This window comes from Macrosteles quadrilineatus, unplaced genomic scaffold (genome assembly GCF_028750875.1).
Source record: "Macrosteles quadrilineatus isolate MER2022 unplaced genomic scaffold, UCM_ALF_1.0 Scaffold_2__2_contigs__length_208266976, whole genome shotgun sequence".
Taxonomy (NCBI): Eukaryota; Metazoa; Arthropoda; class Insecta; order Hemiptera; family Cicadellidae; genus Macrosteles; species Macrosteles quadrilineatus.
The window spans coordinates 108,944,993-109,017,081 of record NW_026542595.1 but is presented as its reverse complement, the minus strand read 5'-3'; the positions used below and the strand labels follow the sequence as shown (position 1 = coordinate 109,017,081).

Genomic DNA, 72,089 nt, shown 5'->3' with positions numbered 1-72,089 from the left:
ATAAACATATTATTTCATTCATTCATTCATTTCATTCATTCATTCAATTGCCGAACATTTTGCGAACGGCTAGTAGATAGTACTACAAGATAGTACTACACTAGATAGTAGTAGTACAAAACAGCTGCGCGGTTAAGCCGAAACACGGTAGAGTTAATTTAATAAAAGAATTTGTGCACAAATACGTTAAAATGTTACAAACTATTTTCAAATGATTATAACCTAAAAAAAAAACCAATAAGATAAGATAAAAATATAAACTTGATGCTATTCGAAGTCAATGGTAAAGGTAGGTCCTAACCTCACATTGTGCACAGCTATCTCAAAAGGTAGAGTTTAACGAGACAAATAATAACTTGTGTTGATTGTCTTAAATTTACCCATGTCCGAATGATGTATGTAAAAACAAATTCAATTATAATTACGGATTTTGGTAAATAATTAACACAACACAGACGTTAAACATATACGTTTATTAGGTAGTTCTTAAAATCCATTAACTCTTAAAATTCACTCGGCACACATTGAAAATTGAGGTTGAAAATTAACATAGTTAAACATTTTGCAGAATAAACGTATACATGTAAGTTTGCAAAACAAAATAAATTTATGTCGGTTTAGTTATAACAAAAATAAAACTTAAATATGAACAAACAAATTATAATAATATATTTTGACAAACAACATTAGTTACATTAGGCCTACTAGAGACAGTATTTACATACGATACAGACTTTGTTTTCTTGTTTGGTATGCGTCATTACAAAGGAACGTAATATGTTCATCAGTTTTCTTGCAAATTATTTGCAATGCCATGCCAATACCAGCTGTCCTGACCTCTCGACATTCCTACAGTAGGCCTACATAGCTATGATGATAAAATTCTGCCCTTTTGCTAAATGACATGACCAATGCATGTAATTGTTATTTTTGGTTAAATAAATGAGTTATTGAGTTATTGTTTATATTGATATGCAAAAACACATACCAGAAGTTACAGTACATAGAAGTTACTATGACATCACTCTGCCCTTGTTTATATTGATGCATTAAACATGCCAGAAGTTAAGACAGTCAATCTCCCCTTACACAACTTACATTCCAGGGAATGCCTAATCCATACCAACATGCCTAGCCTCTCCACATTCCTACAGTATATAACTATGACTCAACTCCTGACCTTGTTTTTTTTAATTTGTTAGTCTTGTGTGAAAATAATTGAATAAGAATAAAAAAGGCTTTAAGACGTTTTCAGGCTTCCTGAACACCGGCTGGATTGCCGTTCAATGTTAGGAAGATTTATAGTTTTTGGAATAGGTTGGAAAAATAACTTGTAGGCCTACTACTACACATTTATTTTAAAGGCTTTTTGGCTATAATCGCTGAAAATAGGTACTGTATCACCAGATAATATCAGATTCAAATCAATCTTAACACTAAGTTGGATGGAAGTCAGTTGCAGTTCAGCACAATGTATTCTGCTTCCGGCGACCGGCGGCGTCGGCTATCCGCGTAGGCCTATTCATGGTGGTAGGTAGTGAAGTCAATAAGTCATTTATTTAACCAAAATAACAATTACATGCATTGGTCATGTCATTTAACAAAACATACAGTTTCTTGACTTAAATAAGAAATAATAACTGTTCTTTTTTTACACTAAGGATACCTATGATCAAACAAGTTTGATAGTTTTTTTAGCCGTCAGCCAGAAACTTACGGACGCTGTAATAAACTTTTTTTAAAGAAAAGATTTTAGGGTTTTTTTTTAATTCCAGATGGTTTGATACTGCTTTGAGGTGAGAGGGAAGATGGTTGAACATTTTTATTGCATTATATCGGAGATGGTTTTGAAAGAAGGAAGTGTGGTGTCTAGGAACTGGGAGGGTATTTGTGGATCTCAAGCTATAATGATGGTCTGTTGGTAGTGTACATCCAACTTACCTTCTGCTTCTTCCGAACCATCGCCACTCGCCAGTAAACCGTAAATTTTGGTTTACTATAAAATAAATCAAGAAAGTATTGCAAAACGGTTTATAGCTATTAAAATTACTTGAAAAAACTGTAATAACGATATCAATTAAATTCACGGAATAATACGATTTTCACGCATATTTCCCGGTTTTTTTCACGGCTGTTAAAATTCACGCATAATTCCCGATTTTCCCTGAATTCCCGGCCGCTGACAACCCTTAAACCAACATAAAAACAATTAAGAATCAATACAAGAAAACGGTGAAATTATCACTGGTATTAAGAAAACTTCCACATAGCAGTAGCAAAGGGCAGTGTTTGCTATACACAATGTCTGTCCAGTGGACCAATCCTTTTTTCTTACTGTTGGTAAATTGTACTGATACTTTGAACCGATATAAATAATATCTAAAATTTGAAAGGTAGTATTGCCAATATATTTACAATATTAGTATTCAAATCATTGTTTATTATTTACAGATCGCTGAAGTATCCTTGAACTACGCAATGAAGTGACACAAGATTAAAGATGAGTACTCATAAGGTTAACATGGGAACCTCCAGAGCCACTGGGGCGGAGCCCTTTTGACGGATCTGCACCAAACTTTACACAAACCATCCTTGAATAATGCTTAATAATGCCGGAAAGTATCATTACAATCTGTCGAGCGGTTTCGGAGTCCATAAAGTACAAACAAACATACATTGGATTTTATATATAGATTGCCTTCTCTGCACAAATATAAATGTTGAATATTTGAGGTTTTCAGCATTTATCACCGAAACAAATATTACACTTAAAAAAAAATGTTATATATTGGTCCCCTGTCAAATAGGCTCCCGTGTGCTCCTTAATGAGGCAGGTGTGGGTAATTCAATCAGGGTGATCGTAGAACTTATTATGATATAAACCACATAACTGAACTGTGAAGATTAGTTCGCAACTTAACGTGGGCGGATGAAATGCGGTTTACATGCAAGTTACATTGTTAAACGTTTGAAAAGCTTACGTTCCCATCCAGAACCTCAATGTAGTTCTACGCTATTGATTGATAAGCTAGATTAAAAGTTTTCAGTAGGTTTTTCTAAAGTTGATTCATTTGATGAATGTATTAATTAATATAAACAAGTAGGCTAAAAATTGGTAATAACAACTTGTAGAACTTGCAGAACAAAGATTTTTCGAATTTTATCATCATGTTAGCTCCTTTCATCTTAAGGAAAATAGTTTTTAAGAGTTTTAAATGGGTTTCAAAATCAGGTGAGTAGCAAAGAATGTCATCTGCCTAGACCATGGTAAAATCATCTAACTCATCGTCAAATACGAAACTTAGAGCACGGACCAAAGCCGCAGAAGAAGTATTCAACCCGAATGGAGTAACACAGTACTGGTAAGTTTTATCCATAAATTTTAATTCTGTATACTTTCTTGATTATTTCTTGAGCAAAATTTGCCAAAATGTACTAGACATATCTAACAGTTCGTTTATGCCTCCATTACTGATATGTTATTTGATAAAGTTTATTATTATTATTATTATGCTAAATAATCTGACTTGTTTACAGGTAAAAATGGCACTACAGCTTTTAGCCCATTTATGGAAATGGCTGAAGGCGTGGATCTGGCCCTGGCCAAGGGGGACGATCGCATTATCCTTCAATGCACAGACAATTATCACAACCAAGCAGTTCAACCAACAAGGACAAGATGAAACTCATAAAGCATTAAATGAACTGAGGGCCTACCTGCAGGGCCTTGGTGAGTTGTCAAATCCCAGGTACATACTGCGGCAGTAGGTCATACAAACTGTTGAGTTTGCTTGTCTCTAAAATATACTTCAAAGATAATGAAAAAAGTAGCATATTTGGGGCGTATTAAAATTCACAAACGCTACTAACTCCTTTAAAGAATACATTTTCCTTAATTGATGATTCCTTACTCCTACAAATATTAAGGAAGGTATGACCGTCACTTAAACCTTAAAAACTGCGATTTGTAGGTTATGTTATTGTTCATTTTGATTAAGCAGAATTGGTAATTTTCCCGTTAACCCGGCCTTTTTCGAATAAATTGGTTAGTTAAATTATTTGTTCATGCTTGTATTATTTACTTTATTTATTAATTATACGAAATATTTATTTTCTTTCTACACACGTCAATTCTACAATAGATAAAAATATTTTAGAAGATGATTTCATTGAATTCACGGACCACATTGATGATGATCTGCTTGAAAATCGGACACATAGGCCAAACGAAAACTTCCCTACAAATTTGTTTGAAGTTTATGATGAGAATGAATTTGTTAATAGATTTAGATTTACGAAACAGGTCGTCAGGAGAAAATTATTCCCCTAATTTATGACAATATGCAGAATGCTACCAACAGGGGATTGCCTATTTTTTTCGTTTTGTGTTTTGCTGCAGGATAAATCCTGTCCAATTTGCCTGAAGTATCCGAGGAATGTGTGAAATTCTTTCACACTTTGCACCTCTCAGGTAAAAATAATTTTAATCTCTACGCCACATAGAAATAGATGCAGAGGATACATAACAGGGGATTGCTTATTTTTTCGTTTTGTGTTTTGCTGCAGAATAAATCCTGTCCAATTTGCCGGAAGTATCCGAGGAATGTGTGAAATTCTTCCAGACTTTGCACCTCTCAGGTAAAAATAATTGTAATCTCTACGCCACATAGAAGTAGATACAGAGGATACATAACATTGGATTGCCTATTTTTTCGTTTTTTGTTTTGCTACAGAATAAATTCTGTCCAATTTGCCGGAAGTATCCGAGGAATGTGTGAAATTCTTCCAGACTTTGCACCTCTCAGGTAAAAATCATTGTAATCTCTACGCCACATAGAAGTAGATACAGAGGATACATTACAGGGGATTGCCTATTTTTTCGTTTTGTGTTTTGCTGCAGAATAAATCCTGTCCCATTTGCCGGAAGTATACGGGGAATGTGTGAAATTCTCTCAGACTTTGCACCTCTCAGGTAAAAATAATTGTAATCTCTACGCCACATAGAAGTAGATACAGAGGATACATAACAGGGGATTGCCTATTTTTTCGTTTTGTGTTTTGCTACAGAATAAATCCTGTCCAATTTGCCGGAAGTATCCGGGGAATGTGTGAAATTCTTCCAGACTTTGCACCTCTCAGGTAAAAATAATTTTAATCTTTACGCCACATAGAAATAGATACAGAGGATACATAACAGGGGATTGCCTATTTTTTCGTTTTGTGTTTTGCTGCAGAATAAATTCTGTCCAATTTGCCGGAAGTATCCGAGGAATGTGTGAAATTCTTCCAGACTTTGCACCTCTCAGGTAAAAATCATTGTAATCTCTACGCCACATAGAAGTAGATACAGAGGATACATTACAGGGGATTGCCTATTTTTTCGTTTTGTGTTTTGCTGCAGAATAAATCCTGTCCCATTTGCCGGAAGTATACGGGGAATGTGTGAAATTCTTTCAGACTTTGCACCTCTCAGGTAAAAATAATTGTAATCTCTACGCCACATAGAAGTAGATACAGAGGATACATAACAGGGGATTGCCTATTTTTTAGTTTTGTTGCAGAATAAATCCTGTCCAATTTGCCGGAAGTATACGGGGAATGTGTGAAATTCTTTCAGACTTTGCACCTCTCAGGTAAAAATCATTGTAATCTCTACGCCACATAGAAGTAGATACAGAGGATTTCATGATACACTTAAGTGGTGTCTAGCACCAATTATACGTATTAGTCGCATAATCAGTTTGAAATCGTGTTAAAAGCTTTTCTATACTAGTCTTTGAAAAAGTATCGATATGAGTTTATAAATAAGTTTGAAACATTTTAAAAGAGGGGTTTAAACTAAGTTTTAATAATATATATATCGTTGTTGTTTAAAAATCAGTATTAAATGGTTTCCAAGCCATATTAAAAATATCGTACACAATGTTTTCAACAAGAGTTTGGAAAAAGTTAAAACCGCGTGTATTAACATTTTTAACATGTGGGTTTTACAGTTTTTCTTGCATTATACTCGTTTTAAAGTATGTTTAAAATACTATAAATAAAAATTAACATAATTCTTCTAACTTATTACAAAATGTTATTACAAGCTTGAAAAAATCTTATGAAAATTTGGTAAACAATTATATTCCAAACAAATAAATCATTAACATGCCACATAATATGTCAGAAGAGTAATGAAAAAAAAAAACACATCAACTGAAACACCTTTTGTAAAGGTATATAGGCACAACTAATAAACATGCGATTATCAGTCCAACAACAACTTTTGTCGTTATTGTTTTTAATTAAATATAACATGGTTTCAAAAACGGTTTTTTAAAGTAATTTGAATTGTATTGATATATTTTTTACTGAAATTTTGACCAGTTTTAAACATGTGTTAACTCGGCTTTAATCTAGTTTTTAATGTGTTGTCCTAGTTATATCAAAACTAGTTAACAAATCAGTTTAAATAATATTTATTGAAGTAAACAAAGTTCTAATAAAATTTTGTTTTAAAACTTATTTTAACAAGGTTTATAAAACATATTTTAAAGTAAGTTTAGTACAAGTTTAAAAACTAATATTGAAATTGTTATGAAAATGTATAAACCTGTTTTTAATATTTATTTTAATATTAGTTTTACAGCTTGTATTGTTTATGTTTGAAAACATGTTTGGACTCGTTTTAAAAGCTTTTTTATATACTAGTCGTTGAAATAGTATCGATATGAGTTTATAAACAAGTTTAAAATATTTCTAAAATATGTTTAAAAAGAGGTTTTTAAAACAAATGTCGTTGTTGTTTAAAAATCTGTATTAAGTGGTTTTCAAACAATATTAATAAGATTGAACATGTTATTGGCAGGTGTTTAAAATACAAGTTTGGAAGATTTTTAAAAAGTTTAAGACCATTTTTAACATGGGTTCTATAAATAGCTCAAATTAATTTTAAAGTATGCTAAAAATGATATAAAGAAATATCCTACTCCACATAAAACTCATAAATAAATGATCTTAACCTTGCATATGCCCGTTCACATAGACTAAGCGCCCGTGCGTGGAACGTATCCAGCAAAGCAAGGAGTGAGCCGCCGGTACAGTACAAAGGTGAACTGAACTGATAAATTTTAGTGGCAGTGACCAGGATCCGAACATCGTTGCCTTGGGCCCGAAGTCCGCGACGCTACCGACTGAGCCACCAACTCACTAACCTTTTTAAAAGGAATATCCTCATTACCTTTTTAAAGTAATATAGGCACATCTAATAAACGTAAATGATTATCCCGCTCAACAATAAATTCATTATTAATTGTTTGAAATTATGTTTAATATTGTTTTACAGACTGTTTTTAATTGTATTAATACAATTTTTGCCCAAGTTTGAACTATTTCAAATCGATTTTAAACACGGTTTAAACCTAATTTATAGTAACTGTTATCGTTGTATTTTAAAATTACATTTTTTTGATTTTTAATACAAGTTTGAAAACATTTTTATCCATTTATCAACAGTTTTAACATTAATTTAGTTTAATTGATTGAATAGAAATATGTTCAAATTAATTTTAAAATACTTAATTAAATAATATTAAAATGAGGCAACAGAATTGTATTAACATAAGTACAGAATAGAAGTCTGAAACTACTTCAAAAATGTAAATCAGTTGATGATCTTCATTTTGAAATTTGCAAACTAAATAGACCCATGTATTTAGAAGAAAAATAATGTACTTGATATGTTTTGTCAATATTTTGTCTAAATAGTTACCTTTATCATAATATCAATACACGTCAAACCTTACTTATAACACAGATTTGAATCCAAATTTTTAAGCGCAGACAATATAGCAAGCAGGATTAAATCGTAGGATACGTTATTGCCTGTGGTCTAACATAAGTCATGCGCCACTGACTGACAGGCGATGGGGCAGGTTCTATTGTGTTCGTGCTGGTGAGTGTGCGTGTGTTTGCAAAGGGTCGCCACCTTCCCTTAGCTTAGCAACTTTCTCTTCACATTCCTGCCAAACACTATTTGTACAGGCGTGTCCAGGAATTGGGAGATACTGCAGCATCTATTGTTCCACTCTACCGGCCCAAGTATCCGAAAGTATTAGGATTAGTAAACCCCGCTTTTGGTTTTTGAATTCTTCTCTTACATCTATTTTGGTGAAAAGTACTTGCTCCAGAGGCATAACCAGTTTGTTAAGGTATGTCCTTAGTGACACTGTGGTCAATACCTTTTCCTGGCGCGGACAAAAGCGGTGGTCAGAAAAGAAGAAACCCTTTTCTGAATCGAATGTCTCCTCGCTGATTATTGGTAAGTAATTGAACTTCACTTTTAATACTCAATACTCTAGCTTTTGAACAAACCTTATTGATTAAATAATATATATACATAGAAGATTAGTTTGATATTTATTTTCGAAGTCTAGTAATTCAAATCAACATGCAAGAACTGGGATTTCATTTCATGATTGATTTTAACAATCACTCTAAAACAATCGCGCATAGAGTTAATGCATTAAAAAAAATCAATTCAATCCTCTCATCTGCCGGTTAACAGTGGCACCCAAGGGGGGGCCACCCTGATAATATTTAAAAAGTGTTAAAGCTGCGAATTTTGGGGTATTTGAAGCAATATGAGTTGGAATTTTGGGAAGTTTAAAATACTGTTAAACTGTATAATAAATGCTTTATTTTCAAACTAAGCAGAAGTCTACTCTTCATAAATTAATAATTAGACTAAAACAATATTGGGCATTTCATATTTTGAGTAACTATAGTATGTTGAGTAAGGTATCCATAGTTCCCAGTAATTACAGGCTTTTTATGGAAATTTCTTTCCCTTAGTTAGCTCTTTCTTAAGCTGTGCAGGAGATCTGTACCCATTAGTTGTTTATTTAAAATCATTTTGAGGCTGTAAACGTTATGTATTATTGATCAGTGCAGTGAAGTGACAGTCATTACCACTCAATAATATGTGAGACACCTTCATATTCTGTTATTAAATTTACCTATTTCAGCTATAAAGAGGCTTTAAAATATCATTATACTTTTAAAACTTAAATATCAATTAGTTAGTAAATCTGAAAATATAGTTGGGAAATTTCAGTAATACAGTTGGGTAATTAGATTAATATAGTTGATAAATCTTTGTAAGATTGTTGGATAATTCAAAGTGTCTCCCCCCACCCATATTTATTTTGCTTGATGCGCCTGCTGGTTAGGCATCCAAGAAATTATTAATTTTACTATCAGTAGCCTTTTTGTACCATAATCTTGTTTTCCAGTTGGTAATTAGGCTTCACCTACAATATTGAACCCACCACCTAGCTCTATTCCTAGAATTTCCTTTTCTTTACTGACTGCATAAAAATAAAAAGACTAAACTCTCATTATTTTCAATCGTAAGAAAATTGTGATTTTTTTTAATTTAAAAAATGTTTCGTTATTGATGTTTTTGTACAGTTTTGGTTGAATAGACTTCTAAAGAGGGTCTGGTAGGGTCTTGTTGGCGATATGTTTTTGTAATTTAATAACCAAAATAATAAACATGCTACAGAATAAAGTAAAATAATTGATTAGGTGACAATTTTGTCAACTAAAACTCAACCAAAATTAGATTTCAAAACTAACAATAAAAATAAATGAAATATTTATATTGGATTTCGGTTTATATTCAAACAACATTTACAACACCTTCATTTATTGCAGAAATCACAAAGAAAAAATGGCCTGGAGTTGAGCAAGCCAAGATAGAGCAGACAATCGCCTCTTGGCAATCACAGACTCAAGTCAAGCTAAGGGAGCACAGGTACGAGTACTATATAGTTATGTGCCACTATAGTTATAAAGCAGCCCCTGCAAAAAAGGGTGTGCAGTTAAAATAGAAGAGAAAAACAATTATTTTGCAGCTTCAAGGATTTTTAAATTCAAGACACAGTCAAAACAAACAAATTATTTTCAGCAAACACTATTTATTTTATGTACCACACTCTAGAACTGGGTTATTTATATACAATATTAAAACTGTTTATTAATGACAGTGAAAAAATGTTGGTGTGCTGCAACATGTATCTAGTTTAAAAAGATGAAATATTAAACAGTTTTAGTGGTAATAATCTTTTAAACCTTCAAATCTATACACAACCTCATTTGAAAATGTTTATATCTTCTATTCAAAGATTAGAAAACCAATCTCAATCAATGTCTTCTTGTATTTAAGAATTTTATTCAAATAAACGTTCAAATAAGTCCATCAGGTGACACCTACAAATACTAAGAGGTTAAAATGATAACAATAACCAACAATATCAGGACTGATTTTTTTTTATTTTCAGGAATGAAGGAGATGTTACCGTCTGAGAAACTACACATTGTATAATTTAGAAATAAATAGCCTTAATATAAATTTCTGTTTTGAGTTTTACTTTACAGACTTAAACATTTTGTTGTATTAACATTCTAGTTTTAAAAACTGAGCATCAAGTTGTTTTACTGGTGTTAAATAAAAACATATAGTCTGAAATTTAAAAAAAAATCTTTATAATTTCCTCTACTTGCCCATATACCTGGTGAATGCTGTCTCAAGTTTTTTTTTTACATAGGTATATTATAAAACTTAAAAAACAAGGGGTTTATGAAAATACTTTGCTGGTTTAGCCGCTGGCTCACCAGAAAAATGGGTCGAGTCTGATGCACAAGAAGCTGTTTGGTAATCAGATTCTAATATTTGTTGTCTAAAATTAATAACAACTTAAAGACTTAGCTTAAAAATTATTGATTTTTAAACATATATCCTTACCTTGTATCACTTTGTTTTACAGTAACTTTAATATTGTTTCCATACAAGTTTGAATTTGTTTGAATACGAGTTAAAAACCGTTTTACTTGGAGTTAAAAACAATTGCAATACGAATATGCTAGATTAAAACTATTTTTATTGGACTTGTTTTAATATGAGTCTTAAACTATTTTAATTCTAGGTTAAAACCTTGTTTAATAAAATTTAATAATTCTTTAAATATAAGTTTAAAATTGTTATGATACAAGTTTGCAACGATATCAAACTTGTGTCAAAACCACAATAAAATTGTTGCGGACTTGTATTAAAACTGTCATTCATACAAGCAACATTTCGTATTAATACAAGTAAAAATTGTTTGAAAATTTGTTTGCAAACCTTTGAAACTTGTATCAAAACCATTTTATAGTTGTTACAACACAAGTTTAAAATAGTTTTAATACAAGTTTATAACAATTTTATAACAATTTCATCACAGTTGTAATACAAGATTGTAACAATTTTATCACAGTTTTAATACAAGTTTGTAACAGTTTTATAGGAGTTTTAAAAGCGGCTTCAATCACGAAACAAAACAAGTAAAAAACTGTTACAAACTTGTATTAAAACTGTTATGAATACGACAAAACTTAGCCACAGTTTTGTATTAATGCGAGATAAAAATCAATTTGAAAACAGTTTAAAATAGTATTTATACAAGTCTGTAAAAATTATATCACAGTTTTGATACAAGTTGTAAAAGCGGTTTTAATTATGTAACAAAACTAAGAAAAAATCTTTACAAACTTGTATTAAAACTGTTATGAATACGACAAAACTTGGCATCGGTATCGTATTAATATGAGTTGAAAATTGTTCGAAAATCAGTTTTTAAACAGTTTAAACTTGTGTTAAAACCATTTTATAGATGTTGTAACACACGTTTAAAATAGTTTTAAAACAAGTTTCTAACAATTTCATCGCAGTTTTAACGCAAGTTTTAAATAGTTTTTAAACAAATTTCATTTGTTTTAAAACGTATTTACCATCAGTTTTAAACTCGAATTAATATGGAACTGATACCAAGTTTCGTCGTATTGATATCAGTTTTCATACAAGTTCAAAACTTGTATTTAAACAGTTTTTGGCTCGATTTTTGCTACTTGGGTAGTTTTTTTGTTCACGGATGACGGCACCAATCTGGTCCACAAGAAACCCACAGCTCAAACCTTTCAAACCTTTAAACTTAAAAAAAATACCTTTAACTTTTAATAACTTTTAAGCATGCATTTGTAAATATTTGTTTTAACTTTGACATTCTTGTATGTATTTGTAAATATTTGTTTTAACTTTGACATTCTTGTATGTATTTGTAAATATTTGTCTTAACTTTTAAAAGCTTTAAAGCATGCATTTGTAAATATTTGTTTCAACACTTTAATAAATAACTTTCTTTGATTGTTATTTCTATTTTGTTTTATTTTAGACCAAAAATGAATAAAATAAGACTCAAAAAATTTATACACTTTAAACACTCTGTTTTACAAACTTAACACAGGTTCAAGAAAACATGGAGGTTGGGTTATGAAAAAAAATAATAAGTTAACTTGTATGAAAGCTATCAATTCTTTGCTTTGATTTGCTCCTCCAAACTTTTAGCGGATACAGTCATATTTTAAATTTAGATAAATTTAATTTATTTCTTTTAGATGTATTAAAAAATGAATAATTTGAATTATTTGTCATATTAATGTCGTTGTATATATAAAGTAATAAGAAAAGTAGTTATATTTCACCACCAGCATGATTAGTGAAGCTTATTACTAAATGAGTGTGGACCAATTTGCACTATGTTCTTATCATAAAGCTATAGGCCTATTTCATTTTACTGCAAACAAATTGATGTTGAAAATGTCATATGTTTGGCTTATCAGCATAATTTAATTAGGATAAAAAATGGAACTGATGTAGAACTATCCTAACTGCTGTGGAGCAATAGACGGTAAACACATTAAGATTGTACGACCGCGAAACTCCACTTCCATGTGCTTCAATTACAAAGGATTCTACAGCATTGTACTATTTTCCACAGTTGAAGCCGAATATATGTTCAAAATTATGTTGGTAGTGATGGGAGAGCCAATGACAGTAACATTTTCAGTGTTCTCAGCTAAACACTGTTATTGAAAACAACCTCTGAGATTGGCCTATAAACCTTATTGTGTTGGCGACGACGCATTCCCCCCGAGAAACAACTACAAATTAATATATTAGGCATTTACGACAGACCTCCGAGTACCTTGGCAACTGAAGAACATTGTTTATCAGCCATCATAGAAGCAAAAGAGTTAAGGCAACAAATTCAATTTTAATTGATGATATATAACCATGATATGATAGGCTACGTACCTTTTTATTATTTATACGGCGGACACGACGGAAACAGTTATAAAAATGTAGCCGGCTACTTTCATTAAATGTGCTTTTTTTCGTAAATGTGTGAACTCTATGTGTCGACATATGTTTGTACCTCATAACGAAGACTTCTGTCGGATTTTTGGACCAGTCAATTTGATGAAAATGGGTTTGAAAATGGGTAATTTCTGACCCGAAACTAGTCACCCTTTGACTATATTAGGACTGGAGACGGAATAAAAAGGTATGTAGCCTATCATATCATTCTACATCAGTCCTGGTGGCAATAATGTTTAAATAATCCTGTCCAATTTGCCGGAAGTATCCGGGGAATGTGTGAAATTCTTTCAGACTTTGCACCTCTCATTTAAAAATAATTTTAATCTCTACGCCACATAGAAGTAGATACAGAGGATACATAACAGGGGATTGCCTATTTTTTCGTTTTGTGTTTTGCTGCATAATAAATCCTGTCCAATTTGCCGGAAGTATCCAGGGAATGTGTGAAATTCTTTCACACTTTGCACCTCTCAGGTTAAAAAAATTTCAATCTCTACGCCACTTAAAAGTAGATACAGAGGATACATTCCATGATACACTTAAGTGGTGTCTAGCACCAATTCTATTAGTCGCCCTCTTCCGCTCTCCTTTCCCTCTTGCTTTCACTTTAAAAAAGGCTATGTGACCATTACCTTTCCAGCTCTTCCTTGCTCGGTAAAAGGTACAAGTACATTTCCACCAAACCTAAGCTCAGAGCGCATAGTTTCCCATATGCGTGTATTCTCTGTATCTTGCTTCCCTGTGTCTAAGCTCATAACCTCTCAAAGTAAAAAATTGTAAAAAACATAGATATATTCTGAGGCGTGCAAAGTTACACTAAATCATCTTAGTGTAAATTAAATGTTTTTGGACAAGGGGGTTTTAGCAAACATCCCATTTTAGGAGTCAGCTTAGGTCCCATGGTAAAATTAGTTTTTTTGTTCACAGATGACGGCACCAATGACGGTCCACAAGAAACCCACAGCTCAAACCTTTCAAACCTTTTAACTTTAAAACAAATTACCTTTAAATTTTAACAGCTTTTAAGCATGCATTTGTAAATATTTGTTTCAATCTTTTACAACCTTTTAAGTATGTATTTGTAAATATTTGTTTTAACTTTTAAAAGCTTTAAGCATGCATTTGTAAATATTTGTTTTAACACTTTAATAAATAACTTTTCCTACAGTTACCTAACAATGTACATGTTCTCTCACTGATTTGAGAAAGCAAAGTGGCCAATTCGCTCATCAGTGAGACAATGTTAACATTGTCTCACTCTAATTACTTTGTCTCACTCACTCCAGATTTGCAACGTGAAGGCACGAAATAGTGAGCGTGTAACATGCAGACAAGGTCGTATGCGCGTGAAATACGTTGGCACCACTGGCTGTAAATCAGCTGGTCAGCTGTTGTACTGTTGTAACATTATGTAATATTAAAAGTTCACTTCTGTGTAAAAATATGTCACGTTTCTTTACTAATTTATTTGTTTTATGGTAACTGTAGGAAAAATATAATGTGAAACTCGAGTGCAAAGTGCAATTGCCTCACTCGAGAAACCATTCCACACTCGCCTACGGCTCGTGAGTAAGTATTTCTCTCGAGTGAGTCAATTGCTCCCTTTGCTCACTAGTTGCACAAATAACTATTGTTTCACTGTTACTTCTATTTTCTTTTATTTTAGACCAAAAATGAATAAAATAAGACTCAGCAACACACACTTTAAACACTCTGTTTTACAAATAATATTTTATAAAAACTTGACACAGGTTCAAGAAAACACGGAGGTTAGAGGTTGGGTTATGAAAGAAAAATATTAAGTTACGCCTTGCGTAACGTGTAACGTACAAGATTTTACCTGACCCGACAATATTCAGGAGGTTACGAGCAATATGCTTCATTATCAATTTCACTCATCTTCTAACAGTAACGTTCATTTACAAACAAAAGCTAGGTTAGGAAAATTCTTCAAAGCATAACAATAAAATTCAAACACACAGCTGATTTCTAGCGTTGAACGTCGTTGGCTCCATAGAGGTATAATTTTTAAGTTATCCACTCAATGTTATTTAAATAGGTTTCATTACATCACCGAGTGAGTTATTTTCAACTTTACATCACTCGAGAAGTAAGGAAGTTGTATACATCACGCTTGGGGTAGGGAAGTTTAACATGGCGGTTAGGTAAAAGTATCTATTGATATACCACAATTGATCCATTCATTTATGATGTTGCATACAAAATGACCTGATGAAATTCTAAGGAACGAAACCAGTCGTCATACCAACAACTGTGTATTATTTGATTTTGTCAAAAATATAGTTCTGTAAATATACTCTAGACGAATCAACTGAGCATTAAGTGGGTGACTGGTGATAATAATTTTAGTGGAATGATTTATAGCGTAGAGGAGGAAAATACCTTTTACATCCTATAAATGTAAATTAATGTGGCATTATTCTATTTACTCTCCCAAAATTAATTATTGTGGAAATAAATAAATTTTTACAGACGCTAAAATAAACGGTTCACTATAAATTTACAAACAGACTCAAATGACTAAAGATATCTTACTTTGTTGAAGTTTAACAGTTTAAAATGGGGGTTCCATACTCAGTAACCATCCTGAATAGCTTGATGGTTCTTTATAGATCTTGAAGTTGTTTTTTTTTATAATGTGGCTAAGTTTTTTTTTTACAATTTCGTACTCGGCATAAGACATGGATTATGATCCACATATAACTAGCAGAGTACCAGTATAGTAGTCCATTCCTTGTTTATCATGTCAAGCCTATGACAACGCCTATCATGTACAATCCCTCTATCGAGAGAGATGCGTCCAGCCACTAATTTATTCAGTCCCATACAATAAACTAAACACGTGCAATACACCGGTCAGGAACAACAAGAGCTATCTAACTACTTGGCCAACCTGTGTCATGGAGAGTTAGAGAAACCGATCCAAACAACTAAAAGAATAAATTTGTTTTTGAATACATTTACAAAACAAATGGTAAATGGAATGTTCAATATATTTGTACGAGGTGACACATTTTACATGTTTGCGTAACAACTCATCCAATTTAACAGTCCAGTGATTTTAATATGTAATTCCTATCGACAAAGAGAGTTTATTCGGAAATGTGGTCGATTTGGTGTTGATTTAACAATCTGTTTCCTGTTATTTGCTATATATCAATAATGAGGTGTATTTCATAACCTAAAATGATTTTTTTTTTATGAATAACAATTTTGTAACTTTTTATTTTAATTAGTTGACCTGTGCATATTTTTTAAGTGGTTCGATGACCATATTTATAACTACGTGAACTGTTTTTGTTTGTAGTTTATAGAACTAACAATATTTGTCGATGGCTAATTTTGAAACTGGTTCATATAGACGTGGTATCTATTCTAGACTCCAAAAGACAAAGGTATTAGAGTTAGCAAACGATCATACAATTTAACTTCAAACTATACAGGGTCTTTGTGAACTCTCACGAAAAAATTCACAGGATTATTCCTTGGGTTAATACATGAATATTTTACAGTATAAACATGGGTCGCCGGAGCCCCGTTTTCCGTCTGTCTGTCTGTATGTGTTTTTTATAAATAACCTTATAACTCGAGTTTGATTGAATCGAGGTACAAACTTTAAATTTGACACACTTGTGTATGTTAACGTGGTACACAAACATGCAAAATTTCATTTTTAGGAAATTTTAGGAAATGTAGGAAAATGTAGGAAATTTTATTCTAAATCAAATGACACCTAGATCTTAAAGGTCGGACAACAAAAAGCTGAGTTATTAATTTTTTTAATAGCTAATATTTTTTTCCTACAGTTACCTAACAATGTACATGTTCTCTCACTGATTTGAGAAAGCTAAGTGGCCAATTCGCTCATCAGTGAGACAATGTTAACATTGTCTCACTCTAATTACTTAGTCTCACTCCAGATTTGCAACGTGAAGGCACGAAATAGTGAGCGCGTAACATGCAGGCAACGTCGTATGCGCGCGAAGTTCGTTGGCAGCACTGGCTGTAAATCAGCTGGTCAGCTGTTGTACTGTTGTATTTGTCACTTCACATTAAATGTTATATTAAAAGTTCACTTCTGTGTAAAAATAGGTTATGTTTCTTCACAAATTTATTTGTTTTATGGTAACTCTAGGAAAAGTATAATGTGCAACTCGAGTTCAAAGTACAATTGCCTCACTCGAGAAACCATTCCTCACTCGCCTCACGGCTCACGACTCGTGAGTAAGGATTTCTCTCGAGTGAGTCAATTGCTCACTTTTCTCACTAGTTGCACAAATAACTATTTACTGGCTTTTAATTGTTATTGTTTATTCTTTAAAATCATCTGATCCTTTCTAAATTATTACAACAATGTAAGACAGCTGGTTTGCTCTAACAACAACATTTAATTTTTTTACTAGATGGTTAATGTATTAAGTTTCCTATTTTTACCTTAACTATTGAGATCCGTTTAAGGTTACGTAATGTACTCTGTATCAGAATATTGTGACATGCACTTTATGTACGGCACTGCATCAGGAAACGGTCTTCAAGCCAGAAGATTATATCAAGAGTACTTCCCGGACAGACAGTGTCCAAATTCTGCAACATTCGCTGCTGCCCATAATCGACTAAGAGAAACAGGTACGTTGAAAATCAATATGCATGAAACTGGACGAGAAAGGTATGTGCGTACAGTAAACTTTGAAGAGGAAGTTTTACGTAGATTCGAGGAAAACCCAAACACCAGTACAAGATCGGTAGCAAGTGAAGTAGATTCTAGTTATCATTCTGTTTGGAAAGTACTTAAAGAAAACGGGTTATACCCTTACAGTTTTCAAAACGAGCAAACCATGTATCCCGACGATTATCCACGTCACGTGAACAGTGCTAGATGGTTTCTACACAAAGTTGTTGAAGATCCAAGATTCTTAGAAAAAGTACTGTGAACAGTACTATGTGGACGAGTCCACATTTACTCGAGATGGCATTTTTAATTCCCGAAACTGTACTAATATGTAAAGAATGATCAAAAACGTTAGGCGTCACACCTGCCGTTAGTTAAACGGATGCTCCCTCGGCTGCAAATGCGGCACTGAGGAAGAGACATTGCCTCATTACTCGAGGCGGAAACAGTTGTTTATGTTTTGTTTAAAGACCCTTCATTGGAAAAATAAAGAGGTGTAAAATCTCGTTATTTGTATCTATGGATTTTAGAAATATAAGTTCAGTACGGGATACAAAATTATATGGAGCGCAAAACATAGAGCCAAATATTATGTTATTCCCTTAGGGTCTCCTAATGAAGTGTTTTGTGACCGTTCACAAACCCCTCGTGGAATATTTGTTCTTTATTTTCTGGTGGCTTTCTTTCGGAAATTCAATATTTAGTATGTAATAGATGTTTATAAAAAATACTAATGTATAATTTGTCTATATTTTTTATTTCATTACGATCTTGAGTGTTTACAGAAGGAATCGTAGTTAAGGAGGAAAGCTGACATGTTATATATGGATTTTAAAATTCTCTCCCGATCTGTCACGTTCCTAGAAAGAGCAACATGTCTAGAGAGGTACTAATAAAATCAACTGTAGTTTATTAAAGCTGTATAATTTTTTAAATAATTTCTTAAAATCATTGGGGTTGGATACAGAAAATATTCTTGTCTAAATTCGGGGTTTTTTTTATTCATAAAAAACTAAGTGTATTTAGTTCTTAGCACACAAAATGTCTCACCTGCATAAACAAAACCACTAATATAATCCTGTAAAGAATATAACATCACCATAAGGAATTAAAGCAAAGTTACTTTATACAAAAATTACGTTTAGTGGAAAAGGTAACAATATTTATTTTATGTGTATTTGATGTGAGATTATTTTAAATCTAGTAAAGTACATAAAATTCAATAAAAACCCAATTTGAAATAAACTTATTAAAAAAATATATAATAATTTACATTGAATAATTTGAAACCGGAGAACAGATTAACTGCTATACCTTCGTTGTTCAAAAAGTCACCGCAATCGTCTTATAAACAAAGTCAGTGTTTATAATTTTTTGAGTACCAACAACTGCAGAAGAATGGAAAAGCATTCAGAAAAATTTGAACTGATGTAGAACTTGCCTAACTGATGTGGAGCACTAGACGGTAAACACATTAAGACTGTACACGAACCGTTTATTTTTTTTTCAGAAATGTAACAACTGCCAGGAGGAGAAGACGGTTTTAAACAACAAAATACAAATGCTTAAAAATGAGTTACTAAATGTCACTTTTGTTAAGCAACAACAAGAAGAGGCTTTAAAAACCATACAAATGGACAAAGTCTAAAAAAAGGGGGGGATAATTTATGGATATTTTCTTTATTCAATCTGACACAACCGTTTATTCTACACCAAGCTATTAGAATTTTAATAAAACCTCTACCATACTGCATTCCCTGTCGTAGGTAAGCCTAATATTATTTTCATGAGAAATAAATTAACATATCCATGATGAATGATTTCTTTTAAAACAAATTATTCCCAGTAAAATATTATTACAGCATTTCACAAAAATAGAACAGACTCAGTATAATAGATCATAAACATAAACAAATGAAGTATCTGAAAGAATCATATATTAATTAAATTACATTAACATATGGTTTGACAGCGATCATTGTCATTCATCTGGCAAATACCGTGGAGCTGCCCACAATGATTGTAATTTAAACTATAAAGTAACAAAGAAAATCCCAGTATTCTTCCATAACTTGAAAAATTACGATGGACATTTAATAATGCAACACTTGGGAAAGTTTAATAAACGTAAATTAAACGGTTCGTGACTGTACGACCACGGAACTCCATTTCCATGTGCTTCAATTACAAAGGATTCTACAGCATTGATCTATTTTCCACAATTGACGCCGAATATATGTTCAATTATGTTGGTAGTGATGGGAGAGCCAATGACAGTACCATTTTCAAGTGTTCTCAGCTAATCACTGTTAAAGAAAACCTCTGAGATTGGCCTATAAACCTTATTGTGTTGGCGACGACGCATTCCCCCCGAGAAACAACTACAAATTAATATATTAGGCCTTTATGACAGACCTCCTAGTACCTTGGCGACGGAACAGCATTGTTCAGCAGCCATCATAGAAGTAAAAGAGGTAAGGATAATATACCGTATAACCACTGTTATAACCTACCAGCTTGTAAGTTAACAATTAAAAAAACAAGTAAGTGTTTTTTTCATTTGCCACTTTAAATTTAAAGTATTATAGCAGCAAAACCAGTCAAGACTCTCAACTAGACATTTATCTACTATTAAAGACAACGCAATTCATTATGATACATTTTGAAGTTAGGTATAATGGCCAAACGACATTTTAAATATTGCATGATAAACAGGTACCACAATCAATACATGGATTTTACTATTTTTTCCATTATACTTTAAGTTAGGTATCTTTAACGTTTCACAGATAATTGTAGCTTACTATAGCAAAACGTGATTTTATTTCTTAAAATTCTCCTACAATGATATACAAACCGTGCACCGAATACCATTCGATGCATCGAAGGAGAAGATTATTAAAATATAGAATCATTAGATTACTTAAGAACCAATGATGAATGTTGTTAAAACATTGCGACTATAACGATGTCTTCAGTGACGTAATGCTACGTGTACCGCTTATTTAATCGGTCTATTAGTCGTGTTTCTGTTTGGAATGATGATCATCTTATTTACTTTTATGGTCAATCATTCTATTTTATCTTTCTAAAATATTTTTACAGCCTGATAGAGTTAGGGTGATAGCCCTGGCATAGAATCGGAAGACCGTATTCATATTTTAGATAACGTTTCTAGTAGTCATTGAAATTCAATAACAATTTAAAAGTATTGATTGGTCTGAAACATGTACTTATTAAGGATTTCTTTTTACTCAACCCATTAGGTAAATCCAAATCTTGACTTTAGCTTAAAATAATCTTTGATTGCATTTTCATATTTATCAGGTTGTATTGAAAAAATCTTACCACACTATTGACCAATGGATACTACGCTTCTGATGTCTCTTGAAACAGGATGCCTTATCGGCGTAAAATAATATTATGGTTCATCTCTATGAATAATCTTAAAAGAGGACTCTGAATACTTAAGTATCATGTAGTTAAGTTAAATCCTAAGATATATTTGTAATTGGTTCAGAATTTTAAAGATTAATTGGTAAAACTTATTATTAAATAGAAGCCCCTATAATCTTTTTATAAAACAACATTACAAGCTAAGTTTTTTGTGGAAATTATACCAAAACAAATTGTTTTAGAGTAAGTATTCGTTTAATCATAGGGTAGGGTAATAATACGATATTTCCTAGGGAGGATTTCTTTGACATGGTTTTTTCTTGTATCGCTGAAGGGTCATTTTATCAGGGTGATAGAAGATTCGGCGAGAGCACTAACAATTCGCAGCGCGTGGCGAATGCGGCATGTGCGCTGGCTTGGCAGGTCTTCTGTAACGGTTTCAGTAGGTAAGCCATCAATGAGATACCTGTGCGCTGGCTTGGCAGGTCTTCTGTAACGGTTTCAGTAGGTAAGCCATCAATGAGATACCTGTGCGCTGGCTTAGCAGGTCTTCTGTAACGGTTTCAGTAGGTAAGCCATCAATGAGATACCTGTGCGCTGGCTTGGCAGGTCTTCTGTAACGGTTTCAGTAGGTAAGCCAACAATGAGATACCTGTGCGCTGGCTTGGCAGGTCTTCTGTAACGGTTTCAGTAGGTAAGCCATCAATGAGATACCTGTGCGCTGGCTTGGCAGGTCTTCTGTAACGGTTTCAGTACGTGAGCCATCTATGAGATACCTGTGCGCTGGCTTGGCAGGTCTTCTGTAACGGTTTCAGTAGGTAAGCCATCAATGAGATACCTGTGCGCTGGCTTGGCAGGTCTTCTGTAATGGTTTCAGTACGTAAGCCATCTATGAGATACCTGTGCGCAGGCTTGGCAGGTATTCTGTAACCGTTTCAGTACCGAAGCCATCGATGATATACTCATAGCTTGAGATCGTTTGTATGCAAAATCCCGTCATGAGTTTTCCATTGTCAATAGGTACTTCTTTCCTGAGGACCTAGCCAGAAATTTGGATATTTCTGACAAACATATTTCTATCGAGGAATATTGTAGGGAGGAGAACTCTAAGGTATTCACAAACGCCGAACACCAACACAACCTTTTTCACAATGAAATAGGTCTATTAAAAAAATGTTCCTACGATCGTTAAAATTTCAACTGTTTCCCTGAATATTGGAATACACAATCCAACTTTGTGAAAATTAACTTCAACAATCAACGTGTGAATCTAACTTTTAATGGAGTTTAGTTTAAATATTGTAACAATGCAGTGGAAAATTTGTAAACTAACGTAGGAACGTTTTAAAAATTAACCTTTACTTAAATCTCAATTTGCATGACTACTCTTGTTAGTAGTAGGATTGTTAAATATAAAAAGAGTCATAATATAATAACAGTTAATGAGTTCATAACTCATGATATTTACCACATAAATCAACTGTGGAGATTAACTGTTCGCAACTTCACGTGGGCGGATGAAATGCGGTTTACGTGCAATTTACATTGTTAAACGTTTGAAAAGTTTTCGGTAGGTTTTTCTAAAGTTGATTCATTTGATGAATGTATTTATTAATATAAACAAGTAGGCTAAAAATTGGTAATATCAACTTGTAAACATCTGAAATATAAATATCCTAGAAATGGGATTTTATCTCTGCAGAACAATGATTTTTCAAATTTTATCGTCATGTTAGCTCCCTTGAGCTTAAGGAAAATAGTTTCTAAGAGTTTTAAATGGAATAAGGTGAGTAGCAAAGAATGTGATCAGCGTAGACCATGGTAAAATCATCTAACTCATCGTCTAATACAAAACTCAGAGCACGGACCAAAAAGCCGCAGAAGAAGTATTCAACCCGAATGGAGTAACACAGTACTGGTAAGTTTTACCCATAAATTGGAATGCTGTATACTTTCTTGATTCTAGCGCTAGCAAAATCTGCCAAAATGCACTAGACAGATCTAACAGTTCGTTTTTGCCTCTATTACATTCATTGTCTTGGTACATATGTGTGTGTAATGTGGTATAGTTTATTATTATTATGCTAAATAATGTTACTTGTTTTCAGGTAAAAATGGCATTACAGCTTTAAGCCCATTTATGGCAACGGCTAAAGGCGTGGTTCTGGCCCTGGCCAAGGGGGACGATCACATTATCCTTCAATGCACAGGCAATTATCACAACCGAGCAGTTCAACCAACAAGGACAAGATGAAACTCATAAAGCATTGAATGAACTGAGGGCCTACCTGCAGGGCCTTGGGGAGCTGTAAAATCCCAGGTACATACTGTGGTAGTAGTTCATACAAACTGTTGTAAATATGTTATTACATGTTATTATATGTAACTTGTTATTATATGTAACTTGTTATTATATGTCTCTAAAATAAACTTCAAAGATAACGTAAAAAAGTAGCATACTTAGGGCGGAATTCATGAACGATCCTTCACCTATTCCTTGTTCCTTATTCCTTACCTTTCTTCTTACTGGTATTCAGTAACGTTTCTACTTCCGTTCATTATTCAAGGCCTCTTTGATTGTATTGTTGCTTTGTTGCGATTTGTAGGTTATGTTAATGTTCATTTTGTTTAAGCAAAAATGGCAATTTTCCCGTTGACCCGGCGTTTTTCTAGTAGATTGGTTATACTTGTATTATTTACTTTATTTTTTAATCATACGAAATATTTATTTTCTTTCTACACACGTCAATTCTACAATGGATACAAATATTTTAGAAGATGATTTCATTGAATTCATGGACCACATCGATAATGATCTGCTTGAAAATCGGGCACATAGGCTAAACGAAAACTTCCCTACAAATCCGTTTGAAGTTTATGTTAAGAATGAATTTGTTAATAGATTTAGATTTACGAAACTGGTCGTAGGGGAGAAAATTATTCCCCTAATTTATGAAAATAGGCAGAATGCTACCAACAGGGGATTGCCTATTTTTTCGATTTGTGTTTTGCTGCAGAATAAATCCTGTCCAATTTGCCGGAAGTATCCGGGGAATGTTTGAAATTCTTTCAGAGTTTGCACCTCTCAGGTAAAAATAATTTTAATCTCTACGCCACATAGAAGTAGATACAGAGGATACATAACAGGGGATTGCCTATTTTTTCGTTTTGTGTTTTGCTGCAGAATAAATCCTGTCCAATTTGCCGGAAGTATCCGGGGAATGTGTGAAATTCTTTCAGACTTTGCACCTCTCAGGTTAAAATAATTTTAATCTCTACGCCACATAGAAGTAGATACAGAGGATGCATTCCATGGTACACTTAAGTGGTGTCTAGCACCAATAAGTGGTTTCAAAGCTTTATGAAATTACATTTTTTGAAATTATAAATTGAATATTTTTGGCCATGGGGGTTTTAGCAAACATCCCATTCTAGGAGGTCCCATGGTAAAATTAATTAGGTCCACAAGAAACCCTCAGCTTGATAAAAAGCTTAGTTTGATTGTTATTTCAATTTTGTTTTATTTTAGACCCAAAATGAATAAAATAAGACTGTCAACAAATTTATGCACACACTTTAAACACTCTGTTTTACAAATAATATTTTATAAAAACTTAACACAGGTTCAAGAAAACAGGGAGGTTGGAGGTTGGGTTATGAAAGAAAAATATTAAGTTAACTTGTATGAAAGCTATCAATTCTTTGCTTTGATTTGCTCCTCCAAACTTTTAGCGGATACAGTCATATTTTAAATTTAGATAAATTTAATTTATTTGTTTTAGATCTATTAAAAAATAAATTATTTGAATTATTTGTCATATTAATGTAGTTGTATATTTAAAGTAATAAGAAAAGTAGTTATATTTCACCTCCAGCATAAATAGTGAAACTCATTACTAAATGAATGTGGATCAATTTGCACTATGTCCTAATCATAAAACTATAGGCCTATTTCATTTTACTGTAAACAAATTGATGTTGAAAATGTCATGTGTTTGGCTTATCAGCATAATTTAATTAGGATAAATTTTAAAACAAACATTTATATTGACAAGGATGAGCATAGACATTTTATATTTAAGCTCTTTTTGAGTCAACAAATAAAAATATATTTTAAAATATGGCTGGTGTTAATTAGCCTGAAGGATTGAAACTGCATGACATCTGTTCTGGGGCAACTGTAATAATTTAGCTGTACTGACTGTCATACTATACCACTTCAATTCTTGTTTGACACTCACCATACTCAAACCCTATCTCGTTTCGAACAGTCAAATAAAAGGTTGTAAAATGATGACCATTTAAAAATAGTGTAATTAGGCCTCAGCCTTTTTTGACAAAATTATGGATATTGGTTCTATATTTAAAAACAATAGTCACATACAAGCGTGTTGTGTGGTGACTGTGAAATAACCAAGAATTAAATAAAATAAAATCGAATCAATCAATCTTTATTCCAAGACAACAATGTACAAAAATCATACAATGCTGTCTAAGCTGCGTCAATATGTAAACAGTGAATTAATCAAACATAAAGGTCAAAGTAATTGTCAAAATATTCTCGGTGGTGAAGTTTTCGGTGGAACACCAGCAATTAATCTAAGAGCTCTCTTCTGCAACACAAATACAAATTTTACATAACCACAATTAGCCCAAAGAATGGTACTATAGGTAAGATGACAGTGTATGTAGCTATAGTAAACAGTAAGCAGAACTTCCATTGAAACAACATTTTGTAATTTCCTTAATATAAACCATACCTTTGGATATTTTAACAGCTACAAATACTATATGTGATCCCCACTTCAAGTTGCTCTGAATTAAGATACCTAAAAATTTAACAGGTTGTTGATGAGAATCTGTGTTAGCATAAGAAATTTTCAGATCTGGCGTTTTATTTAAATTTAAAGATAGTTTATTAACATTACACCAGTCTACCATAGTATTAACAGAGCCAACAGTGATTCCATTCTGCAAGTCCTTATGAGTTTTAAAATTTAGAAACACATCATCAGCATACATATAACAAGAAACACATTCATTCTGTAAATTATAAAGCATATATTTATCTTAAATAATAAACAACAAAGGTCCTATGATCGACCCTTGCGGATCGCCATGATGAGTCTCCACCAAATCCGACAGAAATTTTGTTTTTTCACTTATTAATTGTTTTTTAAAAATTGATAAAAGAGAAATCAGTCAGTTGTAAAGGCGAGGAATAAATTCGGCATGAGTAGCCAAATCAGTTAGCAAAGGATAGAGCGAGAACCTTCATTATCCTGCATAACCGGCAAACGCGTTCTGCTTTACCGACATCCATTCTTATTTGAGACAATACAAAGTGTTACAGAATTCGTTTCCGATATTTTATGGTATCATTCCTGGGTAAGGAACATATTCAAATATCCTATAATCAACCGGAAGTCCTTAGTTGCTCACAACGTCGCCATTTTGTTTTTTCTCGTATTAATATTTTTCCAAAAAAGTGATAATAGATGCGACATTGAAACTTGGCACAAACATTTATGACAACTAGATCAACTTACAAAAAATTATGACAATTTTTAAAATTCATACAACAAAATGGCGGCCATTTACAATTTTGTTTTTTAAATAACTCAAAAACCGTTAATTTTACAAACATTTTACTAGAATAACATTTTTAAGGCAATTTAAATACAAATCGATTGACACCTTACTTTTAAGATTGGACGAATATTAACTGAGATATGGCAGCTTTAGTAATACGTATATTTACTAAACAAAGTTGAGCTCCTAATAGAAGCTGGAGGCAAAAAGCTGTTTTAGATTATTTCAAACCATAATAAAATATTACATAGCCCCAAAAGTGTCTTTTTGATCAATTATCCATCATTTGGATGGCTTAAAAATTGCACACCTTTTGACTGTCTTTAAAATTCACAAAAAACACCCAACCTTTTATGGCAGCTGTAGTAAAAGTCAACGTACTCGTTTACAAACTGATCAGCTGATTTTATTGTTGTCTAGAGACGTTATTGTTTATTCAATATAGTCAGTTCCTCTAACTTTTTACACTCACTTTAAAAGTGTACACTCAGCGTTTAATTAAGTAAGACGAAAAAATAACACAAACAGCTGCTTAAAAGTGTTATCTTTACAATTAACTCCCAAGTTCTTCGATAATGTAGAATAGACTAAATCACTTTATAAACACAGCGACGCGTTACATTACAAATTCCCTTTTTCTCAGTTTTTTTTACAATATACAGTAGGTGAATTTTTAAAAATTGGCCCTGAATCATTGTAAGTAATAACTTAAAAGTTGTGGTGCTACTTGACTGTATACCTCTCATACACAGGAGTGTGTCGACTAGTAGGCAAAGTGTTAAGCTTACTTTAGAATAGTTATAAAGGTTATATTAAGCTAACAAATAATTTTAACTTTTACGCTGGCTTACTCATGTCAAATCTAAGACAATACGTTTTATTGTGTTCTAAGCTTGGAATTTGTTTCGAATAGGTTGTTCTGTGTGAGATAAAATGAAAAAGTTGTGAAAAATGGGAAGGTCTGTGAGAATGTTTTGCAGACGTGTTTCCTTCCTTACATCGCTTATCTCTAAAAGACAGAACTTCCGATGGAGGGAGAAAAATGGAGATCTTTAGGACTTGCATTGTCCTAACTATTACATTCTTTCGGCGCAAAGTTTTGAGCAAAGCAACTTAAGTAAAAAATCAAACGCATATATTAAAAAAAAAAATAATTGTGATTTAAATAAAGGTTCCAGATTTATTTGAAGTAGAAAACGACGGAAATTTGCTTTATGACTTGTATTGTCCTAACTAAAACATTCTTTCAGCTCAAGCTTTGAAACAAAAATTCGTAAATATTGTAAAAACATTGCTAGCAACTTTAGTAAGTGATAGCTAGTTAGTACAAGTGTTTGAGCCGATAATTTAATTCTACATTATAGAGGCACTTGAGAATTTAATGTAAAGATAAAACATTTTGTCAGCCGTTTCTGTTAGTTTCTCATCTTACTTAATTAAAACAGTCAAAGAATTTTTTACTCAACTTGTTGAAAACACCTCAAGATATGAATTTTCAAAACTTGGTTGATTCATTGCACATGAATAGAATCTAACTTTGGTAATAACAATAAGCACTTGGTAGGCCAAGTAGATTCAAACAAATTTACTTGACAACTAAAAACAAAAATAGACATTCGTTATATTCATTTTCAAAATTAGTTATTAGTTATCAAAATTTTCTTGAATCAGAGATTGTTATTGTTAACATCTTCCTGTTTGTTATCTTGTATTTATTGTTGTTATTTATTGTTATTTGTTTATATTGTTAAATTATTGTTGTCAAATGTTATTGCTTGTAACAGTTCTGAATTTTTTCACATTTTGCACTTGTTATTTTTCTTTAAATTGTATTATAATCTAAATCTTCTTATGTATTGGCGTCAGCCGTTGGTCAATAAATAAATGAATAAGAAGATAGACAGAAACTTAAAGAACCACGACCCTTTTCACTTACTTTAATGGCTCATATACCATATATGTAATAAACATAATCACTTTACTACCAACTCTACCTACCTAAAACTACATTACTCGTTGGTGTACGTAAGAAACCAAAAAGAGGTCAATTAGTTGGTTCAAGACTACTTGAACTACCAAATTCAATCACAGTTTAGGAGAAAGTTGTTAAACTCCATCACTTTCTGTTAAAGAGAGGAAGTAATAAAACAAGTTTTTGTTGACTCAGTTGGGATTGACGATGTTGCTTCAAGATTTCAAAGTTGGTCACATCACCAACTTAGTTTTTTTCCAAAATATATCCTGAACACGAATGTTGAAGACTACATTTCTCAAACCGAAATACAGATTTTGGTCTATTGTATTCCACAGTCTATTAATACAGGGTGGCGCAAAAAAGATGGTCACATTTAAACTGTCTATTGGGGGGGGGGGGCCCACTGATTGGAGTCTAAACAAAAAAAAAACTAGATAACAACTAAAAAAAATCTAAAAAAATAAAACATCCATAGAGTTTTTTTTTGTGGACCCCATGTCATGTCACCCCTAGTAATTATTAAGTATAGAAATTGGACGTACAGTATTTAGACACTGTAACTGACGATTTCTCAGCTTTAACTCACTTAATCATGACATTATGACGTCATGGATCCTGGTTCACCTAAGAATACAATCGATGTATTTAATAAACAAATGTTTATGGCAAATTTCTTTTAGATAATGAAGCACCTTTATTAAACTCTTATTTTATTGCAGATGGAAGATGTAAAAAAATATCGTCAGTTCAATGCGGCTACTGCAAAAAAAAACTTTCAAAAAAAAATCTAAGCCGACATATAAAACGAGTACACAAAATCAATGCACAAGGAGATAAATGTGTTTTTTGTGACAAATTGTTACAAGCAGAAATTGCAATGTCATATTGGTTCAATACATATCTCGTTGAATGAAGCATTTTCATGTGACAAGTTTGCCTACAAAACGAGTGTCAAAGGTAACCTGAAGAGGAATATAAGCTAGCGTCGTGAAACACCATTACGTCTCCCAAAAAATACTTTTTCTTGTTCTGATTGCGAATCAGTATTTGGTTGCAAGGCGAACCTAGTAGACACCAAACGACCAAACACAACGTTCGGGCGCAATCTGAAATAAAATGAAAGTGTCCACTGTGTTCTTTTGTTTCCAACTCAAGAACAAAAAAAATTAATAACCATTTCTGTTAAGTACACGATCTAACCTTAAAACGTGAAAACATACAGTAGCCTTGATGACTTAAAAAAATAGGAGGATTTAGAGAACCGCGCCATGTCCTTCTATGTTCAACGGGGAAATCGAAGTAGATTACATTTCTAGTGCCACAGAAAAGGTTATTTTTAAAGAAAACGATGTCTTCGGCATTTGAGCAGCTTGTTTGAGGCAATGAAAGCAACCAATATAAAATATGTTATCTACGCAGTTGCCGATGCTTGAGAAGAAATGTCAGCCTACAAACTTGAGAAATCCTGACACAAACTTTGGCCAAATATGAATGAAACCAATGAAACCAATAAAACCAATGAAAATGAAACAGAACCAGGAACAATTGGTGAAATACAAGAAGCAGCAGCACCTGGCGCAAACTGTGGCCAATAATGAATGAAACTAATGAAACCAATAAAACCAATGAAAATGAAACAGAACCAGGAACAATTGGTGAAATACAAGAAGCAGCAGCACCTGGCACGAGTGTTGAAGAAGATGTAGACACCAGCGATTGTGAGGGATATACAACCGAAAGTTGAGTCTAATGATGTACGTGAATGGATGGTTACAGCTGACATTGATTGCAAAACAGAAGAGGAATTGAGTGACGAACAAATAATTGAATCTGTGGCTGAAACAAATGACAACAAGAGAGATGATGGTGTTGATGAAGACAACGAACCCACAACACGAGTATCACACGCAAACGTTAATGTAGAATCTATATTATATAGCTAGTATAGAATGTAGATTAGTATAAAATAAAAAGGTAATAGAAAACAAGTCATGCAAATCATTGTAATTTGCAGTCTCAAGACATGAATTTCACCTTCAGATCTCAATGAGACTAAGCAAGAGATCAAGAAGTGTTAGAAAACGTCTCTACTGACTTCGGATATTAAAGCCTCAGCACACTGATCAGCAAGCACAGTTAGTTCCTTTAACTTTAACCACTTTCTCATTAAAAACTGTTGGTCTCGTCCGAATATACAGTCTTCTGTAAACTCCTAAGCCACTCGTGCAAAATTTCTATGTTAAACACCTTTTGCATTTATAATGTCATCGGACAACAAATTTTTTTAACAACAAATAGCGTTTTTCTTGTCCGTTTAGATGACAAATTAATCATTAAACTGAAGAAGGAGGGATCGAATCAGCCCTGCTACTCCGTACAAATATAAGGTATGATCAGCAAAACTGGATACCAGACACAGTTACAGTTTAAGCCTAAGTCAAAGTTTTCAAGATAGCTGTTGTATTTTAAAATATTATAAATTTTTATAATAATAAAAATATTTATAAATAATATTAATATATTTTATTGGGTTTAACTAAACAATGCTTATTGTTGGGTATTTAATATTTCTTTCCTGTTTCATGTTGATGTAACAGTAGTGTATTGATAGTCCTCAAGCAATGTATTTCTAATGTTTGCCTTGTCAAAGCCAATGAAATTCAACCTACACACTTGTTTATATTTTTATGTGCATTTATTAAAAAAAAAACACCACATAAGAGTAATTAAATTGTTATTTATGTTCTATCGATAGTTTTTGTATGTAGTTTTTTTATGTTTCCCAACTGGCCCCTGTGGTCTTTTTTCCTAAAACATCTACACTTTATTTGAAATTTCTATAATTGTGGTAACCATTTTATATAAAATGATGATGATATAATACGTTTATACTTTATCTCCAAACATAAATTTGTAGAGAAGTACACAATTTATAAAAATAAAATTATTAGAATATTTTTAACTTTGTTCTGAGATTAATTGTAGTAATTATTACAAACTCGTTTGTTTCAGTCCTTAACAAAGTTAACAAATTGTGTGATTCAATAATTTGTAAAGCTAAACAAATTCAGATCAATCCAACTTGCAATTCAGAAGACTTTGATCAATTAGTTGCTTTGACATTTCAATTAGGTAAATCAATCTTAGCTAACTTCATCAAGCTCAATCATTAACAGGAAAATAGTCATTAGTGTGTATGCAAAGCGTAATTTGGCACACGAATTACATTATTTCTACGGTTATAAAATCATCATGTACATTTTCATTGGAGGGCATTTTACATAATTGTATCGAAAATCATGTAAAATGCCCTTCTTTCCTTGTATGAGGAGAGAAAAACAGTTTATACTTGCAATTTTTGCATTTTGCCTAAAAGTTGATCAAACAAACATATTTTGGCTATTTCTATTTACTATGTTGATTTGACACAAAAATTTCACCATTCTTATCGTGTTCTTAAATTTTATTAAAAAGTGAATAATTTAAATGTAGCAATTGGTTACGGCAGGTTAAAACTATTTCGTAGTTTTAAATGAAAATCTAGAGTTTGACCAAGGAAAAGAGCGTAAAATAAAAAGAATAGTACAGTGAAGCGAAAGTGTGCAGAAATAAGCAATATTGATTAGTATTAGTAGTGAGAAAATTGCCGCTTTGTTTGGCAGCTATTGAAAAATTACAAAACATTTATAATACTGCATCACCGTTTGTTCTTGTAGTATAAAAACTAAGAAACTAACTAAGAAAACTAAACTAAGAACTAAGTTCCATGGATGCATAAGTTCTGTAATTCTTCCTTAACTAGTTCCCTGTAATAAATTTAAACTAGGAGTTGTGACGTGTCAAAAACTATTTAAAGACTTTCTTAACATTCTCGCATAATTTTTCGATAGCTACTGTTTATAACATTCGACTTGACATTGGCAAAGATTAAACCCTTATATTTTTGGCTTCTAAGAACCTTAAAGCAAATTGTTATAGTAGTCTCGGTACTCTTATGTTACACCGACCCACACCAGTTAGGTTAGGTTAGGTTATTACAAAACATTTACCTTAAAATAAAGTGGTTACTCAACCTAACCTAACCTAGTGTGGTCGTTAGAACAAAGGACTAGTCTCCAGCTTGGATCTTAACATGACGAATAAGATAATAGTTTTTCTTCTATGGGGGAAAATCGACAAACAATATATATATTTTTTACCCTTGATTGTTCTGTGGTAAAAAACAACAGAGATGAAAGCTAAACCAAAAATAAATGCACAAACTGTAAATGTAACCTTAAAATACTATAGAAACATTTATTACACTTCCACGTACTCTATCGTTGTCAAACAAAGGCATGAAACACACCAAAACAAGCCTTTTGTTTTACAAGTCGAAAGGTCTATTTCCAGTGACTAACTTCATTTCATTGTTGTGAAAAACTGTATTGTAAATTATAAATGAAATATCAACAATTACGAAGCATACAAGTACGTTTTTGCAGAGTCGATCTTCTAGAAGCGGTACTGTACACTATGAATGCAAAACTGTTCAAAAGTACCTCTTAACTGTGGAAAAGTTTACATTGAGTTCTCGTCTGCTTGAAATTGAATATTCAAAAGAGGTATGTCAGCATTTTATTTGAAAACAGTTCAACTACGGGAATTTAACGTTGTTTTGTCTTATCCTTGTTTAACTAACTGGCTCTATTTCAGTAGTGTAAGCCTATCGTAGGTTTACTCCATATAATTTCATTGTTGAGCCTAGATTGCAATGCTGTTTTTAAGATTGAAAATTCAAAACACTTTACATTGTCAATTTACTTTTCTCTTGAGATAAGAGTTAACTTATCGTTATCATTGATTATGAAAGCTGGTTTGTAGTGTTGTGAAATATATCTAAGTTTCTGCTAAAAGCCTGCAATTTCTTAATTTAACGTACTGACGCATAAAATTTCAGCATTCGTTCTTTCTTCGTCCTATTGTTTTAAAAATTTAATGGTATACAATTTCAGAACAATGTGTGTTGGCCTTTGATATTCATAAGACCTTTTTTTAGTTGTAAATATATTTTTTGTGACAAACTTAAAAAACAGACCTAAATACGAATAAAGACAATAAAAAGTGTTGGCATGTGTAATTTTAATATGATTTGGTTTTATATTAATACAACTTTGTTTTAATTAGGGTGTACGCGGTATTTGTAAATATATAATCATTTATATTTTAACTATTAAGTTTCCGTAGTTGATAAGAAGAAAACTTCGGAATTTCTGAGATTTAAAGGAAATGATTAAAAATTGAATAGGGTTGAATGATTGTTTTTTAAATGATATAAATATTCGTTCTTTCGTCCTCTTGAACTCATAATGTCACTTCAATGTGATGTGTGTGTGTGGATGTGTCTACAGACTACATCTCTCGTTCGATTTCGATAGGATTTGGCGTGTGGGTACATAAGTGTTCATAAGTAAAGTAAGTTAAGTACATAGGTGGTGACAAAAAATACTAACATCCACTCAAAGTTTTAAATTACTAAATCTAACCGATTTGGGATAAAATTAAAAATTTCTATACTTTAAATAAAAATATTGATTTTAAAAATAACCGGCGAGTGTATTATTTTGTGAAATTTGATGAACATTCTAACCATACGCAAATTGTAAAAATGGGTTGGTAATGCATTAAGATATTTGAAGTTGAGTGAGAGCTAGCATCGTCCAGACCGCCATCAGTGGTGCAGTGTGATACAGCAATGAGAACAAATTATCTCCATACTATCTGGTAGGCATTATGGAGGACTTTGGTAATGGTAGGAGGACGTTTGTTGACTGGGTTTGTGGTACGACGACGTTTCTTGGCTGGAAGCAGAGGGTGGGAGCTTGGAACTTGGCTTGGAGTCTCAGTTGCCGCACTCACAGTTAAGATGCCACTTGAAATAGGTTAAATTAAAATCGGACCATTGGTTAGGGATATAAGTATTAGCAAATTATCTACAGATTTGGCGGCTATTATCCAATATGGCAGCCAAACGACCATGATCTAGACCACGTGACCCCCTTTTTTAAGGCAACAAAACTTAGGGGACATATAAGTGCACACGGGACATGTCCAAGCGCATAAACCATTTCAAATGGTTTCAAATTCTCCAGTGAATCGTAAACATCAAATTAACAACTCCGTGTATTGGTGCATTAAACCTATTTTAAGTGGCATCATGTTACAGCAGACATCAAGAACTGTGAGTGCGGCAACTGAGACTCCAAGCCAAGAGCAAAGCTCCCACCCTCTGCTTCCAGTCAACAAACGTCCTCCTACCATAACCAAAGTCCTCCATAATGCCTACCAGATAGTATGGAGATAATGTGTTCTCATTGCTGTATCACACTGCACCACAGATGGCGGTCTGGGCGATGATAGGTCTAACTCAAATTCAAATATCTTAATTGATTACCAAACCCATTTTTACAATTTGCGTATGGTTAGAATGTTTATCAAATTTTACAAAATAATACACTCGTTGGGTTTTTTTTTTTGAAAATCACTAATTTTATTTTAGGTATAGAAATTTTTAATTTTATCCCAAATCGCTGAGATTTAGAAATTCAAAACTTTGAGTTGATGTTAGTATTTTTTGTTACCACCTATGTACTTAACTTACTTTACTTATGTACCCACACGTCAAATCCCATCAAAATCGAACAAAAGATGTAGTCTGTAGACACATCCACACCATGGTAACATGCAGTACTTCATGGTAACATGCAGTTCACACACAAACATCACTTTGAAAAACATACGGGATCAAGAGGACCAAAAACGAATATTTCCACCTAAAGCTTAAAATTGAAAATTGCGCCGAGAAAATACTTTCTCCATATTAATAGATCAAAAAGTGATCAGCTGATCTCAACTCCCGCAAGTTCTGTTTTATCCTTGAGATAAAAAAAAAAAAACTAACGTAGCCTAGCAACGCAATTGTGTACAGCTAATTTAGCTGCACATTACGGAACTTATTGCATAACAGTTGCATTTTGTTCCGCGTTGTCTCCTCACTTGTATCACCTTGATACCACAGGATGTGCAGGGGATAACGCCCACTTTGTTGTATAAGTAGGGGGGCGGGGGGATCACGTGACGTGTCGTGTAACAAGCCGGTTGCCACGACCACAGCAAGGCCTTCACAACACGGCAGCGTAGTCAGTGAGTTTCAGTGAGTCAGTGACTAAACACTCAAGTTCTCGCTCATTAGTTATACATTAGAACCTACCAGTACCAAAAGTAAGTCTTATCTTACATTCTTAAAATTTTGTATTTCAGTAGGCCTACAATATAGGCTACTAGACACCTACTGTGAAGTTTATTTTTTGGGGATAGTTTTTATTGTTTACGTTCTCACAAATTTTGATATGTCGAATAAGATCTCTTCCTCAATATGTCCAGCTTTGGTTGGGTGTAGAAATAATTGATTTTAAAGTACATCCTCACCTGAGGACGTGAAAAGATTTCAGATCCCGAAACGTTGTGTTGATTTGGTTTAAATAATCGTATAAAAGTGTCCATAATAATCCCTTACATATTTTTTTAAATAGTTTAAACTTATTCTTTAAATTTAAAACAAATTACTCAACGAAAATGATTGTACAACCCGACTGAAGCACAGGCAGAACTTGTCTACTCGCTAATTTCTTGTATACGACAATTTTTTTTAGATTTTTTAAAGTTATAAATCAATTGCAATTGATAAATAAAGTGTAGGCTATTAGCTGAATATAGATGAGTTTTAGTTATTTTGGAGTAAAAGTTGTTATTTATTTATTCGTAGGTGTTATGGGAGTATTTCTTACAAGTGTTATATTTGAGTGTTGCTAAATAACAATTATTGTATAATAATGTAAAAGTTATGAAACAACTGTAATATGTCATTTAGGGTAAATTTTAAGACAATTTAGTAAAAGTTAAAGTAGTCAATATTTAACAACAAACACAGCATTCATATTTATTTCATAAAAGTAGTTGAAATACATTAAAAATTAAGTACTTTTTTCTAAAAGAGCTTTTAACTTTTAAAAGTCTTCATAAAATACTGGAATTTTCAATTTATTTTAAGATTTATTTTAACATTTCCTTTATAGCACAAGGTATTTTAATTTTTAAAATCCATTAATGTAAAGAGCTTCTCTCTTAGGTCACTGAGACTATTTACTTTGATTACTGGAGGTAGAATTACTTTCATCCTTTTGCCAATAATTTTGACGTGTGCGCTACTGACCACTAAATATTTCTCTATATTTTTTAAATCCTCACACATAAATACACTTATTTTAACAGACCTTAAAACGTGATAATAGGACCATAACATAATTTCTTATAGCTTTAATGGACTCATGTCTTAATATCTCACTTTTCATAAGTTTTGTTAGCAACAGTAATTTTGTTAATTACACAGGGTTAAGCACCTGTGTGCTCAAGTCAAATGAATACTTCTACCTTCTCATACATTTTAACGAACCTTTTAAACGTCTTCACGGGGGCATTACATATCTTATGACCGTCCTGGACTCAGTAGTTCACTTTTCTGTATGCACTAATTACGTATACCACTGTAAGCAACTTGGTAGTATTGAGTAATGGGAATTATGATAAATTATTACGTAAGTTACAAGGACAAAACACGTTGTTCTTGAAATGTATACTATAAATTAAACATACTCTGTCAATGTTTAAACTTGAAGTGTGTGCATTTCGATCATTATGTCATCAATTACAATGTAATTATTGGAAGCAATTTATTCGAAAACTTCCTGAGACCTAGTCTAAAACTATTGATAAATTCGTACTCAGTCGAAATTTTAAAAGTTTCACTTTACAGTCTTAATAAAAATTAAATGTTTATAATCCATCCACTAGGAGGTCACGAATTGTGGATATTTATAGGCATGCACTGTGGATGTGATACTCCCTGGTGCGGAGTTAATCCGCAATAGTGAGTACTACGAATATCTTCAGTACTAGCCTAATAATTAGACCAATTTGTTAGGCAAAAATGTGGTACGTATTCTACTACAAACCGTAGGTCCCTTAGTTGTCATTAGCCGTATGGACTATTAATTAGTCTAAGGACAAGATAGCGCCACTCATCTCTATTCATGTTTGGCTTAAAATACCTACTTTGTATTGTCGCCGTTTCAAAAAGTATTAAAAATATTAAAGTAAAGTAATAAATTCCATCGAAATCCAACATTTAATTTAATAATGAATTATCATCAAACTAAACATTTTAGAGTTATTTTCCCTTAGCAAAATGAAATTCCATGGAATTGCAATATTCCACAATAAACGTCATACTAAGATTTAACAACAATTTCCCCTTCGCAAAAATTTAATTTCATCTAATTGTAATATTTTATTTCATAATTTATCAACATCAAACGAAACATTTAAGAGCTATTTCACTGACAGCAGACTGAGCTATAAGACTGACAGTTTTCAAGTATTTATTGCAAAGGTGAAAAGGTTCTAAAATGTCAAGTTTGACATGAATAAATTATCAAGTAAAATAATGCATTTTGATTGAATTCAATTTATGATTTAGACTGTGATATTAAACCATAAAAAGCAGACTGAGTACGAATTTATTTAATAATTAAATACATTAATCTTACTTCAGGAAGTGTTGGCAAACACAACTTCCATTAATTGCTTAGTAATCAATGACGTAACGATCAAACTTGATTCACGCCAAGTTAAATAATTGACAGTATGTTTAGTATTGTTGACAACTTTCAAGTACAAAGCATTTTGTCCTTGTAACTTACGTAACAATCGATAAAGCTTTCCATTACACTTCTGTACACAATATACCGTCCACCTAAAGTAAACATGCATGTTACGTAGGTTATGATAAATTATTTTGAAACTATTATGATCATACTAATATTATAAATGTGAAAGTTTGTTTGTTTGAAGTTCAATCACGCATTAACTACTGGTCGGATTGGGTTGAAATTTGGTATGATAGCTCACGTTAAAAAAGTTATAAGATTTACCAACAGGGTGCAGCACTATTTTTTTGCATTTATAACGACAGCTAATTTGAACCAAGCAGCAACAAAACACTGTGATACACAATGAGAACTTTTTTCTATTAGGTGCAGTGGTAGAACATCATAGCTATGGTAGATGTGCTATAGTATACCGTAAATTAAAAGAACCATATTTTCTTAAACCGTATCCTCTCCCATTTCAAACGCAAAGCACGAGTATAACTACAATAAGAATTTTATACGCAAACCCCGTACGAAGGACGGGTACTCTGCTAGTATTAAATATTTTAAAACATGACATGTAAATATATGAGACTTTGTGAACCATTTAGAATTCAAAAATGACTCACAGTTTTTAAGTATGAGTTATGAAGATAAGTGGGTTGAATGTACGGGAGTAAACAGAACATCTAGAGTTTAAGATGGTTTAGAAAAGCATAAAAGACGAGAGAGAAAGAGTTATTTTCCTGCTGGACTTATTCCTCGAAAGGCAATAAAGACTTGTTGTTGAGTGATGTTGGATCTATTTGCTTGTTAGAGCTCACCCTGTTAAAAATACATGGAACTGTTATTTTTATTCAAATTTCTTACTTTAGGAGAAAAATAAACTAATTTAACCTCTGTTTCTACACAATCACATTTAAACCCTTACAAATAAAATACCCCCAAAATTTCTTACTTTAGGAGAATAATAAACAAATTTAACCTCTGTTTCTAAACAATCACATTTAAACCCTTACAAATAAAATACCCCCAGGGGCCCATTTCAAATTTCCATTAGATTTGCATTGGGCGATCAGCTGATTTACTAATAATATTAGTTTGTACTTTATTATGAAATGGGCCCCAGAGCGTACATTGGGCTAGCACTACAAAAAGTGGTGAATTTGACTTCTTGACCGAGCTATTTTTGTGCCTGTCGTTGAGAGGAATGGTTAATTTGGACGGAACCTAAAACCATATTTTGTAGCTTGAACAAAATATAAATAAATTGTAGTATGAAGTATTTTGTTACAATGCAATGTCCTTGTCTGACGAAAAAACGTGTTTCGTGGTGACTGCCAAATATTCAGGTTTACACTTTTCTACGTCTTTGGTATTTAAAATTTAATACGAAACACAATTTCATATGAGCACGTTTAACATGAAATCAGTACATATATTACAGCGTCGTGGTGTGGGCGTACGTTTGGTCGGACTAACATTTATTGCAGCATTTATTAAAATATTTATGGTTTCAATTCGTTAAATATTCTGTATTAAACCATTACATTTACCATTTACTATCAAAATAAAACTCAAACGCAACAATTGTTATTTTATTTTACTTTGGTTTAAATCAATCAGTTAAGTAATTTAATTAAAACTATCAGTGGGTGGAATAAACTAAATAACTTAGTCAAAACAATAACAAAAAACCAACAATAGGGGAATGTAAACATTGTTTATTTTTTGTTGCCATGAATACGTAAATAACATTTACTCCACATAAGAATTGTGGAAGTCAATAGTGAATGCATGGCTTAACAATCTTTGAGTAAATTTCATTTAAGCATTTACTCCAGCTATTTCTATAATAACTTCATTTAGTAATCAAAAGAATTATTTTATTGGCCAATAAAATCATAGCTTTCGATCAGCTGTTTAATTTAGTTTATTTCTCGTACCCTCATTGTTGTGGTTGCTAAGCAACCATGACCTGAAAGTTCTGAACATTATTCTATCAATGTTTTGTTTATCGATTAGTTGATTTTAATCGGCGGAGAAACTTTCATTTTGTTCTCAGAACATTCTAAATATTGTGTATCTAAATTTTAAATATTAATTTCATTGTGTGGCGAAACGTAGTTTGAATTGCATGAAAGTGTTTAATGAGGATTGCTTACGTAAATATATTTCGAACCTCCATTAACTTTTGATATTTTGGTTGGCTTTAACAGTTCTCTGCATGAACAAACAATTTATTTAAAAATTCCATAATAAACGAAAATGTAAATTAAGAATTCAATTAAAAAACAACAGTTACTGAAGCATTTCGAGGAATTAAAAAATATCCATTACTCTATCTTCTATTTATATTATTACTAAACGTAAATTATATTTCGTTTCATTTCATTTTCACCAATGCAATTTTTAATAAGATTTCCTCGTTATATTTTCTTCATTAAGCACGTAAAAAGAATATAGTCTACTTTAAAGTATTTAAAGTTTAAGCTTTCCAAACAACATTAACTAACCAAATCGATCCAGTAGAACTGTAGATTTAGTTGTACAAAGATTAAAAAATCTAAATCGGTTAGTTTACCACTATAAACTTGGAGGTTGCTTAACATTTTTGCTAATAACTTTTAAATGGCAAAGAAATCGACAAAAGAGGAAGGGAATACTCTGAAAAAGAATAAAATGTCCTACAAATCAATGACATGTATTAAAAATACTCAATAACGGCGTAAAAAAAATTGGAAACCCCCGTTTTCAATGTAAACAATAGACATAATAAACTATCGTCTTGACGTGTGCCGTATAGTGTTCACATTGAAGAATTGTAGGCTTTTATGTAAATCTTTTTAAATTGCTTTTTAATTTGATTTATCATTTATAGCGGTAAGATTAATTAAATCAAAATTATAAAGCGTTGAAATCCCCAAATTCATTTTGAAACACCCGGTATTATGAAGGAAGTATTTAAAAACACGTTAATCATGTAATTAAATACAAATTTGTGTTTTATTGGCATTTTTAGGAATTCTAAGCAAAAAATGACAAGTTTGACAAATGTGTATATTTTGGAAGTGTGCCAACAATATTGGAAAGGACCGTTACTGAATAAATCGTTGGAGTGCGAATAATCTATACATATTTAGATTTCATTCACAAAGAAGTGCTTAATGTTCCGACCCATTAGAGCTCAGAGCAAAATAAAAACAAGTTACGGTTACAAGGCAAAACTTTAAAGTGAACCTTTGTATGTTTAAGTATGCATGGTGAAATTAAAACCCAAAGGTTGCTACTTAGCGGTAAATTCTGTATTGCTTGAAAATATAGGCTGGTTTTAGTGTTTGAATCAACCGTCTGCGCCTCAGCAAACCTACGAAATGAAATTCCATTTGACTGATTGAATTATTACTAAAATATGTCCATAAACTTGTTAGATCTATTCCCTATTAAAGTAAAATTATATTCAATGAGCACCTAGGTTTGCTGTCCAGAAACGTTTTTTTTAGAAAGTATACGACGAGGTAGATGAATTTGCCAAATTTTATCAAAATATATTCATAAACCAGCAGCAGTTTTTTTATTTTCTCCGTTACCTTTGATAACTACAACGACGCGTTAATGTACAAGAATATTTTTTTAAAATCAACAAGATTTTAATAAAAATTTGGTAATCCCTGTTTTACAAATATTTAAGGGAATGCTATTTTCAAAACGCAGATACCACTGAGTAATTAATTAAATTCTAAAACATAAAGCTTTAGACGAAATGAAAGTGCAATAACATTAATAACACGTGGATAAGCTTTCAGCAAATCTGATGTAATGATTAATCTGCGACTCCGTACAAAGTCAAAACGGAGATTTTTCCGATACATGTTTTATAATTAACCAGAACGTTTGTTTTTCCTAATAACTTAATAATGTAAGTACACAGTGTAAGTAAAGTATTCGATACATTTGAGTGTTAAACACTGTAGGTGTTTGTGACTCATACGTTTGCTAAGAGTTTAAACACTACGTCCTATCCTACTAATATTGTAAATGAGAAAGTTTGGATGTATGGATAGATGGATGTATGTTTGTGACAAGTAAACGCGAAAAATACTGGTCGGGTTGGGCTGAAATTTGGTATGATGATAGCTCACATTCCCGATTAACATATAGACGCATTCTTATCTTAAAAGCCCTTTCGGGCTCCGCCCCAGTGGCTCTGGAGTTTCCCATGTTAACCTTATGAGTAATCGTATTTAAAAAGGAATATAAGAATTTTGTCAGCTGTTTCAACTACACAAGTTGGTTTTATGATATTGAATAGCATTAAAAAGTTACAAAGTTTACCAACAGGGTGCAGTACTATTATTGTTTTACATTTATGACAACAGCTATCCTATTAAGGCCGTCAAGGCCAAGGTAAAATTTTGTTTTTAAAAGGCTTATTTGTAACTATTTTATTAACAGATGTAAAGATCAAAATGTTTCTATTTCGTGTTCTCTTCCCGTTGCAAAGCACGAGTACAACAGCTAGTATTTAATGTAATTGCAAACGTGTATAAATTTATCTGTGAGAACAAATTAAAAAAAAAACATTAAAACAATATGAAATTTGTTCGGAAGCATTTGTATCACATAAAAGCCAGCAAGTTTAAAATAAATAATATTTAACAATAAGCTTCATAGGCAACCAACTATACGGCATTCTACGTAAACCAAACTAGATTTTTGGCACGAGTAAGAACACGACATAGTTATCACCCTTTCAGGCAAGATAGTAGCAGTAAGCTTTAAAACTTTGGGAGAACCTCAAGCTAATTAGGTTGAAATCATTGAGCACTTAGGACATTGATTTACAAATTAAACTGTAGGACAACATTTTTGATACATTTAACCATAGCCTCCACTAATACAAGTATAAATAATACAATAAAAATAATACAAGTATACGTAATAAAGGCAACGGCGAGACAAAGTGGCAACGCCGCAATCCCGGCCTACAGAAAACAGCTGTTGCACTTATAGTGGATCGTCTGCGCAATGTTTATGTTCTGTTATAACCACGGCAATAGGCCGGTGCGACGTTGCCCCAACGCCGCGGCCTTGCATTAGACCAGGCTATGATTAACCGTTAAATGTTTTTAGAGGAGGACTTCACAAGAAGAGGTTCGTGGCATTAACTCATAGTAATAGATAGCATTTTGCAGTTGTGTACCTCTTTAACGAGTTAAATTTGCCACAGTTCAATAGGTTTGGGCCGAGAGTGTTCCTAATTAAGCTTAGTCATATCCAGTTCACCTTGAAGACGCAGGGCGTAACCTAGTTTCACTTAAATTAAGGAGGATTCCATTCCCGAGGAAAATGAATTTCGGCCCATTTGGACAGGAGCCTGGTTTTTTATCTACCGGTCTGAATATCCCAGATTAGAGAAAATAGGTCCAGTCTCAAGATCGTGGCCAAAATGAACATAACCTTACAATAGTTGGTATTCAGTGGTAAACAATCTGTTACCAAAGGAACAATCTAAACCCTTGCCTCAAATTTTGATAGAATACGGGAATAAAATAAACTAATTTTGTAATTCAATGACTGATTATACAACATTATTACCTTTGGATTACAAATATAAATGAACTTACACAATTCTTTTATTTATGATCAATTTATGTTATATAACAATAAATTAAAAATTTATGGTGGTTGTATAATGTGATGTGTCAAATATTATATTTTCTTAGTGAGATACCTCTTGACATAATATTACACTCTTAAAATTAATCAGATCAAATAGAATACTTAAGATGACATAATATCAATATTGGCTATTTTAACGATAGGCTATACTTGAACAAAAAAGTTGTTTAATACATTTTCTTTGTGAGATATTCCTCTTAATAAAACAGAATATTTAAATACATCCGAAACTCAGTAAAGATTGTACTGAAATTCTAGTACTTCAACTTATAATTGTAAATTAGAGTGGTTTTAAGAATCTGACCTTATTTTCAAATTACCCTAGAAAGAATTATGTTTAAAATATTGTATAAAAATTTGATTTTGTTAAAGTATGGCATAACGTTAAAATAGCCAATGTTGAGATTATGTAATCATGAGTATTCTATTATATCTGAATAATTTTAAGAAAATGGTGTTATGTTAAGAGGTATATCTCACTAAGAAAATATAATAAATTATACAACTTACATAGATTGTTTTAATTATTGTTATATAATATAAATTGGTCATAAATACAAGAGTTGTTGTTCAATGTTAAAATAAGTTAATTGACATTTTTAAGCCAATGATAATATTTATTAAGTTATATTAATGACTCGGAAGTCTTATTTGGTCGGATAATTAGACGCTGCAAACATGCATTAAGACTTAATTAAGCTTTATGTAAATTATTCATTAGAGAAACGATTTCAACTTTGCGTTTGAGTTACACAACAGAAATTATCTGGGCAGCCGGATTTTGTGTAAACTTTATCCACATATTGTTAATGCTATAGCACTTTCATTTTGTCAAAAGTTTTCTGTTTTTGAATCTAATAGTACACAGTGGAAAACCTTTATGTGGTCCGCGATCCGAAAATAGTATTCCCTTGATTGTAAAACGTGGAATAACCAAATTTTTTATGAAAACCATCGTGTATAGCTTACAAAATAAGCGTCATTTTAGTTATTAAAGGTTACAAATAAAATAAAAAACTTAACATTTCAAATCGATATGTTATTCTTACGGAGAAAAAGTAAATGGATTATCCAATGTAAAAACTGCTGATGGGTAGAAACATAGAATCAAAGGAAAAATTGTTGTTCCTTTATCTTTGAAAGGAAGAGCTAGAAAATTCGGTAATTGTTGTTCCTACGTTGAACCAAGGCCTAATTCTAGGAATTGATTTCTGGAAACGATTGCAGAGTGTTATAAACAAGACTGATAAAACCTTGGAATTTTCTCCTCAGATATTTTTTTTAGAATCTAAAGAAGGTCTTCAAACTTCATATCTTAACTGTGACCAATCCGAGAAACTGCAGAAATTAATTGAGGAATGTCTACGAGGAACTAATGTAAACATTTTGGGACGTACAGATCAAGTAAAACATGTCATTGGTACTGAAGAAACGAAACCTATTTAACAGAGATATTATACCAAGCCCCCTGCAAAAAAAACAAACTTAATAATGAACTTGACACAGCTGTTTGCATAACGAAAACAAATGGGTGAAAACAGCTGATTTATAACAACTAAATTTGCTTTACGAAGTACAATCAGCTGTTTACAGTCAAATTATTAGATAATCATCTAACAATTCAGTTATTTACTATTCATTTTGGAACACAAGGTGGTATTTTGTTTGTCCTAAAATTCTAAATTCGTTATACTAATTATATAGAAAGGTTTATGGAACCGTGCATATATTGCGTTTTATTCCCATTGTTCCGCTGGTGACATACTCGATCTGGGCGATACATGATCGTACACAAATTAGAATATCTCAGTTATTTGAAAACAGATTTTAACAATCAAAGCATCGTTGGAGTCATACACTTCGTAAAAAATTATACCTTTTGTTTTTTTATAAAAATAAGTAGTTTTTAAGATATTTTATACAACACACTGATAAACACTTGATAATTTAGATTATGGGTCCTACTAGTCGCCCACTATGTTCTAAGTTTGAAGACAATTGCTTAAGGAGTTCAAAAGTTATAGGTCAAATTCCAAAAATACAGACACACAGACAAAAAACTGGGCATTTTTAGACCAATTTATGGTTTTTGCATCGTTTTTACCTAAGGAACAAATATACAGGGTTCCAGAGAGTTTACATACACAAAGTATAATCAATGCTTGTCCATCGTTATGATTCAACTAACATTAGTATCTTTCAGGAAAGATGGCACCCAAGTACAAGTTGTACTACTTTGACATCAAGGGTCTTGCCGAGACTCTCCGTTTCATGTTGTCATACATGGACGCTGACTGGGAGGACATTAGGCTGCCCTTGGGAAGTGAACAGTGGACAGCCCTAAAGCCTTGTAAGTTTTTTTTACTTTCTCCCCCATACATTAGTGTGTGGAGAAAGTATTGTTTTCTCCAAAAATTTAAAGTTTGAGTGGATGTTACAGTTTGGGCCCCTGAACATGAAAGTGGTATTCAAAGAGCCGTATTAATAAAGATGAGGTAAACCTTTTACTTGCGAAAATTCGAGCAAATCCTTCAATCTGTATTAATAAAAACTAAAGCAAAACCTTTTGCTTTAGAAGTAAAAGGTAATCTATAGAAATTTGAGGTTTTGCTCATGACTTGAGTAAATGGTTATTAATAAAACTCACCATTTACTTTTTCTTTGAAGTAAATCCTTCAAAAATGATGCATCTGATCAGTAGCAGATTATACGTTTAAGTAAAAGGTGTGTGGTGGTTTTAGTGTGGTGCTAAATTTCAGCAAATTTCCTAAATAGGGCAAAAGCTATTCCGTAGGTCTCATGGTAAGACCTAGACCCATGACCCATTTACTTTTCCGTTTTCAGGTCCCCAGAGGCCAAAAACCTCCTCCGTTCAAATTCATATACATGTTTGCCCGTTAGCACGATAACTCGAGCAAAGGTGATCCGATTTTGATTAAATTTGGTGCAAACGTGTAAACCTACGTTTATATTAAGGGATTCGCGAATCAGCATAATAGGATATGGAAACGATGGTTTATGAGCGGTTTTATAGGGTAATTGGATTTTAACATTTTTTACCCTAAAAACATAGATTTTAGCAACTTCTTTCCACGCCATTTTGTAGAGTTTAAAAAAACTATTAATTTAGTATATCAAAGCGATATTATGCGCCTAATGGCTACGGAGAAAATAAAAAAAAATGTAAATTTAAAATTTCCATGTTATTTTTATGGAAACATTTTTAAACTGTTGTAGTTTTCTTGTTTATGAGCAATTTTTGATCAAATTTGCATTCTATCATACTAAACTATTACATTTTATAAAAAAAACCTTTTTACCCTCCCTGTAGCAGTAAACCTATGTACTCAGTTAAACTAAAGCTATTTAAATAGGGAATGGATGTGATATTGGAGACATTTTAGAGTACATCCAATCAGGCAAATGGAAATTTACTTAGTCTGCAGGTTTGCTGTGGCGGGAGTATTTTGTTTACCTCCTACAAAGCTATCAACATTTCAATAAAAACACACCTCAACACCTTCTTTGAATCAGCAAACCTAGGTACTCATTAAAATTAATATTATTTAAATAGGAAATAAATCTGATAATTTTCAGGGAATATTTTAGAAGAAATCCAGCCAGAAAGGGAAATTTATTTAGTCTGCAGCTGCGGCGAGGGTCTCTGTGGTTATACAGTACTGCATGCTATCTACAAAGTGACAAATAGCATATGTTTAGTATTCATTTGTTTATGTTGTGTTTGTAAATATTTACAAAACTAATCACAAAGCATATATGATGATTTCTATAAACAAATTTATTATGTACCCGACTAACTATTATCATCAACCAAATTCTATGTCTAGAAAGGGGTTAAGATTCTAGGGGTAAAATTCGGGGTAAAATTCCGGCCCACACACTCTAGATTTTATAATTTAGTTTGTTATGATTAAATTTAAAGCCAGATGCAAAACCATTACACGGAGTTGGCACAGTTAAGCCTTCGAGGGATATCAGTAGACAAAAATAGACAGGATCAGACGTGTAACATGTGATGTTCCTAAAGAACCATTTACTTCCGAGCAGAAGGATTTGCTCGGAAGTAAAAGGTAATCATTATTAATACGGTTTGAAGGATATGCTTTTACTTTTACCTTTTACTAGAAGCAAATGCTTTTGCTTCATACCTTTTCCTTTTGAGCATATCCTTCTTTTTATTAATACGGCTCAAAGTTATGTATAAGTGTGTGTGTGTGTACATAGACACAGACTACACATGTAGTCAATTTTGATAAAAATATGGTATGTTTGTACTAATCCATAGCATTCCCATGTGTTTTATTTTAATTTTTTTGGAAATTTAGATTTTTAATGGTAATTTTCCAATAAAATAAAATAAAAATTTCTTGAAAATGATCCGAACAACTTTGATACAAATTTAGTATGTTATAATCCCTTAAATTCTGAACAAATGGTTGCTGTATAAATTATGAATCAAACGTTTTTGTAACTTATGTTATTTCAAATCTTATTTTTGAAAATATGTGTTAGTTGCTGATACAGTTTTGCCACCCTTATCCTTCATGTCCCAGAACGCCAGGATCTGGCTACGAAGAACTTTACACATTACTTCAGGCTTAGTCTTGAGGGTCACGGCATTCTCACAATGATAAAATCCACTGGCGATTGGAGTAAATTGAACCCTAGACTTCATCACTTTGACGAGATTCTGGAAGATTGTGTTCAAGAAATATTTCTAGTTAAATATCTGTCGCTAATTTTTTATAATGCAAACCATCGAAACCATTGTTAGTTGTTTGCTGATTGACCATTATATTGGCTTTTGTTTTTAATTTTCTTTGTTTACACTTATTCATTTAGCAATTAATGCAGTGAAATTGATATAAAGGATAGGTGTGACAATTTATGTGTACTGTGAATTTTATTGGATATTATCGTTTTATTTTAGGTCGTTTCCATTCAGACCTACTGGAAATTGTGTATAGTAGTTGTCTTGTGGTGATAATAATTATGGAAGAGGCAGGTATGCTATGGAAGGTGGTATCGTTGACTAAGTCTATACACTTCTCAATTGACTATTACTCTCTCTACTGTAGGCTACTTCTGTCGTCTACTGGCGTCTGTGCGAATCGGCTGCAAATCTTACTTCAACGCTTTTCACATCGTAAAACTTGCAGAATTGCTGTTTTATTGTAAAATTATCGGATTTAAAATGCATATCGTATAGGCCTATGATGGAATAAAAACATTTGGTCACACAACATTTGTTTACAAGATGATTTTTCACATTAAAACCGCAAGAAACTTTGTCTTTATATGTGTAAACTAGCTGATCTGAATTGTACTTGGTTTTAACTGACTACTGAATTCCCGTACGTAGGACGGGCTAACACCTCGTTAAAGTAAAGACTAAACAGGCATTGGTTAATGCGATAATCAAATTGAACACGGCAAATTAATGCTGATACAAATTTTGGTAAATTTAAGAGTTTTTTTCTTGAAATCCTGAGTTTTCTTTTACTGTGCAAACACTTAAATATGCAAACTTTTACTCGGCAGTTTTTTTTTTCTGGCGACCGAAAATTGTTTTTATTTAGTTCCTAATGGGACGAAAACATTCCGAGGCATGTCAACAATGAAAACATTCGTCAAACTAGTCCCTTTTCAGCCTTAGAGGTCCAAGCATTTTAATAAACCACCATACATACATACATACGAAATAATAGTTCCTAGATGTATGGTTCAGTTTTCTTAAGTATCACTTGTTTGTAAGGCTGAAAAATTCCACGAATATTAAGGAACGCCGATTTACGAGAAACAAAAGGTCGATTTACGCACATTAACTTCAATACTGAAATCAGAAGCATATCCGTTGATTATTTCTTAGTTCTCTTCTCTACAACACAAAACAAATTATGTATTTGAAATTGTTCAGTAGGTACACAACAACTAAACCCAAAATGATCGAATGGAAATTCAAACTGAACAACTGCGACTAGAAATAATTTACGCAGCAGATTGTTTTGGTCAGTCAAGACGTTTTAAGTGTTGGTTTGGTAGATGCTTGTGGTACAATGAAGGCCGAGTTACGCAAGAGAACCCATGGGAATGTTGCAGTGCGCTGGATGCGAGGTGTAATGATGGGTCCAAGGTCGGAGGGGTGATGGAGCAACGAGAGGCTATAGTTGAATTCTGCTAACTTTGTGTCAAATATTATGTTGGGATACTTGGTAGGCTTAATCCATTTATATCAGGGTGTCTGCGAAAAAATCTGCAAAATCTGGTTGAGCGTAAGTAAAATGTAGACATATTGGTCTAAAATCAATTTCTACACAATCATTTAGAATCCACTGTAAAAATAGACTTTCACGATTATTTACTTTATTTTTAATTGATTCTTAGACTAATAATTGCCTTTCTAAACGGTTCACGCAAAGAATTCTAACAGCGTGTTAATCATGTCCTGTGATCGCGGCATCATTGGATCATTTTTGCAATCGTGATAATATTGAAATATTTCCTTCTGAAAAAACTAAATTGTTTTTAACACTCCTCGTAATATAAATCATTAATTTTGATTTTTTAATTGTTATTTTTCTACAAAAACCTATAGCAAAACAAAAAATCTAAACAAAAAAACTGACCCAAAAAAAATTAATTTTGTGTTTATATTTACTTTGGCATGCATATTGCTAATTGTTGTCAGGAATATTTTGTGGGCTTCATTAAATGAGCAAAATTTAGAATCCACTGTAAAAATCGATTTCCACGATTATTTACTTTCTTTTTTATTGATTCCTAGATTAACAACTGCCTTTCTAAACGGTTAAAGCAAGAATTCCGACAACGTCGTAATCATGTCCCGCGATCGCGGGCGGCATCATTGGATCATTTTTGCAATCGTGATAATATTGAAATATTTCCTTCTGAAAAAACTAAATTGTTTTTAACACTCCTCGTAAAATAAATAATTAATTTTGATTTTTTAAATTGTTATTTTTCTAGAAAACCTATAGAAAAACGGAAAATCTAAACAAAAAAATTGCCCCCAAAAAATTATATTTTGTTGTTATATTTACTTGGGCATGCATATTTCTAACTGTTGTCAGGAGTATTTTGTGGGCTTCATCAGTCCCAGGAGCCTTATACAAGTCTTCCCAATTTTCTTCTTTTGAGAGAACTTCCTTAAAGGTGCCTAGGGTTTTCTTGTTTTGATTAAGAAAACTTCTTAATCAAATTCTGGTTTATAAACAGATTTTTCCTCAGTTGAATTTGTACAAATGCAGTCAATAGATAGTTCTTGGGTGACGTGTGATCATTGTAGCAGAAAGTTAAAGAGTTTTTTAACTCCAGAACCTATCAGTTCACTTTCATAGTAAATGTTGTCTCTGGCCTGTCTTTATTTACATTCCCCATTTTAAAAAATCTTTGTGTGGATAGCATGTCTGATAGAGTATAAATTGCTGGTTTGACTTGTCCTGGAAGATCAATAAGCCCGAAATAGGTAAAGAGGGTTCTTGAGGTTAATACTTAATGCACTCAATTCTAAACAGTTGTTGCTTTTATAAATGTCTTCAACGGTCACGCCAAAATTTATTGAAAATTCACTATACGTCTAATCGGTGAATTTTTTGGTGGAATTTTGGAATTTCTATCAATCTGTGCTTTTCAGTGAAAAATTTTCATCCGCAATCTACATTATCCAGGAATCACTTTATTACCTTTCTTTACAGCTTGTAATAATTCCTTTTGCAACTTCTACGAAATGAGTGTCTCGGAGGATTCTGCTCTCTACACCCTAGGAAGTTCCTTAAAACTATTTTCAATGAAATCCTCAAGCTTGGCGATATCATTATTCCAGTTATTATTACTTAGCAATCCTCTTAACTGCTTTCAATTGAAGACCATGATTTTCTTCCAGTTCTTCTGTATTTCATTGCATGTATGGAAAAATGGTTAATAGGTGGGTGTAATGTCTTCATCCACCCTTTGGCAATGTTTTGTGTCCATATTTGAACACTATTGTGGAACCTCTTTACTTATACAGTACAGAATTCTACCACCTTAATTGTTTTGAAGTTTCCTCCAATGCTTTTTTCCTTTCTCTTGCTAATGGCGAAGTTGTGCTTCTGGCCAAATTCCACAACTTTAATGCAACCAAAAAAATCCCTCTTGAACTGCTATCTACACACTAAGGTAGGTCTGACAGACAAGGATGCCTGTGAGAACCTTAAGATAGACAGTATTTCATGATGATGCTTTGTTGCAGCGATGCCGTTTGGCAAGTTGCCTGTTCTGGAGGAGGATGGCAAACAAATCCCACAGTCAGTAGCTACCAGTCGCTACCTCGCTACCAAGGCAGGACTTGACGGCAAGGATGCTTGGGAGAATCTTCAGATTGACATCATTGCAGACACCCTTCAAGATGTCAAACAACGTAAGTATAATTAGTCCAGTGCAATTAGCATTTGGGTAAGGAAGTTCAAAAAAAAAAGTTGAAACCTGTTGGAAATCATTTATTAAGGTCTACTGAACCCACAGAAGAAAGTCCCAGAAAATCCCATGGGGACTTTTCCGCCATTTTGAAAAATAAGTCGGCCATGTTGGATTTAAGCAAGCGTTTACGGAAATGGGTGTTACTAGTAAACTAATTGACTTAAAAACCTCCTGTTTGCATAAAAATGTATTGTAAACTCCAGGCTAGATATTAAATATAAAAAACCCCCGCCGCAGCAAACCTGCAGACTAAGCGAATTTCCATTTGCCTGAATTTATTTTAAATTAAATCTATTTAAATAACATTAGGTTTAACGAGTACCTAAGTTTGTTATTACAGGTAGCCTAATAAAATGTGTTTTAGTAAAATATTAGTAGATTAATATAAAATAGATAAATTTTCCATGTTTAATCAATATATTTCCATAAACAAGCAAACTACAACATTTTACAATATTCTCCATAAGAATAACATAGGAAATTTAAAATTTTCAGTTTTTTGAATTTTCTCCATAACCATTAACCGTACAAAAACACTTTGATATACTAAATTATTTGTTTTTTAAGCTCTTTAAAAAGGTCTAGAGAGAAATTGGGAAATTTTGGGTTTTGAGGGTTAAAAATGAGAAAAATGAGGATGATTTAGTTATACGGAAAGTAAATAAAGATACGTCTTATAACACTTGAAACATATATTTACGCTTATACTGTTATTCACAAGACGGTAAATATACAAAATATGGTAAGTGGTGATCGATTTCGATTGGACACTCCAATCATCATCAGACCCAATAGGCGAAATTGGATTTAGTAATACCAACATTTCAAAAAGAGTCCCCTGCTAACCCCGCCAACAAATCAAGATTTTTTGCACTATTAACTGTACACCTCACAAACGTGGAATGCCAGGTTTCACAAGCTACATCTAACGCAGACACTCTCATTGTTTCAACAGTTCTGCATATTTCCCCAACCAAGACTTTGGTACTAGTGGGACAAGAAAGAGACCTTCGTGTATTGTTGATTACTCTCACTCGATGCAACGTATTCATGCTCATTCCTGCCAAAGGAAACAAACCTCACCGCATTTTTAATATTAGGAAACTGCAAGAAGGTTTAGGTGAGTTACAACATTTTCTTTCCTGCTACACGCATTCACGCAGGTTGCGGTACAACCTATGCCATATTCAGCAAAGGAAAGAAAGCAGCGTAGAAGAAGCTCCAAAACGATGCAGGACTTCGGGAATCTGTCAGTATAGCCAAAATATATGGTGTTAGTAGAGAAGTAACTGACCTTAACATTGCTAGGCACCGCATGTACATAAGAACGATAGCAAAGCAGAGACTTAGTGCAAATTTCAACCTCGCCTCTATTCCCCCAACCAAAGCAGCAGCCCTCCAATACACCCTGAGGGCTTATCATCAAATTCAGCAGTGGAAAGGTGTTAATCTCCCAGCTACGGACTGGGGCTGAAGCTAAGTGCTAGCCAGGGTCTAATACCTGTAACAACTCTTCAACAACCTGCTCATCAAAATCTACTTAATCTTATATTCTGCAACTGCAAAGGCAATTGCGAGAAGTATTGATTGTGCCGAAGAAGCTCGTTATATTATTCTCATATGTGCGGACACCGTGCAGGAGTTGGGTGCGGTAATATACTACCAGTTACTGAAGATAAACTTGACGACCTGTTAATCTAGTGGTAATATTAACTAGTGAATGATCCAGTCTACTATATCCACAACGTTCAAACAAAACTTTGGAGCTTTAAGGGAAATGTGACGAAAACTGCCAGGCCGTCGAGCGTCTGAGCGAAAATGTATCGAACGCTTCTATTGGTTCTTGAGTAGGATGGTTAAAATATTTGGGTAAACCCTTTTAGTGTATTTGAAAGAAGATTTTATTCTCTACAATTTGTATTAACAGTTTTCCTTATAACAGCAAACCAAAAGGATACTTGGTGAAAAATGATAATTATTAGTTACAATATGTTAAGTTTTACAATAAATAAATACAATACAAATACAATATAAATAAGTTTTAAATTAGTAAATAAAAGTATAAAAAATAAAGTAACACATTTTAGTGAATTTCCCTATAGGGAAGTAGCCTTGAGTAATTTTTGTTTGATTTTGACAAAATTTTGTGTGAAGGTGTAAAGCGGAATAAAATTGAATGATTTCGCGAACCATCAGGATCGGACTATGGGAACAGGGTTTAACGAGGGGATTTTATGGGATAGAAATTTGTTTTTCAAATTTTTGACCCTCAAAACACAAAATTTCCTAATTTCTCTCTAAGACATTTAAATAGCTTACAAAAAACAAACAATTCAGTATCCCAAAATGTTTTTGTCCGGTTAATGGTTATGGAGAAAATTAAAAAAAACTGCAAATTTAAAATTTCCTATGTTATTCTTATGGAGAATATTGTAAAATGTTGTAGTTTGCTTGTTTATGGAAATATATTGATTAAACATGGAAAATTTATCTATTTTATATTAAACTACTAATATTTTGCTAAACACATTTTATTAGGCTACCTGTAATATCAAACTTAGGTACTCGTTAAACCTAATGTTATTTAAATAGATTTAATTTAAAATAAATTCAGGCAAATGGAAATTCGCTTAGTCTGCAGGTTTGCTGCGGCGGGGGTATTTTTATATTTAATATCTAGCCTGGAGTTTACAATACATTTTTATGCAAACAGGAGGTTTTTAAGTCAATTAGTTTACTAGTAACACCCATTTCCGTAAACGCTTGCATAAATCCAACATGGCCGACTTATTTTTCAAAATGGCGGAAAAGTCCCCATGGGATTTTCTGGGACTTTCTTCTGTGGGTTCAGGAGACCTTAATAAATGATTTCCAACAGGTTTCAACTTTTTTTTTTGAATTTCCCAAATGTTGCCATTTTGGAGCTAATTGCACTGGACTAAATATGCTGCTTTTGTTTGAATTCAATCTTGTGATGTAAAATTATTTCGAGATTGTCAGATTTTTTATAAATTGACAACTTGTTTTTTTTTTATTACAACTCAAGTTGAACTAACTGTGATGGTTAAATACTCTGGCATAAACAGATTCTACATTATTTCTGTAAAAATACATGTTTGTATAACTTAAACATTTGTGATTTATCGGTCTTGAAAGTTAAGTAACAATCCCCCCACTAAACTGAAACAAAAACTTAAAAACGAGAATAGAATCTGATAAATAAACTACTACAAACAGTACTGTATACAGTAAATCATATTCAAACATAACCACACACCCCTTGTGGTGTCAAAACCAATGGGATTCCTCCCTTCTGGATGACTTTAACTGACTCTACGGATGACCGAAATGCTTGGTGGCAAGTATTGTCACAACTCCTTGCCTTAATTTTGTCGTGCAAGCTGGGATGGTGGTTTTACAAATACGACCTTGCCTACTAATAACTCTGTCTCTTGATAATCAAAAAAATTTTTAAGCTCGCCAATACCATTTGCCCTTTCAAGTGGCTCTTGCATAGTGAAGACTTCAAAAAGATTTTTATTTATCCAATCTTTGTTCTCACTAGGAATACGATTTCAAAAACTGTATCTACTGAGCCCACAACTGACAATTATTCGTCTCATAATGAGTTACACCAACTCAAATACCCTGACTCCTATTGATCAGGAGATAGATCTATCAATATACATTCCCAGTAACTTCCCACCTGAGGTATATAAGGATTGCTTCTCCGTGCAGTGAAAATAGTTTGTTTGACATGGAAGTGATGAACGTATAGGGGACTTGTCTAATTACAGATTCTTTTTCCAATCCATCTTCATGCTACTGACATAGTTACTGACATTTCCTTCATTTTTCCACCTTGATAGCTTGTAAACAATAACATGATCAAATTGTATAGAACATCCGTCTTTAACAGCAAATGCTCCTCCAGATAAATAAAAAGAGACCAGTGATAGTAAATCCTTAATTTTATGAACACACCAATTCCATTTTCTTAGGACTCTACCACATAATGCGGCATTCATTGAACGCTGACATTCACTTGTGGAAAACTAGTTGTCTTGGTATTTGACAATTTCCAAACTAAAATGCCTGCTTTGATGTTGGCAAAAGTAGGCACAAGAGTGGGAAACGACAAGCAATGACGTTCGCCAAATGATGAGTACACAAACACCCATCCACATTATTTGTGATTCGGCAAATAAACTGAACGGTGCTCAGGAAATTCTGCATGTGCCAATCCTTTAAGATTCTCAGTAAAATCACCATTCCTATCATAATGTTTGAACAGATCTGAAAAACCTTTTCTCATTAAACCTGACTTCTGGAATAATAAAAAGAAAAAAAGTTGAAATAAAACAAATGTTTACAATAAATCAATGTTCATCGTGAACTATAACTATTATCCTACAGAAAAACATGGCTCTTAACAATTTCAATTGGTTAACTATCCAGCAGTCTACAATATCTGTTAATATGTAATGAAATTAATTATCCTGAGTATTTTCTAAATGGTACTACATACAATCGTTTCAGTTTCTGTTACACTATTTTGTGCAGTCTATCTGGTTGATGCAATTAAATTAAACTGAACTGAGAATAGCAATTTAAAATTTTGTTTTAGAATCCGTAATTTTTGTGCCAAGATATAGCTGAATTTGTAGCAAAATTTCAATTTGTGTACTAGTGATGAGCTGATAAAGTTATAATAACATTAATTAGCTGAATGTGTTTGTTATATTGGGGTCAGTGTAGAGTGCTACGTAGAATAAGAGGAATATGATCAATTAGCCATGCTGAAAAGCTTATTGCTGTTTGAACAATTAGTGTATCAATGGTTGGATTTAAAGCTACACTTGATAAACCTCCTAATGCATCACTTTGTGATTTGTGTCTGACTTCATGTTTTGCAGAAAAGTAAATATTTTGTATAATTCTGTATCTTTAACACCTTTTTGTGAGATTCTTTGTAAAGTTCTCAATAAAATTTGACATCACTGTTTAATGGATCTCAACCTCGCAGGTCGTTTAGAATCCCGCGAGGTTGAGATACCCTTTTCTCCTAAAACCGTCCGTAAAACCGATCCTTTGTTCACGGGTGTTTTTCTCTCCTGACAATTTTTTTAAACACAATGTGTTGGTAGATACTTTTATTCTGCCAAATTTACTCAAGTTTTATCTTTTAATTAACAATATTGTTAACAAAACGCCACCACCCAACACTATCACCCGATGATGTGTATTGTCCGTGTGGTTGTGTTGCTTCATGTTAGGAGCTGTGCGCCTGCCGCCGGGACAACACACACCAGCCCCTCCACCCTCCACCACTACCCGCTCACGTGTAACTCAGCTGAGCGTAGATCACTTGATTTTGATAGAGATCCATGCGGGTGACTCATCAGCGGTGCCTGTCGTGAGAGGCTTTGTTTTGTTCTGCCTGTACTGTAATCTGGGTCATTGCATATATTGACAACAATTTGCTCTGTGCGCGTCGCCCCCTTAGTTTACATCTATTATTTGAGAGTGTAATGTGATGGACTTTGTGATTACAGTACGAGATATAAACTTTTTCATTATGAAACGTTATGAACATTTAAGTGGTGCAGGAAAACGAAAAAGGAGAGCCCATAAACAGGAAGTTGATGCGGCACAAGCGCAAAAGCATCCCAAAATCCTATCATTTTTAATCTTGTCAGTGATTTTCCATCTACATCAGAACATCAAGACACTCCGTTTCAAAAAAGATGTTGTGGTAAGTGAAGAAACTTTTTATGTTACCGAGGAAACACATGATAATTTTGACGCTAAAAAAGAGATAAATAAATAAAATAATAGAAACAACGGTAAATATTGACTCAGAATCAGGAATTAGTGAACACCGGAATAAACACAATCTAATTGAACCAATTGACAATGACAGTTCTTGTTCTAACCATTTGTCGGTCGAAACGTTGCATGATTCAATAAGTTTTGAGAAGGAATATCCAACGGACCGTGGACACTTTGGAAACAAACGAAATAAAAAATTCATAATAAATAATGGTCCATGCAAACATCGCGGTCCTTTTCCCAAAGACCAGAGTCAAGTTAACAGAGCTTTTTCTATAACATATTATGAAACTCAAACAAAAACTGGACTTAAAATTTCAAGGGAATGGCTTTGCTATTCACAGAAAAAAGACACAGTTTTCTGTGAGTCTTGCTGGTTGTTTGCCAAAAGAAAGGGTTCATTGCTGTCTCTGTGGACAGACGAGGGAGTACAAGATTGGAAAGGTTTTTTAAAAAAATTGATACACATGAAAAAAGCGCCATGCATTTGAACGCATGGTGTGTATCGGATTTGTGAAGAAAGGATCGGATGGTCAACGCCGGTATGAAATCAGAGCTGAAAACAGGAAACCAATAAATGGGTTAGTGTGTTAGATCGAATTGTCAATGTCACTCTTACTCTGGCAGGTTCTAACTTGTCCTTTAGAGGTCATACAGAAGGTAGGCAAACCCAACAGTGGTAACTTTTTGGCAGTCATTGATTTATTGAGTAAATAAGATCCTGTGCTATAACAAATAGTAAATGCACCTAAATACAATAATATGAGTTCGGCAATCCAAAATGAGTTGATAAATCTTCTATCAACAGTCCAAAACACCATTTTAAAAGAAATTGAGTCTTCTCAGTTTTTCTATTTCATTATGGATACTACTAAAGATATCACCAAAACGGATCAACTGAGACAAATAATCAGATATGTGTCAATATCTAAGGATGTGTCCGGAAGGCCTACTAGTTTAGAAATCAATGAATGGTTTTAGAGAAGTAAGCGATCAAACTGGGCAGGGCTTAGAAAAAGAAATCATACACAGTCTTGAGGAGAAGAATTTGGTGTTGTCAAAATGCAAAGGAAAGGGCTGTGAATATGTCAGGAGTGTATCAAGAGATAAAATCTAGGATTGAAAGAAAACAAAAAACAGCAAAGTACATTCATTGTGCAGCTAATAATTTAAATTTAGTTCTGAATGATGCCTCCTAAGTGAAAAACACCCTTTCCAACAACCCCGAGAGTAGAAGAACTTCTGGAAGGCCCAATTTAGATGGGAAGATCAAGTAAGAAGAGACCTTAGGAGAATGGGAAGAAGAGAGGAGGAAGCAATAGATCAAGAAATCTGGAGGCAGTGTGTTGGCGAGGTGAAGTACCTCCTTGGGTACCAAGAGCCACGTCAGTAAGATTCTTACTTGCAATAAAACAAAAAAATCTCTAAGTCTGAGTTTTTTTCAGTTGATCATTTTCCAACTTTGCCATTTTCAATTTTTATTTATTCTCATTTTTATTAATTTCACAAACTACTTCAACTATAGCCATCAGTCTTCTGTCAAAATCTTTCATTTATCCATTTTATATTAAATGTTTTCATGTTCCAGCTATTTATGCCGCTTGGAGGGAAACTGATGCAGAGAAGAAGAAATCTGGAACAGAAACCTACATTAAAGAGACGCTCCCATTTTACTTCAAGAAACTTGATGAAACTGTAAAAGAAAATGGTGGTTATTTGGCGAACAAGAAGGTAAGTTAGTAAGCTGAAATAACAGTGCTTAAATTTGTGTGAAAATGAGATGAATTATTATGTTTTTAAGTACATAACTATCATTTAACTATAAAGCCTGTGACAAGGTTAACATCTGCATATCCAGTACTAAAGGGGGGGGGCTACTATTTATAACCTGCTTTTTGCATATTTGAAAAAAATAATAGTATTACTATACAAATAGGTTTGGATTTAAAACTACCTATTTTGAAACTAGCAAATTAATGTGCAGGAGTTTGTTTCTGATCCAAAACCATTTACTGTTTTATTTACTGATAAGACTACTCTATGGTCATTAATTTGTGTTGCTGCCAAGATCAAATTCTATATTTATCATTTATTATTTTCATATACAGAGTGTCCCGGAACTCTCTATCTACCAATATTTTAGGGCATTGTTTCTGAGAAACATATCTAAATATCATATTTAAATTGTCCGGATGTCCTTAGTTACTCACACAGCCACTATTTTGTTTTATTCAGTAGTTTTTTTCTTTCAAAAAAGTGGTCAAAGATACGAAATTGAAATTTTGCGCAAATATTTATGTCAACTAAACAAACCTAAAAAAAGTTATGACAATTTTTCAAATTCATAAAACAGAATGGTGACCATTTAAAACTTTTGTAAAATCAACGGTTTTTGAGTTAAGAAACTAAATTTGGAAAAAAGTGAAAAAACTAAATGGCGACTGTGTGAGTAACTAAGGACTCCCGTACAATTTAAATATTATATTTATATATTTTTCTTATTCAGGAACAATGCCCTAAAATATTGGTACAGAGTTCTAGGACACCCTGTAGTATATTCACCATAACAGTACATCTATACAGAGGAAGTTTTAAGTCCCTAGAAATATTTAAGACAGGTGAAGACTCTGTCTCTGATGACTGTGACTGTGATCGCAATCATAAAGTGTAAAAAACCTCCCATTAGTCTTAACAGATTGTCAGTAAATCTAAGTTGTTTGTTTGCTGGATGTGGCAAAACCTCTCCGCATAATTGTTAGCCACTTTCCTAATTTGGGCTGAAAGCCAGACAACAATTCAATGTAAAAACCAAGAGAGGTATATAGATTACGACTGACAAAACTTTTTACTTAAGTCTGTGCTTAAGGTTTATTTAAATGTAAACTTTTTGTAAATTTAAAAACAAAATATTTGAATATTGACATCTTTATTTAATTCATGGTTTGATGATTTAAGTCAACTTTAGTAAGTGAAACTAAAGTACATACAATAGATTATATACTGAGAAAAACTTTTGATGTTTATTCAGTAAATAATAAATTGTTTAAATAACCTTAAGTGAATATTAAGCTTTTTTAAAGGGATGTTTAAGTTAACTTTTGCACAGTAACCTGTTTGGGAAAGCATTTTCCGAAGTCTTTGGACAACATTCTCAGCGCTTTCCTAATTCTTTATTGACATTGCAAGTTAAATGACAAACCTATGACCTATGTATTTCTATTTAAATAGAATTATCAATTATTTAAGATGAGGACGCCATTATCTGCGTATTTTAACCCAAATATGAGTGAAGTATGAGTGGCGCGATCTTGTAGTCTTGTTAGTGACTAAGGCCGACATATTCACAGCTGTTAATCAATAGCAAAACAGCTAATAGCAACCAAGGGACCTACAGTTTTATAGTGGAATCCGAACCACATTTTTGCCTTGGTATTAAAGAATTAGTCTAATTATCAGGATAGAACTGCAGATAGTAGTAGTACTCACTAGTGCGGACCTTAGTCCACACCAGGGAGTATCGCACAGTGCATCTCTATAAATATCCACAATTCGTTAAATAGCTACAATTCGCTGGATTACCGGACGACGCCACCGTCCCAATGAATTTGAAGTGGTCCAATCTTTTTACGTAAATTTGCCAAATCTATTGGTCTTCAAAAACAATTTTCCAAGCCAACAACTAGTTGTTTCAGGTTTAGAAGCCTATGTGAGCATCATCCAGAATCCAGAAATCCCACAATTGCCTTGAAGCTTGTAACTTCTAGCAAATAATAGGTGTTATAGGTTTTATCCTGGTTTGAAGAAAATGGGTTTCAGCTCAACCAGGATAAAACCCAGACACTGGTCTGCAGTCTGGCAAGAAATGTCCCACCTACTAATGAACCAGTTAAGCTCCTTGGATTCCATCTGGAACGGAAATTGGCGTGGAACAATCACATGGATTCCATCTGGAAGGGAAATTGGCGTGGAACAATCACATAGGCAACATTAGCAGCAAACTTTCTAGGGTGTGCTGTCTTCTGCTCAAGCTGTGAAATTTTATTATTGAATAGTACCTGCTTAACATCATGCCATGTTCCACTGTCATGTAAACTATGGCCTACTAATTTGGGGTCATGCCGTTGATGTTGAGGTATATATTAGTGTTCCAGAAACGTGCTGTAAGACATATTACATTTAGTGACCACCTTGCCCACTGCAACCCCATCTTTGCAAGGCTGGGGATATTCACGGTTTATAGCCATTGATGTGCCGAGGGTTAGGCTGACAAGATCCCAGAAGAGTTACAACACGGGAGCAATTCAAATTCATAACAAGCTGCCCAACTCAATCAAACAGCTTGAGTGTAGCCTAAGTTTTTCTTAAAGAAGCTGGTCCCTCTACTCAAGTCAAGAGCCTACTATTCCCCTTAAAGAGTTTTATGAAGACATTTTCCCAGAATTTTCTGACTGATCCGCCTATCCACATGCCAATTTTGTAAATATATGTTTTTTTGTATTTAGGTCAGTTTGTCTAAATGTATAATTTTTATTTTGAAAGTATGACACCAATTACTTTTGGGTAAAAGATGAAGATACGGTAGTAACAATAAAAATTATGTTAAGTTTACATTGACTTAAAACCGCATTGCTTGCCTAAATAAAGAGAAAATTGAGCTTTAGTTACCACGCACAAAATGTAAACAGACCTAAAAAATACCACATTTATTTATCAACAACAATCATTGACGAACAACCCAACCTCAAATAAAATAATAGGATAAGATTGATGAAGTGTAGAGTTAGGCTTTTCAGTTTGTCTAATGTTCTTTCGAAATGCACGTCCCAAAAGAAGGGAATGATATTTAGCAGGCTGCTAAATAGGCCTACGTAAAATGGTAACCGTTGGTGAAAAGTCAACTGTCAACAGAAAGATGAAAGCTAAGTTAGGCAATACCATCTTTTGTTTTGCTAATAAACCAATCTCATTTAATTCCTCTCTTCGATTTTCCTATAACCTATAGGCCTACCAACTTTTGCGAGGGATTCCATGGAACTACTTAACACATGCGTCAAACGTACATAATGTTGCTTTAGGTACTGGTAACCGGTTTTAGGATTAAGCTTAGAACTACCATAGGTTTATCTTTCGTCTGAGTAGCCAATAAATAAGCAATGCTCCACTAGACCTAACTAAGTAGTAACTTGCTCTACCCTATTTCTGATAGCCTAGGTACCGTACATACAATTTGCTAAGGTGATTAGTTGAGTGTTTTCTCCTTAGTCATTTTTCAGTTTGTAAATTTACTTGATTAAACCTACAACTGTGATATGTTCCAGCTTTCCTGGGTGGACTTCTTATTTGTCACCATCACAGACTTTCTCAACTTCACCACAGGCCTGCCTGATGTCACTGCTGATTATCCTAATCTGCACAAGCTGAAGCAAAGCATACTAAACCTGCCCAAGATCCAACAATGGGTGGCCAAGAGACCCAAAACTGACTTCTGAGCTGCCTAGAAGCTCATAGCCATCACCATTACAAGCTAGCTGCATCCATGGCATGTGAAGCTCACTCACTCATTCCAAACTTTGGTTCTAATTGATGTTGCAAGACAGGTTTTGTTTGTAACTGAGAGGGGAAATGTCAAGCTTATGCATAAATAAAGATATTTTTGGAGTGATTCTGTGTTTTACTACCCTACCTAACCTAACATTGATTGACCCTAGAGTTTGCAATATTGATCCCAAACAACGATAAGTTATAAACAACTCAATCCCTAATAATAAACAAACGCAAGTCAACAACACTAATAACCCTGGGCCTGTTTCATAAAAGTACTGATATTATAAGCTAGTAATATAAGCTTATAAAATTTTATTTTACAAGTTGGTAATTTTCTGTTTCATAAAAATATTTACAGACTAATAAAATATTACACTGATAATACAAGTTATTAGTCAGCTGTTGCATTATTTTGCTTGTTTATTTTAGTATTTGTTTTGGTTTGATTTGTAAGGTTAATTTTGACTGCAATATTTTAACTTGATCAAAATGTCAAGTAAACGTGAAATGAAGAATTTGAAAAACTTGAACTTTTTGAGGAAGATATTTGAACTAAAAGCTGAGCTTTTTGAAGCGTTTTCTGCAACAGCGACTAAAGAAACCAAGAAAAATGCATGGAGTGCTGTCCGTGATTACACTGTTTCCATTGGACTCATAACTAATGATAAGGACTATACCTATGTAAGAGACACTACATGGACAAATCTCAGGAAGAGAACAATAGAAAAGGTTGACAAGTCTTCTAAGACGGGGGCAAATGGGTCACCAGACTCGAAGCTAGATGCCATCGACGATATGGTCTTGAACATTGTAGGAAAGGAGTCACCCGTTTTAAAAGGATTGGGTGTTGGTGATTCCATGGTACCTAAACCTGGTTCGAGTCAAGAGCAAGAAGATGAGTCTCTTTCAAACCATGAAATGAATCCAACTATCCATCAATCGGATGTTCAGATTGATGCTTGGTCACATAATATGGATGACAGTGATGTCACATTGTTTGAAGAAGTGGCAATGCCTACTACTAATAATAGGCCTACTAGAAAAAGGAAGCAAGTAATTGTAAGATCGACTGATGCGAAGAAGCAATTTGAGATTTTGAGAAAACAAAAGTTGGAGTTGGAAGTTCTCAAAACCAAGTTGGAAGTGTGGGAGCTGGAAAACAAACTAGGGGTTGAACATTCCGAGTTAACCCAATCTGTAAAACCACTTACTCATGTCTAATGTACGAAATACTGACAAATGGATTTGTAAAATTACTCTTAATTGTGTTTTTGTCTGTTATAGTTTTACTAATACTTAATAATTAAACATGCTTGTATATTCATTATTGTCTCTTTTTATTAATCGATGTTAAAACCTGATTATTAAGACATGTTTAATTAGATCTTTAAATAACAAACAATAAAAAATCATAAACATAATAGACTTACATTTGGTTTATAACTATACAAATTAACCATTAACTAATCTATTCTTCTTAATATTACTGAAAAAAACATCAAGAAAAACTAAAAAAATATAGAAACAAAAGTCAAAACAATGTCTCAGCAACAAGTCTAAGCTATGCAGCTAATTTCTGAAGTGGTTGTAGAAGAAGTGTAATTTTTCTTCCGCTCCTTCCGCGTACTCTTCTACCCCCTCAACTACATGAGCATCGTCTTCGTCGTTATTAAGGACAAATCTCTCGATCATTGCCAAGTTAGAAAGAGCAACAGCACATTTGATTATGTTGCATGCATAGACAGGATTTACTCGCAAGTAGTTAAGACAAGGAAATTTTTCCCTTAACCTACCGATTGCACATTCCACTACCCTTCTAGTTTTCTTGTGTGCTCTTAGGAAACGAGTTTGTGCAGGGTCACCAGCGTTTTGAAGAATGGGTGGTATTAACCAGGACTTGAGCGGATAGATAGAATCCCCAAGCAACACAGCGCCTGGAAAGGGACGCCAACCTTCTTCCATTCTGTCACTTATGAAGCTATTTCTCAGAACACGAGCATCGCTAACACTACCTGGCCAGTTAGCATTTACGTAGTAAAACTCCAGGTTAGGTCCACAAATTAGTAAAACGTTTATGGAATGATGTCCCTTTCTGTCAACAAAAACTGGTTCGTCGATTGAAGGAGCATCTATTTTTATTAAAGTCCCATCAACTACACCACAAGTAAGAGGCATGCCAGCGATATTACTGAATGCATTGATTGTTTCTCCTACATCTTCTGGCCAGCGAACGGTGTCAATCAATAAGTTTTCATTAATTGCATTTACAACATTTTTTATGATGCGGCAAACTGTCGCTTTCGACACACCGTGCATATCTGCTATGCAATGGTATTGTACACCACTACCAAACCAATGAAGTGCAATTTGTAATTGTTCTTTTGGTGTCAATGCATGGTTCCTATTCGTTGGGTGCTGTAACACAGGCTCGATTGTATTCAAAATGATATTGAAATTTTCATAGCTTAACCTAAACCTTTCATTAAACTCGTAGGTTTCTTGAATTTGAAAGTAAGAAATCCTTTGTTTAAATGTTCTTGGTCTTCTAACCACCACTATGTCTTCTTCATCACTTGATCCGCTTGATTGCATCTCTATTTAGATAAAGTTATTAATATTTTTATATTTCGCTAAATCTTAATAGAAAATACACGACACAAGTAAAAATTCTATGAGTCAAAAAAGGCTAATAATATATTACTCTAAATTTTAGGGTTATATTATTAGTTTCTATTGTTTTTGAAACAAGATTTGTGTAAACACTAGTATTATAACTGGTATTTTGGAGCAGTAAACTTATAACTTGTTTTACTAGCTTATATTTTTATGAAACACAATACTAGTATTATAATTTAATAATATCAGGTAAACACTTATATTACAAGCTTATATATTTTTATGAAACAGGCCCCTGAGCCTAAGCCTATCCTATTCCTATGTGAAGTGAATCTGACTCTGACTGAATCCGAGTGAATCCAGGGCCAATCCCAACCCCAACCAATAGTAGTAAACAGTGTAGTAAACCCGGATTACTCATACAAAAAAAAAACACCACCATCCTTTCCTTCGACCACGGCGAACACCAATAACTGCAATGTAACTTTTTTATGCTTCTATGAAACCAACCAATTAATCATAACAATCCCACACTCTAGTGATTGATTAAAAACTTATTTTACAATAGGGCATGGAGCCTTCTTATAATATCTTATTTAAGGGTTTTTCTCCTATAATATGATTGTAAATCTAAGTGATGTCTAATGAATTTGTGTTTAAATACTAGAGGATAAAATAATGATTGAAGGAAAACAGGTTTTCCTTCCACCACGAGAGAAGTTTGTAGATAAGCTTTTGAATAGTAAGTTTTAATGTTTTATTTATTTATTTATTCCTACGGCAAATAGCCATTATACAATAACGAATCAAAGAAAAATAGTTTACACAAAAATATAACATACAAAAAGACTAGAAAAAGATAGATTTTAAATTGCGTTGATTGATACTTTTTTATACCTTTTCAATGAAATGGCGACCATGTAGGTATTTTAAGCCAAGTATGAATGGAGATGAGTGTAAGAAAGTAGGATAAGTGGCGCGATCTTGTAGTCTTGATAGTGACTGACTAAGGCCGACAAGTTCATCAACTTGCACCTCAAGTACACATAGCCAAGTCGAACTCCGGCTAGACGAATAAAGCGCCGCTGCATGGACTCCAGTCTGATTTTGGCCAGGGCCGCGTGTAAGGGGACCAGACAGGGCTGGCGTATTCAAGAAGTTGACGGACGAGTGAACAAAAGAGGGACCGGAGAGCTCTTGGGTTGGTGATTCAAGTCCTTTATATTTTCTGGACTTTTGGGATTTGAATACCCGAGATCAAGTACTGGTATTCAGCTGAAGACTTTGATCGTCAGAATGTTATCATAGAGCATTTGCTGGGATTGACGAACATGCCATTGGCAATGCACCACTCCTCAATTGCAGAGGGACTGTGCTGCAGCTTCTGATGATATTTATGCGATTTTACTCCTGTAAATGTTATGTGGAAAGCGAATAGGGACCTCTTGTCGGGAATTTTCGATTTTGAGTTATATATATATTTGAATTCCTCATTAAATTCTGAATTACTTGGTGCAAGTCCCATGCATCTGCGATTTCTGTTGTTAAAGTTATAGAACTTTGAAATTTGGTTATGGAAAATGGTAATTTTGAGAAAAACTATTTTGAAAATTTCAAATACGCATAAAAACAGTTTTTTTCGTATTTAAGAAACGATTTTGGTATCAAAAGAAAGCTTATAATGTCTTCTTTGGAGACAATACCAATTTTTGTCTTAACTCACGGTAGTTTTAATTAAAATAATTGTTTTATCGAAGCATGTCGTAAAAATTGCACTTCAGAAAAGGGACCTCTTGTCGGCCCCATGTTATTTATCCTTAAGACAAGAAAAGGTACCTCTTGTCGGGACTTTAAAATTTGTGAGATATTTTGTTCTCCGTAAACTGAATTCGTTGTAGTTCTCTAAATTTTCAATAAAATGCAGGACAATTCATTTTTTGGACTAAATTCTGTTTATAAAGTGAATATTGGAAATGGGACCTCTTGTCGTTATGGCGAAATAACATTGAGCGACAAAAGGTCCATTTTCTTAGACCGTGCAGAGGCTAACAAAATTATTTATTTCGAACTTTTACATCTTCAATTCGATATTTTTTACCGATACTGTCCTGTTCTATGTTAAATGAGGTATAACAATCGATAAAAACCCGAATTTCGATATTTTTGACCTTAATTACTTATATCGGCCGAACTGAAAATTTTGCATCGCCGACAAGAGGCCTTCTTTTCGCTTTCCACATCACAAATATCTTCAGGTCATCTGCAAATTGTAGAGCGTCGACATATATCACGTCCAGGAGGTCGTTGATAAATGCTGTTTATATTATCATTGCCAAATTTAATGTAGATTTTTGCAGTAGATTTAAAGAACGCCATCCCTCTATTATGCTTCCTTATCCCGTTGTGAAGAAGTAATAGCCAGTTCAACAACGATTCAAAAGATTCATTCATTAGCCATTCAGTAGAAAATTACAATAGGATTTCTCCCATGCATTTTCAAAAAACTTATTTGCTTGAATTTAATATATATCACATCATTTCAAACAATAAATTAACAGCAAACCATACAGAAAAAATAAATTATCAAATCACAATTATTAAGCTAGTATACAAAATCTTACTTGAATACCAATAAAGAAATTGTACTACAGTAATAGCATAATAGCTGACTCTCTTGTGCTGATATAAATATGACTACTCAAAAACTCGTTTATTAAGATAGTGCTGAATCAAACCACCTCAACCTTTGTTAAAAATGTTATTTCATCTTTGGAATACATTTTTCAAGTGTGTTTTTTGTGCTTTGGTATGTGGGAGTGGTGAACTCACTGGGGCACGGGGAGGGCTTTAAAGTGATTACTTTTGATGACTTCTTGTTTGATTATGATTCTCAGAGGATGTATTTTCAAAGTTTAAACAGAGAGATGAGTACACGTATTAATATAACGTCTTACATAACGACAAGGAGTATACTTCAACATCAAATCAACATAATTTTTATTTACTATAATAAAACACTTGGCTGATGAAAAATGTTACGTTAAGACAAAACTAAAATAAATAAGCTGTGGCTTTGTGTAAGAAATAGTGGAATGCTATTTAGTTCTACCATCAGATCGGAAAATCACAGTAGTGGTCTGCAAATTTTGAACTTCAAAGCAACATTGAAGGTGCTTAATACTCACCTTTCATGTTAACTTTATCTACAGCATTTAGGGTGTTGTAGTAGACTAAGTAAACGAGAATGGTTATATATTAGGGTGTGACGAACTGGAACGGTAACTATAAGAAGGTCCAAAAGTCACGATGAAAACAGCACTTATTGTCTGTTTATACACAATACCCAGTCAGCACACAGAAGTATATAATATGTATTATTTACTTTGAGCCAAAGTAAATCCAAAATAAATTATACGTATTGAATTGATATAGAATACTTCTATTTTACGTCTATACGTCCCACTTTATTTTGTAAATAATACGTATTACTAATACGTCAATTTACGTAAACCATATACAAAAATAATACGTCAATGATATATGTATATGGAATGTAAATTTTGTACAAGCTAAACTGAAGCAATAATATGTAAATTTAAGTATTATTTATGTAAATCATCTTAATTATGTACAGTAATGCAAAAAATATCTGAATCTAATTAAATTGTATTAAGAATCAATTTATCCAATTATGTTTAGCACCTAAATAAACATAATAATAAATGTTCTGTCAGTAATCAACATAAGAAAGATGGATTAGTTCTCAGCTAAAGTCAATTATTATAAAAATATTACTCATCCTAAAAACTTGAGGCACTTTTAAGGGTGACTCTTTAGGCGATAAACTATGGTCAGTACGGTAGTAGGCCTACTATGAAAACTGGGGTAAGTTCTAATTTATTTTTTTAAATTGTCTTCACTCATTCAAGGTGTGTTAGTATTTGTTTGAATTGAATGCATAAAAATGTGTTACTTTATAGGAAACAAATTCTCATTAATCAAAAGGAAAACTAATCATTCTAGAATTATTAACATAATATCATATAATTAGTAATTAGAATTGAATTTGTACCCAACAAAACTAAAATCAGAACAGTAGGCAATAAGTACAAAGTACAGCTTTACAATTAAAAATGTAATCTTAATAAATCAAGTACAGCTTTACATTTGAAAATTTAATCATCGAGCCTGCCGGAACCATTCTTTAACCTTGGTTTCAAATGCCTTGTATGTGACATTGTCTCCGTGAGAAGCTGCAACAACACCTGAAACATGATTTTACAATGTGATACCACAGAGTTTTCACTATAATTGTTATGTTATAAGCAAGTGTTAATGTGTTTGATTCAGTTTTTTCTCATAAGGTCGTTTCTACTTTGTCCTTTAACTTAGAAGAAGACTTTTTACGGGGGTTCAAAACAATTTACCCTTGATAATCCGACATGGCGGTGATGCCACTGGACACTAATTAGTTAATACTAAATACTTTATGAGTATAAACTCGGGAATATTTTGCAGGGCCGGTTTGAGTAGTAAGCATAGTACGTGGTCGAAGCAAAGCAAAATGGCGCATCCAATGTTCAGGATTAAGGAGACCCACAAATAGACTCGTTCATCAACACTTCTCTGTCATCTACTTGGACTGGTCTGGTAGACCTTTGCATGTTTTAGACATAGCCTACATACTCTAGCTTATTCGTGTATCTAGAAATAATCATTACTAATAACAGTGCCGTAATTAGAGTACTTGTGGACCTAGGTCAAACTAACCTCAGTTATCCTATGATCACGGCGAAATCGTTAACATATCCTGTGATCATGAAACCATTGCCACCTACGATCGCCATGAAATTGGGAAAATCACCACACATTGGTAGTTAAACATTTTTGGCAAACTGACATTCTAATGGGCCTATTTAAGTAAATGTCCGATTATTGAGAGCCAACTGTAGTTACCTAGATTAATAGAGGCCAAGTAATGATTTACAAAAAGTTTTTTTATGTTATGGATATCAAATACCCCCGCCACAGCAACCCTGCAGACTAAGCAAATTTCCATTTACTGGGCTGGATTTCTACTTAAGTACAGTAGAGTCTCGCAAACTCGGCACTCAATAACCCGGCAGTCTGGATAACTCGGCCATCACCTGGCTCAGAAAATTAGTGATTTTTGAGTACGACATGAGTTAAACATGGGCTCAAGTTAAATCATTCCCAACTTGTACCAAGGATTTATTGTACTATATCTGATGACTTAATACTGACTTGTAATAT

General features: G+C 33.1%; 1 protein-coding gene and 1 long non-coding RNA gene across 2 annotated transcripts in view; one reads left to right on the top strand and one right to left on the bottom strand.

Annotated features, from left to right (window-relative positions):
* Window positions 1–36,043: 36,043 nt before the first annotated feature.
* LOC128986711 (glutathione S-transferase-like) lies at window positions 36,044–64,317 on the top strand. Its single transcript, XM_054407205.1, has 5 exons — window positions 36,044–36,156; window positions 46,528–46,674; window positions 52,597–52,764; window positions 60,244–60,386; window positions 63,974–64,317. Exons 2-5 carry the CDS (start codon window positions 46,533–46,535, stop codon window positions 64,142–64,144), a joined length of 624 nt encoding a protein of 207 aa, XP_054263180.1. The 5' UTR covers window positions 36,044–36,156; window positions 46,528–46,532; the 3' UTR covers window positions 64,145–64,317.
* Window positions 64,318–70,895: 6,578 nt separating this feature from the next.
* Window positions 70,896–72,089, bottom strand: part of LOC128987794 (uncharacterized) — a 4,930-nt gene continuing 3,736 nt past the window's right edge. The window contains exon 3 of the long non-coding RNA XR_008490284.1: window positions 70,896–71,080. This is a non-coding gene — a long non-coding RNA (uncharacterized LOC128987794). The remainder of the gene's footprint in view (window positions 71,081–72,089) is intronic.

Excerpts from the sequence above, each read along its gene's own strand:
- LOC128986711 (XM_054407205.1), top strand. The coding sequence starts at position 46,533 with ATGGCACCCAAGTACAAGTTGTACTACTTTGACATCAAGGGTCTTGCC. Across the intron at positions 46,675-52,596 it reads GTGGACAGCCCTAAAGCCTT|CGATGCCGTTTGGCAAGTTG; the intron begins GTAAGTTTTTTT and ends GCTTTGTTGCAG. Across the intron at positions 60,387-63,973 it reads GTTATTTGGCGAACAAGAAG|CTTTCCTGGGTGGACTTCTT; the intron begins GTAAGTTAGTAA and ends GATATGTTCCAG.